Genomic DNA, 72,089 nt, shown 5'->3' on the forward strand with positions numbered 1-72,089 from the left:
ATAAGCGTAACTACTGACGATTCTTTACCGATTCCCGATCATGGTCGGGATGATTGATACGCAGACCGATGTTGGTAACGCGATAAATCCGAAACGGTATACACTGACAATACTGGCGCACCTCTCTATGAATTGATATTCCTAAAAGGTTAATATAAACATAAATTGATAATATTGAAATATTATTTTTAATATACACTGTTAGTCCGCATGTACTTTTTGATAATAAAAAAGAATTTAATAAGTTTATGATGTTTCTCGTAGATGTAACGGAATCAATTGATTGCTTCTTAGTCGAATGAATTGAGTCTGTGGAGCGTGTATACAATTTCTCCCAGTTCTAAGAGCTTAGTTAGTTCAGCGCCATTGATTACTAATCCAGGTATTTAGCATAACGAACGACATTATCCAGAAATTCGTGCATATTTCCGCTTATCCGACGCCTCGTAGCGAAAAGTAGCGACTTTTGTAAACCGACTGTTGGAAACATTTTCTGACCGTGCTCGCAAATATCGCTAACTGACCAAAGACGAGGGATTTCTACAATATCGTATTGACAGATAGCTTTACACTAGACCTCTCGGTGTGGCGGTCAGGACAACGACATGGTTATAATATTGAATAAGGCTCAGAGGAACAAATATATAATTTTAATTAATAAATATGATTGACCATGCGTCTTAAGTTCAATTCCTCGGCTGGCTAAGTCCTCCATCACGACACAAGCAACATTTTCCGCTTATTGTGGTGGTAGAAAGAGATTTTATAATATTGTCAGGGTTTTCGTAACTCGGGAATGTTTGTCTTTCTTTATTTCTTAAAAAAAAAATTATAAGAAAATAAAATCATTTTTCAACACATTATGTGATGTTCCGCAATGTGTTAAATGAAATTATTCCTTACACAAAGTAAATAATCAATTTACATTACAGATGTTACCGATTAATTAATAGATTAAACAAAACAGATATATTTTAGGGTAACGGGCAGTAAAAAAATCCATCAGTACGTCCCAAGAAAATAACCATATATCTATTTTCTTTCATTGTAAAACTATGGTTGAGTTGAGTCATAAAGGTAACTCTTGAAGTGTCGAAGCTAAATGTTCTCCATCGTCAGCTGATTCTATTTTCGCAATAACTTTATTGTTAGTCGCTAATCGTAATGAGTAAGATCAAGAAAGGGACGCTTAGATGGTTTGGGCATGTAGAGCGAATGAGCGATAGCAGAAGACGGGGACGCCCGAGGAAGACATGGCACGACCAAGTGAATCAGATACTTGAATCGGACCATGTCAAGAGTCAGAATAATAGAAGAGTATGTATGAGACGATGTATGAATGTGAATGAGACAAGGAGTGTGTGCAAAGACCGAGTTGTTTGGCGGTCCGTCCTCTCTGCCTACCCCTGCGAGGAAACGGCGTGATGGTTAGTTAGTTAGTTTTGTTTTTTTTTTACAATAATATCTATTTTAAAATGTATCAGAAACATGTTTTTTTTATATTCTACTTAGGATTAAACTTTCCTACCCAGGAACTGAAGTCTACAAGTCTACCAACCTCGCCAAATGCTGATCGGGTAATAACATTAAATTTAATGGGATATTTCTGAACGTAACGGAAAACTAAAAACTGTTTTTGAAAGGTGTGATTACAAATTTTATTATTTGAAACAAACATATAATTTTTAAAATCAAACATTAAAAAAAAGTTTTAAAGATGACTCACCTTTTGTCTAAACACTGAACTATAATTACTGATTTTATTAGATAAATGTAATATAAGCCGTTTATCCACTGCAATATTTGTCATTTCATATAAATATAGTTAAAAAATATTTTTTCTCAAATTGCGGTCGGAACCGCTATCAAGTGACACATCCTCTTAAAACTCTTTCTAATTCATTTAGGTTAGACATATTATGATTACAGAAAGCTTTCTCTTTGCATTTAATGCAAGAGTTACAAATAACTAGCATGATATTTTATTGTCTAGACTCAAGGGGTTAAAGTGAGCAAATTGAAATATAATATTACTCTTTTTTAAATACGTAATTTGGATATTTTTCTTTTAATTTCGGTAAACTGTTGGGAAAGCATTCACTTTCTTTAATAGTTGCTCCTTTATCTACTGAAGCCTCCACTATAGACCATTCCTCATAATGTATAGCATATTTAAGAGCTTTACTAAGTGTTTCCACGTTAACATTCACTCCCATATTTAGCAGCAGTCTCGCCACATTCCTCTTCCCATATTGTAATGCGGCAGTTAGTGCGGTCTCTCTCTCACCAGCCCCCTGCTGCAGGAGGTATTCTACTACCGGGAGATGTCCCAAGTGTGCCGCCCAAAACAGTGCGGTCTTACCACTCCATTCAGCGTTGATGTCAGCACCTTTTTCAAACAGATACTGTACAGTTAGTAAATGTCCGCCACTAGCTGCACGTGACAGAGTATTTCCTTGAATGTCTGCGCCATGTTTCTCCACTAAGTACCTAACAATATTCAGGTGACCAATTTCAGCAGCTATATGCAAGGGAAGCTTTTTCAGTCTATCCCTCTGTTCCATCAATACAGTGAAGGGAACAGTTTGCTCTGCGAGTACTTTAATCATATCGAGGTTGCCGCTTTCTGCAGCGAGATGAAGGGCATATCCCTCATTATAATCCATGTGTTTCATCACTAATAAACAATAACGTTCAACATTATTTTTTAACTGTGTTGATAATATATCATTAGCAAGTTCCAAATTTTCATTTGTAATAGCATTTTTAAACGGTTCAATTAATAATTCAACTTCTATAATTCTATCGATTATTTTTGAGATGCAACTTAAATTATTTTTAACATCTCTGTAAAATGAACTGATGAAAATGAGCTTTTCCCTAGATGAATTAGACGTAAATAAATGTCTTAAAGAAGAGCGAAGATTTAATAATTTTTCGACATCTGACGTTTTTTCAATATGGCGTGAAGAATATAATTTGAGATTTTGTAGATGTGACGTTTCTTTAATAAGGTCCGAAAGGCGAGGTTTACGTAATAACAATTGGTGATAGTGTTTCGTATCGCGATCATTTCGATTTAATAAACACGCACAAAAGAACTGTTTCTCGGGTTTATAAGATTTGTAAGGGGGTCGGTTAAATAAACTTGCAAACATGACCTGTTCCTTGATTTCATCAGAACATTTTTCGATGCTTTGTAAAATATTTATCATTGTATTGTCCAATACTAAATCATCTTGACTGATATTATGAGATATAGGAATATCCACCATATTCATCGCTGTGTTATTCTTTTGATCATATTGTGTTATGAAAGAGACAAACGCCATTTGTGTACTTTCTATGTTCAATCCACTTAGTAGAAATTTGACGATGTACTCATTCTTTTCTATTATTGCAATGTGAAGAGCAGTTTGGTGCTTCTGATTCCTAAATATTGCACTGTCTTCAAGCCAAAGTTGACCAATACACTTGGCGTTTATTTCAAGTGCATTCTTTGACATTTCTATTTCATTCAAATGCGTATTCATAAACAATCGTATGATCTTGCTGTCCAGATGAAGCAGTATTTGAGGTATAAGTATTTTTTGGAACAGTTCATACCTGTTAAAGCTTTTAGATTCGTTGAGCCAGTGGACAACTATTTGCGAACAGCAATACTCGGCATAAGTTCGGTGAATAAATTGGAATTCTTGGTTTTCCTTTGTTTGTATCAAACCAAGTCTGTTTAATTTATTTAGCCACTCGTCTTCATTGGCGCTAAAGTTCTCGTCAAAGAAATCAGGAAAGAATGTTCTGAAACCAAATTCACCGTGAATTTTGGTTATCATGTCAACATTTTTTTTTTTTGTAAACTCGTCTGTCGCTGCATCTATCAATGTTTTATCACTAAAGTATATGTCATATTTTAATGTAATAAACCTTTTGTAGAGATTTGATACACTGTCTATCTTGACTACCGGAGATTGGAGTAACAGATCTTTATGCGGCCTGAAGACTTCCGCTAACATCCTTAGCTGGAGGGGGACCCCCATGAAGTGATTCATGTCCCCCCCCAGTACTCGCTCCGCTTCCTTTAGCACCACTTCGGCATATTTCTCCAGCCGACTCTCCCAATCCTCTCCGTAATCTTTCAGCTCGAGAGAGAGGCAGGAACGCCAGAAAACAAGTAAATAATGTAGTCGCTCTTGTGCAGTAATCCGAACAAAACACGTAGAGGTGTGACTTAATGGCTTTTCTAATGATTGCTTCAAATAATTTCGAGCGGTTATAATTGTTTGTATCGCCGGTGTGCCTTGCAAAAAAACAAAGAGTGGGATAAGTTTTTTTTTGCAATTCTCTTTATTTTTAACGTAATCATCCAGCTCATCAAAACCATCAAACATTAACACGACCCGCTTTGAATGTAACTCACTTTGAAGCAAATACTCTAACAATCGAACCGGGCTGTCATCAGAGCCACACTCGCTCAGTAAAAAGCTTGTGTAGTGTCGGCCATTCTAAGAAAGTATAATGACCTTCGGTGATATATTTCTCAAGTGGATCTGATACGTTAACACATGTTTCAATTTGGTTAGATACAATGTTATGAATGCGGGTCATTTCAAACGCGGCATCTTGTGTTACTATCAACAGAACACGATGCGTAGAAAGCAAAAAGTCCTTAAATTTGACGGAATCTTCGAAATTTAATTTAGTCCTTTGTATCGATTTCAAATAATTCAGACCTTCATTGCGGTAAATCAAGTCAGTAGTTCTGCTCTGTTCCTCCACTGCCTCGGAGAACTCTTGCCTCAGCCACCGCATCAGCTGCTTTACCCGATTTGTGAGTTCTCTCAACAGTTGTTTAGATTTGCAACTAATTGTTCTACGCTCGAGCAATAATTCAAAATCGGCAAATAATTTATCGTTTTTGAATTTAAGCTTTTCTTTTAAAAAAAAATCGTTTAAAATCTTAGTATCCGTTTGCTTTTGAATAATCACCAACTTTTCAAGAATTTGTACTTCATCCTCAGAAAAGACGTTTAAATTACTTGTGACGTTAATTTGAGGATCGGAAGGAACCACCTGATACCGTTTTTGAAGTTCTTCGAAATAGTTCATTTTTTTTAATCTTTTTTCCTCTAAATGGAAATCATTGGCATGATTTAGCGTTTCATCAAGAAAAAGGTCTTTATATTCATCACTGTCCTTAGCCCAGTCCAATACTTCCCTTATATGTGGTGAAGTTTCTCTAAAAGCTTCCACGAAATTACCTATTGCATGTGTCTTCTCATTGTACAAACTTGTTTCCATTTCTTCGAATTTGTACTTGGATAAATTAATTAAAACACGATAAACTGTTCGGAGATGCGCTCCGTAAGTGTTAATAAGGTTTGGCGCCGATATGTAAACCGTAATGTCTAACCTGTCTAACTTGTCCAAAAAATTGGTCCCATATCTAGGGTAATACCTATCCTGAATTTTGTCCAACATGTTCTTGGCCCCCGGACTGTCGAAGACCACGGTCTTAGCGTGAACACCCCCACATGTCTTCGGCATCAGCGCTTTGTTAGACACCTTCACATATTTAACTGTAAAAGCCGTCACCTGACCTAACCAGCCCCCGAGGGAGTGGCCCGTTATAGTAAGGTTATAACGCCTTTTAAAATTTTCTGATTCAGAGTTGACAGTATGTATGACCTGACTAACATAGTCCACGAAAGTAACTGCGGAGTTCATGCAACTCGTGTATTTATTAAGGACTATTCCCACAAAATCTGTTTTCAGCGCTCCTACCTTTGTTAGAATTGTGCCCCGGTGGGCCACCACCACTTGCTGGAAGCCGGTGTGAATAAACATAGCTCCGAAGTACTGGTTGAATGAGTCTGGATTGGAACCAGTCGTCTGCAGCTGCCAGCCTTCGGGCAGATCAAGTCTCTGCCCGTAAGCCTCGTCGGCTTCTCCCGGCTTTTTCTTTTCGTAAACAGCGGCTGCAAGCAGCGCCAGGGTGAGGTCGCTGGGATGAGGGTCTGTGTCCAGGATGTCCAGCGTGTGCTCTACCGAGGATTCCAAAATGGAATCTATCAATTGTTCCTTTGAATACTCCAACAGCAGTTTGTCGTCGACATCCATGGTTGGAAAGGTGCGAGTTGAGAATCTCCTGGAATAATAGTACCAAATGATGTAACATAATGCCACATGAGCCAAGTTCCTTAAGCGGCCAGGGGGTTTCACTGGCAAAAATAATAACAAAAATAATGTGAGCATATTCAACAAGAGCGCTGTGCATCCATTGACAATGTCGGCCAAAATTAAACTAAGTGACGGGTTACGTATGCGAACCGTCGTTCCTTTCCCGTTTGGGTTCGCAAATGTATACTTACCATTATATATGACGGTGAAAGCGTTTGTTAAACCGTAAGGAGGGTGATATATATAGCTGTGTATAGTGGCTACATAATCGATAAGTTAGCCGAGTTTTCTACCTATTGCGAGCATTTATTATGTTGGTAAACTATCAAGAGAATGGCGATATGTCTTAATTAATATAATGATATTATTTTGAATCGATCGGCGAGAGAGTTCATTTAGTACATTATGGCAAGCGGTCGTTTAACAAAAAGTTTTGCAAACTTAGGATAGTATCACTGAACTAGATGTACTAATATATAAGTTAATAGTTAACACGATAGTAAAAACAAACTCACCTCAAATAATGTCACAGAAATGCCTTCCACCAAAAGAAGTATGTAATATTATACTGATGGTTCAATTAATTATGTAATCCACGTAAATCACTTTTTGCATGGGCAAATCACAGTTACGAGGCGTTTTGGATAGATGAATTAGTGATGTTAGTAGTCCTCGCCGGGTATGAAGCTTGGAGCCAAGGATCTTTGCCACGTCAGCGTTAGGAATTAGTGATGTTAGTAGTCCTCGCCGGGTATGAAGCTTGGAGCCAAGGATCTTTGCCACGTCAGCGTTAGGAATTAGTGATGTTAGTAGTCCTCGCCGGGTATGAAGCTTGGAGCCAAGGATCTTTGCCACGTCAGCGTTAGGAATTAGTGATGTTAGTAGTCCTCGCCGGGTATGAAGCTTGGAGCCAAGGATCTTTGCCACGTCAGAGTTAGGAATTCAAGTGACTTGAGCAGGTTTGAAGATATGGCGGACTTCAATCTTTATATCGATTTTGATATCTCAATTTCGTTATCAAGTGGAGCGTGTGTAATCTACAGTCACAGAGATAAAGAATATGAAAATACATTTGATTGCCCTATGGACTCAAACAACTATAGGAAAAATTTTGAACGCCGAGGAAGACTGAATACATTATCTTATTCCGTTACTGGAATGAGACGCAGAGTCGTATTTTTATTTGTACCTTTTTAACAAAGTAATAAAAATAACAAAAATATTATTTATTGAGAGAACAATATTGCTTATTAATTAATCTAATTCCAGCCAATTCATTAAATTATAATGTAGTAAACATGTAAGGTACCATATGTTGATATTTGATTGTAAAAAAACATAATGCATATTTAACTATTAAATTATTAAGGACCAGAGAGAAGGGAAAGAAAAAAAATTGCATTCTAAAAGGACAAGGATGAAAAAATTTACACATACAACACATTATACCATTAATTTAAAAGGACTGAGATGAACAAACATGTTGGCAATCCTCTTAAAAGTACAGAACGAATTAGACGAATCAATATGTTCTGGAAGGCTATTAAATAGAAGTGGAGCCTGATACAAATGATTTGACTAAATGAAGATTTTGTGTGAATTGCCACAAAGTTCAGACCATAGCCAAAACTTGTGATACGCTGCGTTCTTTTCAAAGCGTCTGTGTGATAATAGTTGTTTTAAATTCATGACGTTACATTCCTTATGAAGTAACTGTGTAGGATTGTAACAATGAAATAATATGGCATAACACGTTGGACGTATTATGCCATATTATTTAATTGTGAACACTGCTATACGCACATTATATCAAGTATGTTGGACGAGAACTATTTATTTAGGATAAACCCTTGAAACCAGGCTGTTCAAAGTCTCTTGTGGGATGACTGCCAACGGAGTATACAGTTCCATATAGAGAAGAAGTCTGATTGATGTATGAGAGGTATGCCATTTGGTGAAAAAGAAAATAAAAGGGATTAAATATATTAACAAAGGTAAAATGATTTTAATTTAATTATAACTGGCAATATAAGGAACGCTGTTTAAATTAGCCAAGGCCCAATCCCAAAAGCTGTTTCAAATTAGCCAAGGCTCACACTTAACCCTAGATTCATTAACATTCGTCCCACAGACCGCGCAAAACGTAAATTTGTTTCTAGTGCCTCGAGTGAAAGAGATAGAATGATGACCTCTCGCGTACCTTCCTAGATCGCTTGTTCATTAGTAACGCGGGTGCGTTTGCCTCGCAGTGAAGTCTTGTGGACAAGTTATAGACATTTGAACGTCTGAGAGACGAATGTTTATGAATAGTGTAACTTTTGACGAGACTGCAAGTTATTTTGAAAACATTGTTATTAATGAGTTCTGGTTATACAGAGTAAAAGTAAGTATATGATATTATTCTATATGAGTTATTATTTATAGTTACATCTTATTTTATCGTTAAAAATGTATAATATTGTGTATTTTACATCAAATCTTTTTATTTTATTTTAGAATGGATGATCGGCAAATGGATGACTATTTGAATCGTTTATCTGATTCTGGTGATGATGATTTTACCAGTCAGCAAAAGGACGTAGAAATCAGTGATGTCGAAGATAATGTGGAATTAGATGAAATGGTACCGACAGATTCCGTCAGTGATAACGACATGGTTACGTAAAAGACACGAAATGCCAACTTTGAAGAGATGCCTAAAAAGGAAAATCGCCGAAGTTATAGATGAAATGCCTACCATTGCCACACCTGGTCTAAGTGGTACTCAAAAAAAGGTTTGTGGTTATTGTGATTATAAAAAACGGCATATGACATGGTTCCAATGCAAGCAATGCAAAAAGTATATGTGCATGGACCATCGCGGCCTCATGTGTGTGGAATGTAGCGATGAAATTTAATTTTAACTCGTTTATTATTTTTTTTTGTTATCTAATTAAACATATTAAAGAGTGCCATACTTAATTTATTTATTTTATTTACAAGTACCCCAAAACTCGTCACTTAAATTTAGTCGTCTGTGAGACGAATGTTTATGAATAATGTTCCTCTTAGATAAGGTTATGAATCTAGGGTTAATAGACGGTTCGCTTGAAATATGAAGAACGCTGTTGAACACTGGTTGTGTGCCTTGAGCGCATTTACGCGCTCTAGGTAGCTGTGCTCACAAGGCCGGCCATACAAAATGAGCACGTTAACACGCTGTTCTATATGACGATTTTGCTTGTCAAACTCAAGTAATTTGAAAAATCTAAAATATGGAACACACGGTGACATCTATTGGGATGATGAGCGCCCTTGAGGTGATTTTTCACAAAAACGGCGCTCTACAAATTATTATTATTATTATTGATGAAGAAATAATTATAATATAAAAGATTATATCGACTTTACGGCCGGTTTTATAACCATCCGTTCGTTACGCTTAGTACCATTTTCAACTAATATTTGGTCTACCACCTGATTTTCCCGTTTTATAAACGTTCGCCAGGTCAACGATTGGTTAAATTTCGATTTATGCATAACCCATTGATTTTGGTGAGTTAAATGGGCAACGACCCGTTTTGTTGACGCTCAAATGCTTTTTGACAGCTGTCAGTAGGTAGTTGTTGTGTTGTTCGCTCATTTGAAACCGTGCACTATTTTCAGCAGTTGTTACTTACACTAGGATTCTACGCTTTGGGATCAATGCTGCAAGCTGCTGGCGACTTCACGGGAGTCTCCAAGTCGACGACGTGCATCGTTGTATTATATGCTAGATTCCCAAAGGTCATCGGCGCCATTGACTGCACCCATGTCAGGATCCAGTCACCTGGAGGAGACCAAGCGGAAATTTACCGTAACCGCAAAGGTTATTTTTCTTTGAATGTGCAAGCTGTGTGCGATGCAAAACTCGTACTTCGGAATGTAGTGGCGAGATGTCCAGGTTCTGCTCATGATTTGACTATTTTTAATAACTCGTCACTGAAAGCCAGATTTGAACGTGGAGAATTTAGTGACAAGACCTTGGTAGGCGACAGCGGTTATCCACGAATCAAATATTTAAGAAAACCATTGACCAATCCTGTAACAGCAGTGGAACGTTTATATAATGAGTCCCAAATTAGAACCCGAAATTGCATTGAGCGTTGCTTTGGTGTATGGAAACGTAGATTCCCTGTATTATTCTTGCCAATAAGGCTTTCCCTATACCGCGTTGAGGGGGTCGTCGTGGCTACTGCAGTACTACACAATATTGCGAGAAAGGAGAACGAAGATGATTATCCCATGGAAGCACCCGAACCTCTGGACCAACAAGTTCCTGCCAATGTTGTTGATGAGGACATTACTCAGACTGTTAATAATTAACTTCATTAATACATATATTGGAAGTCTGCTTTAACAGTGCTCCTTTCTTGCAATATTGTGTAGTACTTCAGAAGCCACAATGACTCGGTAAAGGGAACCTACGTTTCCACCAACCAAAACAACGCTCAATACAATTTATGGTTTTAATTTGGGACTCATTACGTAAACGTTCTACTTCTGTAACAGGATTGCTCAATGGTTCTCATTTTGGTTCATGAATAACCGCTGTCGCCTAGTAAGGTCTTGTCACCAAATTTTCCACGTTCCAATCTGGTTTTAAGTGAGGAAGTTGTAGTTTAAGTTATTAAAAATACTCCAATCATGAGCAGAACCTGGCCATCTCGCCACTACATTCCGAAGTACGAGTTACATTTCAATGATTAAAATGATGCACAATTAAAACACAATTTATACATGATGATGTAAGATCATGATGAATACAATTTATATTATAACAAATTACCATTTTACTCATTTCACTGATGCACTTGCTGTAACATTGCCAATAATAACAGCTTACAATTTATATTATACTTACCTGTTACCACTCATTTTGCTAACACATGCTGCTATTTCTATACCTTTAAGCTGAAAAGCTGGAAGTTACATTTATTTGCAAAATGGAGTTATATGAATAACATTTTGTTAATAAATTCACATTCTGTTAATGCTGAAGACATCGGAGCCCTTGGATAGTATCCCATCACCTCTAGTTAAACAACGGTAGTCCAGTAATACTTAAGAGCTGAATATCCTCATGTCCATTTTTTTTAATAATAATAAAAAATACATCTCAAGATTAATCTAAAGTAAGATGCAATTCTGCATAATATACAGAATTTTCAGAAGGTCATCGACTTAACATCAACATCAACAGGGGGTGAGTGCACTTGTTGGAGACAGTAAAGTGGGATGGTTGGTTAGTTAAAATTGCATATTTTGGAGCCCTTATTCTTCAATTTGTTTTCATAATAGGCAGCAATGGCATTATTTTTTCTGACTTTAGATATCATCACTAGTTCTTCTAATGTTTTCCTCTTTTTGAATTTTAATTTGGTGTTTACCGGAGTCTTTAGAACAGTGGGATTCCAACAATCCCACCTATTGTCTCCAACAACCTCCCGAAGCTGTTTGGGGACCTTCATCTACCTGAAGTGTTTCTACTCGAGGAGTTTCTACAGTAGTAACTCCTGCATCTAACACAAGTCCATGATCTTGTGAAAATTCTATCACCACATGGCCGGCGTCATCATCGAACATACTCCTAGGGCCAACACAATTGGAGAGTTTGATTATAGCAATAATCCTGTCCAGTATTGGATCTGGGACGATTGATCCTTCCCCTCCGCCAGTGGCTCTAGAAAATAAAATAAAACATTTAAATAATGGAGACTGACAGATGATCTTTTGAATGATAGAAAAAATCCTACGCTTAACGATGAGCATGTAAATAGTGGGAAAAGTTATTATTGTTGTTAGCAGTCATGAAAGAAGAGAAGGTATTATTATTATATTATGTGGTTGACGGAAGAAGAAAGAACAGGCTTTCCAAATATTCTAAATAACTAACACTTACTACACAATATTATAGAGAGTAACGCTTCATACAATTTCTAATTAAATTATATTATGTTACAATATACTTGGGGTACTGCTCGTTTGTAATATTTATTATCGTGTAACTACATACTACATTTATAATATTTTTAGTTAAACACCCGGGTCCAATAAGCTTATTATCGAGCTAAAATAACATTACCAGACATATAGCGGGCCATACCTGAGTTATTATGTGTATTTTCATATTACTTAGGCTTTGTTTAGTGAGGCGGGTAAAAAGAAAACCATGCACATAAACCATAATAAAATAACACCTGGGTGGCCGGCAACTGAATACATTATTCACAGAAAATCATACAAAAATGAGATACACACCTGTTATTTGAGTTGATTGAGGTTGCCCGTTTTTTCGCCGCCTTCTTTAAGTTGTCCCATTTTAATTTTAATTGGGAGACATCCCTGTGGATGCCCCCGTTTTCTGCATTAAATGAATCGGCTAATTGGCCCCAAGCTGCTTCCTTAGCCAAATTTGTTATGGCGTCTGTTTTTTTTTATGTTAACGCCGGCGTTGTCTCAATTAGAGATATGATAATGAACAGCTCTTCTGTTGAGAAATTTTTACTTTTCGTTTTCTTGTTCATGTTCATTCTGAAAGATTACAATAATTACATTAAAATCTCATCATTTGACGGCCGGCATAGTCCAGTGGTAACACATTGGACTGCCATTCCGAAGGTCGCGGGTTCGAACCCGGCGTGTGCAAATAAATTTTATTTGATTAATTTGTGTTATTTCACAATTAATTAATTAAAATAATATATAGTATATTTGCGGCACGTTCCAGAGTGGAAGATACTACCAGTATCGCCCTGGTGTAAGACCACCATTCAGAATTGAAACGTTGCTCCAAATGGCTTTAGCCGTGTTTAGTGACTAGATCTGAATAGCCAGGTACTTCCCCACCTTCCTCTTTCCCTTCCCCACTTACCTTCAGCCTCACAACATCCCCCAATTGAGGATGCCATAGTCTCACTGGCTCCAGACGGGAGCAGTTGGGACTCTTGTGAGGTATTCACTATAAAAAAAAAAAAATAAAAAAAATTGACAATGTAAAAATAATTTGGTTAGATAATGCGTACGATGCATAAAACTACATAATAATCATAACCTTAACCTTATTGTTCTACTTGGCTCCAAGAAACTTATCATTGGTTGTATCTACATTCCCCCATCCTCTTCAACAGATATCTACAAGTCACATACTGAAGCAGTAGAACGTATTTCTATAAATGCCGATTCATTAATTATTTGCGGTGATTACAATCTACCGAAGGTAATATGGCTCAATGACAATCATGGTGTAAAAACTCCTAGTAATATTTCCCTTCAAGCTTCTATAATAATGAATCTATTTGCCTACTTGAACATGTTCCAACTAAACTCAATCCATAACTTTCAAGGTTACTGTCTTGACCTGATCTTTACTAACACGCCTAGCGTTTGTGTTAGTGAAGCTTCTGACTCATTACTACCAATAGATAAATATCACCCACCACTCGATATCAACTTCACTAATCCTTTCAAAAATGTTACCTTAAAATCAACGGTTACATACCACTACAAATTTAACAAAGGTGACTATACTAGCATGAACAGATATCTCGCCCAAACTGACTGGACATTTCTTGAATCGAACATCAATATTAACGATGCTACATTTAAATTCAACGAATGTATAACTAATGCCATAGACTTATTTGTACCTAAGGGAACTTATTCCCAGCCTAAGTTTCCCATTTGGTTCAGCATGAAACTAAAGAAGTTGATAATCGAGAAAAAGAAAATACACAAATTATTCAAATGTACGAACAACTTGGCGCATTACCATAAATTTTCTCAGCTAAGAGAACTATCCAAAATCGAATCTGTTAGGTGCTATAAATCCTACATCGAACTCACTGAGACACAATTAAATCTTAACCCTAAACAATTCTGGAAATTTGTTAAACAAAAAAGTACTAATGATAATGATCTCCCTCCAAGTATGTTCTTTCATGAAAATCATGCTACCAACGGTCTCGACATTGCTAACCTTTTCGCTGAACACTTCTCCTCCGTCTATTCTGATACCTCGTGCACTATCTCTCCACTCAACTATACTAATACTATTGATTTAAATAATTGCCAAATCACACTTATAGATGTCTTTAACTCCTTAAAAAATCTCCCCAGCAAAACAAGCACTGGTCCTGATGATATTCCAGAAATATTACTGAAGGAATGTAAATTTACTATATCTAAGCCAATTTGTTTGTTATATAACTTGTCAATATCATCTGCCACTTTTCCAGACTCCTGGAAAGTTTCTTATATCAGACCTATTTTCAAATCAGGTAATAAGTCGAACGTAGAAAACTATAGACCCATATCGATATTATCCCATATTCCTAAAATATTTGAATCAATAATCACGAAGAAAATCACACCTATCTTTAAAAATGTACTGATCGAGGAACAGCATGGATTTAGATCTGCTAAATCTACTACTACTAACTTACTATCCTTTACCAATTCCATCGTCAATGGTCTAGAAGATAACTCACAAATAGATGTTCTATATACCGACTTCTCTAAAGCTTTCGACAAAGTAAACCACTCAATCCTTATGGCCAAACTATATGCTATCGGTATTAGAAACCCCTTGCTATCATTCTTTAATTCTTATTTAAGCAATAGAAAACAAAGAGTTAAATTAAACAACTTTGTGTCTACTATTATTGAAGTAACGTCCGGCGTACCTCAAGGAGCACATCTAGCACCGCTTCTTTTTAACTTGTTTATAAACGACACTATTAGTATTTTTTCTCATACACGCTTTTGGCTTTTTGCTGACGACAATAAGATTCTAAAGATAATAAAAAATCACGATGACTGCCTTCTTTTCCAATTGAATATCGACTCTTTCAATGATTGGTGTAAAATTAATTGCTTAAAACTAAATGTCGATAAATGCAAAATTATGTCCTTCTATAGATCAAAAAAACCGATTGTCTTCGAATACAAACTTAATAATATTTACTTAGCAACTGTTACATCTATTAAAGACGCTAAGCTTTCTTTTCGGGATCACATAACTGCAATCGTTAATAAATCGCTCAAACTACTTGGTTTCATCACTAGAATCACTTCGGACTTCAAAAACGTAAATACCCTTAGAACTCTTTACTGCTCCTTGGTTCGCCCCCATCTTGAATATGCTTGTGTTATTTGGTCTCCTTTTTATGCTGTCCACATTCGACGCATTGAATCTGTTCAACATCGGTTCTTAAGAGGGATTGCTAGGAGGCTAGGTTTAGAAAAAGGCAAATACTCATATGATGAAATTGAACTAACTCTAAACCTCTCTACTTTGGAAGTCCGTCGGGAAATAAATGACCTCATTTGCTTCTTCAAAATTATAAATGGTATTATTGATTCACCTACTCTACTGCAACTCATTCCCTTCAATATCCCCTCGCAAAGACTCAGAAATAATGAACTGCTCTTCCTCAACCATCATTCGACAAATTATGGATATTATTCACCATTGTCCAGAATGTGTAGACTGGTCAACTCAAGTCAAAGCCTTAACTTTTTTGGGATAAGTCTAAATGATTTTTGCCAGTCGCTAAAAAAGTGACGGAATATTATAAATGTCCTGTGGTCCTGACCCACGGCGTATTTTTGACTTGATTCGACATGTCACTTTATTTTTTTTTATATTATATCTACCTTATGTCTTTGCTTTCATGTACCTTTGTCTACTCCTATATTTTTCATTTTACTTTATTCGTGTTATTATTTTGTAATTTGGACGATGTCCGTTAATAAATAAATAAATAAATAAATAAATAACCAATCCACTACATTATATAATTATTAAATATAAACTTACATAGTTTTGAAGTATATTGTAGAATTGTATTGTAGAAGTGGGTTAATATTGTGTGAACAAATACTGCAAACCGCTCCAAACTTTCGAAATAACGACCGCTTTTGACAGCTAAAGTAATAACCATAGATGAAAACAATATCAGAAATAATTATTTACCAAAAACATTGCCAGTAAAAAAACTTTCGGACCAAATGTAACCGTTGACCGCTGATAATGCAAATTTGTTTATAGTACCCAAAAGAAGATAACGAACGGATAGCGGTCCGCTAACGAAAAACGGTTCGTTACGTAACAGAAATTTGGTACTTCGTTTATAAAACCGGCCCTAAGTCACTAAAACACAATCCTGAGATTTAGCGATTTTGGAAAGGCTATAAGTGGATGAATATCTCTAATATATATATTTTTTTAATATTTTATTATTTAGATTGGACCCTTAAGTACCTTATAAATACACAATATTATTTGAAAGCAATAACAGCAATATTTAATTAAAGATTTACAAAAAAATAAGCCGGACTTAGTGGTTTTTACCGGTCAATAATGACTTAGTGTGCTTTGCTTGGTTAGATTATTGTCAAATTGTTGACTGTAATGCCGCAAAATAGCTTTAAGTTTATTTTAATTATAATATTTAATTATTAAATACCAATTATTATTTCTTATAATAATTTCTAAAAAAGACAAAAGTTTTTTTTAGGTAGTTTGTTTATAAAAATAATAATAATTACAAATTATTGTTGGTACCTACTGAAATACAGATATTCAATGCAACAAAAGAAATATTTATGATAATAATAATCACATCAAAGATATTATGACGAATATCAGAAATAAACAATGTGTGTGTTTAGATGAAATAAAAAAGATTATAAAAACTTTAATCAACGTAAAAATAAGCAATGTTTGGAATATTTAGTAGAAATAAATATGAAAACCAAGAATGCAATACAAATTTTAATATTTTTTATTACTAATAAAAATAATAATAATTACCAATCATTATTGGTGTTTACTGAAAGACACATTCATAATATTTTATAATAGTAAAAAGGCTTTTAAAGGATGCGTATACGTGTAGACATGTAGGTACGGTACACTCTACTCATCTTCAGGATCGGAATCAGAAAAGCTGGGCTCGTGAGCCACATTTTTGATGCTACTAAAACATGGTGTATTTTCATACCTTCTTCAAATTTTACAAATTCACTTTGTGGCACCATTTCATTAATAAAATAATTAAAACACTTTGTTTTTACCACGAAAATCTTTATTTTTATTAATCAAATTAATTTTGTGAAAAACCCTGTCTTAATTTTTCCATTGTAATTTTTTGTCTTTGATCTTCTAAGCACCTCCCCTTTCCACCTCTCACCCCTCCCCTCCACCCCCCCCCCCAAAACACACTACTTCCTTTTCTACCCACACCTGTCTCTATATACTTGACAATTTAGTTTTTAGTACATTAATTGTCCTGATGAAGAGAACATCGTTCTCGAAACATGTTGACTTTATATAAAAAATAGAGATTATCGTGGTAAAAACAAAGTGTTTTAATTATTTTATTATTTTCATACCAGTTATGTAAGCCTGGTGGAATAATATTGGTCTTACATAATTTTAACAGGTCATTCTTTTTTGCGACTGATATTTGAATAGGCTTTGTATAACTTTAGTTGGACGTAGTCGGAGGCAGGGGCATTTAACTAAGCTTTGGCCTTGAAACTCATTTGAAACCGCCACGCCCACCTCAAAATTCTTATAGAAAACGAATAATATGGCTAAAAGCTCAGATCTCATTGGTGAGAGCAGAAGGATTGGTTTGATCTCTCGCTCTCTACCATAATGACTCGTGTAACAGAAAGAGATGACGGAATTCTGCCGTTTGACAGTTTTCAAATCATTCAAACAAAATGACAGTGGTTTATTTATACACGAGGGTTGTCATTTGCTGCCGAAATACTATCATTTCCGTCGAAAATATTGCGTGTTAAAGTTGTTCGTGATAAAAATACAATATAAGCCAGTATAGTGTTAGCGAGTTACAAACATATATTCAACCTACCTACGTAAGTTCAAGTTTAAAGTGAATTGACAGTTTTCAGGTTATTCGTTCGGTTTTTTGAACAATGCTTCATACTTGTCTTCCTCCACAACTTATAAATGTTATTTATTATATCGATAAACTTATTCATGTTATTGATTAGTGTTATCCTGTATTATCTTATTATTTTGGTGAAATTAAAGATTTTTAAACATATGTAACCATGAGTTCATGAGGCTGAAAAATTCGTCGTACTGTCGGACAATCATGTTTTGGAAATTTTCTTCAGTGTTTTTGCAAATTTCTTGTCATTTTGGGTTTCTTCTTCTCAGATTAACAAGTTTCATCTTAAGGAAATGCACTGTAAAAGTTTATTTTCTTATTCAGATGAACCTTGCCCTTGGAAAACATTTCGACATTTTTCTGCTTCAAGGACATTTTTATTTTTATAATAGTTTTTTTGGGCTAGTGAATGAATAGAGTAGGCTGAGAGCAATTATGTTGTCTATGGTCGCATCTTTTTTTAAATGGCCTTGAGTTTCCTCTACCTTGTCTACTGCTCTGCTCCGCACGGTAGGTACTGCTTGTATGCTGCTTGTATATCTGTGGTTAAGTACTGTATAATTCCGTTACATACAAAAAGCCCGAAGATATCGATCTAGAGAGTGGTATATTTATGGTCGGAGGAATGACTGTGACCATCAATAACGTGACAGTTGGTTTAGTGTTGTTTGGCATATTTTTTTTATTGTACAAAAGAATATTTTTTCCAATTACAGTACAATTTTACATACGTCAGCATTTAGCTAGGTGGCTATTCAATAATTGTTTTAAGTCATTTAGGGAACAGTCCCTTACATCCAAATTCTTTGCAAGTTTGTTTAATATCATAGCATCCCAAGAGGAATGAGATATCGATAAAATTGTTCTTATTTTGAAATACATAATAGCTAAACTTGCTTTCCGCCTAGGTATTTATTGGCAGTTGGTACCACCCGTGTGGAATGACTCGCAAATTGTGCTGAATATGAAATGTTCTTAAAAATCATTATTCTTAGTTAAGATCGTTCTTAATAATAACCGTTCTTATTAATTACCGTGATTAAATATCAAATGTATGTGTTCAAATGAATATGTATGTGTTCAAAAGTCAAATGATGAAAATGTTTTTTTCTTTGAGTTATCTGGTAGCCATGAAAATTATAATAATTGTCTATGACTTCATTCTTGTCTATGCATAACCTATAAATATTTTTGACAAGTGCTTTCTTCTCCGAGAGCCGTTTCTTCCTGTTAAACATACTATCCCACGCCTGTGATGGTTATTGGTAAAGTAAGTACTCATTCTTATATTCATCGCTATTTATTTGGTAGCTGCCGTTATTCCAGTTTAGTTAGGGAATCATTGGGCGTTTTGTCACAGTAGAATGTTTAAACTGTCAATTTGACGTCTACCGATTATTAGATTAGTATTTAGAAGGCATTTATTACAATTACCTAACAAAAAACATATTGTTAACAGATATTTTGTTAAAATCGGAATGGCGGTAAACATTGTAAATGTATAAATATAGTTTTTCCACGATAAACAACGTTTCTCTTAACCGTTGTCATATCTTCAAGGTTTTAAAATATGTGTTTTGGCTACGACTTCGTTATTTTGACAGGATATTCCAAGCGAAACCACATTTTATTTTTTTAATGTTTTTTTTTTATTCTAGATAAAAGAAAATTATATTTTCACTTATTTAACTAGAAAAAACTAATACATTACATGTTAATATATTACATTACGATTTAATTCACGATCATTTTTTTGTTGACTGAGCATAAAACTGAACAACTTTTTTTTTAATTTACCTTCACTTTTTTCATTTTTAATTTCGTCAGGGAGGCAATTATATATGTTGCTCCTCTCGAAACCAATAGATTGCTTGCCGTAATGAGTATGTATGGTGTTTAAATGTATTTAATCGTATTGCCGTGTAAAGTGTGTATGTAGGTACCTACTTGGTACGTTTTAATGATTTCTATATTTGGATGTATGAGTTTATTATTTATTTTGCATATAAGGAGACATGTATAATATTAATAAAAAGTTTCTTAATGTTAATAGTTTTGTTTCCATGCATAATTTTTCTGTTGATGTTCTCGGTTTGAAGTGAAATAGCTTTTTGATTAGGGGAGGTAGGGGAGGGATTGGCACTTTTTCCACAATTAAATGCATAAAAAATTAGATCTTATAGATAATCAATATTTATTACCAATTCTTATTTCACCACACATTTGGCTAGATATTTTAGAGAGAACTTTCTTGAAATTATAATCAGTCTCAACATTACGAGATAATTTCAGAAGTTATTCAAAAGTGCCCGATGCTCCCTGTGGCAGGGAGGTTTGGACACACCCTGTGGGAGGCTTGGGCATGGCCTATAAAACACTTGATATCCATAATAGTATTCAAAAATAAATGTTAACAACAAATAAAAAAACATCTTAAATAGTATCTTAACTTATCTAAGATTAGGTATAACCCATAAAGGTTTATCAAATGTGTATTTAGAGCTACCACGTTTGGTTTTATTGCATGTATTTGGTCCTTGCAATTTAGTTTTGATGTCGTCTAGTGGGACACTAGCTACGTCATCTACTTCAGGAAAAAAAAGGTGTTTCTTATCTTACTCAGCCTCACAAATTTTATTGTAGCCATGGTATGATTAATGTCTTCGATTCGGCCGACATAGTGTACAACAGTCTTTTTTGTAGTAAATTTATCGATCCAATTTTCAGGAATATTAGTTTTCTTTATGGCTACAGCATAGGCCAATTCACGTGCTTGTACCTTTGCCAATCCATAATTATGTTTAGAACAAACTATCATGTAATTTGACAATTTTTGTTCTTCTTCGTCGGTGAAAATTTGTGAGGTTATAAATCTGTGCGAAGAATCCTTTACAGAATCTTGTTTAAGGTGCCGTTGCAAACTTGATCTAGGGATATGATATTTATCAGCTGTTGTTTTAATTTTTGATCCTTTTGATACCTCTTCTATGGCTCGTAATATCAAATCTTTAGGAATTTCCCGTCGCAAACCTTTCTTTTTGAATTTGAAGGGCATTTTTCTGTATTAAAAAAATATTCAAATAGTTTAATTAAAGCAGGTAATAAGAATTTTTTAAAATCCTCCAATACTCAATATATAGTAGGGAGGTTTGGGCATGCCCAAACCTCCCTCACATCAGAATGCCCATTACTCCCTCTGTATACATTTTCAACATAGGTTACCGGTATTTCTTTTTATTTGGGTAATTAAGCATGAATTTCAGTTTGATTTATAAGTTAGTAAATATACAAGAGATATATAATAAAAAATAGACATACCTTTCGTTAGTTGTCTCTTTATTACGATCCGAAACCACAACAAAATATTCACTTTAACGAGTGCATTACCTTCAAACGTGTCTGTGTGTAACAACTGACAGAAATCACAGATAGTCTATGGATGAACAGTGTTGTCAGTCGGTAAAGTAAACTACAAAATTAGGAAAAAAATAAAATCTGTGACCGGATCAGAATAAAAGGGGGGTGCCTATGTCTCCCGACTGCCCTTCCCTCCCCTACCTCCCCTACTTTGTTTTGTTTTACGTGTAGTTCATTTCTATATGTTTCATTGGTGGCTATCCCAAAAAATCTGCACTTACATGCATTCATGTTCCACCGGGCAAACACGGTTGATCAAATAACCTCATTTCTAAAAAGGAAGAAGCCCAATCTAGAATTTACGGTAGAGAAACTCGTCACGAGACATGAGAGGTATGCCTCTTTCAAAATACGAATTCCGGAAAATAGTTTCCTTTTTTTCCTGGACCCCATGATCTGGCCTGAAAACGTGGCCTTCAACGAATGGTCATTTCGGAGGCCACTACCCAAAACCAAGATGGCCGACACCAACACCCCCGAAATCCAACATTAGTGGAATCTACCAAAACGTCAGAAGTTTAAATAATAAAATTTTAGATTTTATGACTTTATGATTTGACCCAAGTAAACACTGTTCATATCATAAATGTACGCATGTTACACTTAGTATTAATTAACATACATTCCAAAAATGCTGTTGTCCGTCGCCATGACTCTCCACTTGTCAAAGAAGACCTTAATCACCCTTCACTATCATTCACACTCGAGTACATAACAAAAACCCAAGAAAAATCAGACATATTGCCCCCGGACATAAATATGGGTTGGATTTTCAACGAAAACTCAGATCATACACTTAGAAATGCCTTAGAACAACATAACTGGAATCATTATGAGTGCCTCGATGTAAACCTAGCTGCTGAAATGTTTTATAAGCAGCTCAATAATATTTTTGACTTATGCTTGAAGAAAAGATCCATACGTATGCTCGGAGATGATGAACAATATCCAAAATGGTTTACTGGAGAGACCATTCATCACATACGAGAGAAAAATCAAATGCACCATCTTTGGAAAAAAACTAAATCCGAACATGCCTTAACAAACTTCAAAAAAAAATCACGAAAATTAATCAAGCAGTTAATTGGTAAGGCCTACACTGACTTTACACGTGAAGCAGATAATAGTATTATAACAGACCCCACTTGATTTTGGTCTTACACGAACGATAAACGCCGCGTCTGTGACAAACTTAATCACATGACCTTTAATGAAAATCAATACAATGAATATTCTGAAATCGCAGAAGGTTTCGAAGATTATTTTCAATCAGTAATCAGCGATAATATTCCCAAACTTGACATTTCCTCTATAGCTTCTTCGTCACACAATGCTTTACCTGTTCAAATTCACGAAATTAACGATGATGATATTGTTGCCGCTTTTCACAAGCTAAAACCTAAATACTCTGTCGGTCCAGATTTTATACCACCCATCATACTCAAAAGATACTCAAAACATTTAATTCAACCTCTAAAGCACATCTTTAACCTTTGACTTCGTAATAATACCTTCCCTGAAATGTGGAAACTAACAAAAGTCACGCCTATACACAAAGAAGGCAAAATATCGGCAATCGATAATTACAGACCTGTAGCTGTCTTATCAGCACCCGCAAAACTTTTAGAAACCATAATTTACTCACAGATATATAATCAAACAAACATACACTCACCGAGAATCAGCATGGATTTCGCCCCACTCTATCACCCTCAATAAACCTTATGAATCTCACCACCAATATAAATAAATCGTACAGACTTCGAAAAAGCATTTGATAAATTCGACCATGATATTTTACTAATGAAATTGAGAGAAATCGGATTCTCTCAGGATTTTCTCTCTTTCGTAGCTAGCTACTTACACAATTGTCGTCAGTATGTCAGTTACGGACACCAGTTCTCTCACGAATACAAAACTAACTCCGGGATTCCCCAGGGATCGAATCTAGGACCCCTCCTCTTTCTTTTATTCATTAATGATATAGGCACGACCATTAACCGCTCAAAATATATCCTCTTTGCTGACGATATCAAACTTTTCAGAGCTATCAAAAGTTGTATCGATTCCATTCTTCTGCAGAATGATCTTGATTCTCTGGTCAAATGGTCGGAGTTAAATAAATTACCATTCAGCATCCAGAAATGCAGTGTAATTACATTAACAAGATCCAAAGATACATTTCTATTCCCATATCACATTAATAAAAATTTATTAAAACGCAAAAACGAAATTCGTGACCTTGGGGTGATCTTCGAAGCAAATCTCTCTTTCAAATCCCACATATCTGACATTGTGTCCCTCGCCAACAAAATGCTTGGATTTGTTATTCGTAATGCGAGATCATTTACTAATGGAATTGCAATATGGAGAACATATGAAGCACTTCTCCGCAGCATCCTGGAACACAGCGCCATTATTTAAGCCACTTCTGAACAAAACCATATCTTAGAAATAGAAAAAGTACAAAAAAGGTGTATTCGTTACCTGTATATGAGGGAATATACATACTATCCATTCCTATATTCATCCTTGTTATTAACAGGAATGCTCGATTTCAATACATTAGAAGCCCGCAGAAAAATATTTTTAGGCAAACACTTTTTTAAGTTAAACTCTGGTACAATACACAATCCGCCTATGCTGAAAGAGGTTAACTTTTATGTCCCTAACAATTATACTCGAGGGATATCCCATGCACTCTTATGTGCTCCGAAAGAGAGGACTTCTGCCTATCAGAACGCGCCAGTAAACAGAGCGACTCAACTGCTTAACGATTCTGCATTAGCCATCGACATTTTCAATGTCACCTACAGACAATTCAATCACTATCTTTTAACACATGTCACAAAATATTAAAACTGCCTCTGTAAACTTTTTAATTTGTAATCATCTCCATGATATATTGGTGTATAACCGTTTTATGGAGAACACGAAAAAATAAATAAATATGCAGATTTCAATCAAATAGTTTAAATATCAATGTACGAGGCTATAATATAGACATTTTTTAAATTTATTTGGTTACAGATATGATATCCGGCTAAATACGCTAATTAAAGTGTTGATTTTATCATTAATATCTTGAATATGCTGTTTAAAAGTTAGGTGTTTATCAATGCACAGCCCAAGATATTTCTCCCGTATCTGGATTTGCAGGTTGTTATATTCAATTTTTAAGGGTACGTAAGGTGGAATGATTTAACGAGATAAACTAAAAATCATGAATCCTGTTTTAATTTAACTTGTAAATTTTATCATTTTATTTTATTTTGACAATGTTCTGTTTCAGATATATTTTTTTGGGTTAAACCAATAACCAAACTCTACCAAAGCAGACCATGGATCTACTGAAGCCAGATACTACATCCATCAAGACGGAACCAGGGCTCCAGGAAGAAGATGGAGGTGAAATCGCATTTTCTGATTTAGATTTCGACCACCCAGCTGTAACGAAGGAATGCTCGTAATATGCGAAAAGTCATACTCAGACAGCCAGTTTGTTGCATTCTATACGTGTAAAATATAGAACTTTAAATTCAGATGTCCGGAATCAATGTATCTTTTGAAATGTCGTGCAAACAGGACACACACTTGTGCACAACATCCTCTCTTATAAAACATGAGGTGTATTGGGTATTTACCTTAGTATGCGTCCTTGCCGGAAAATACCAAAATACAGCACTCATTAAACTTTATAATATTATTCATAACAAGTTGTCGGTTCCTCGATTTTCACCTAATTTTATTTGAGATATGATGTGAATTACACGTATTTTACGTTAAAAAAATATAAATATTGATTGGAAAAATAATATCCCATTGACTGAAAACAACCAAACTCTCTACTACAGGTGCTCTAGAGAAATGTTTTTCCTTCTTGAAGAATCGGTCCCTGAAGCGGACATCTGAGGTCATTTTTTATCTTACATAGACCTTGTTGATCAATGATATTTATTCGTAAAAGAATAATTTATTGTTTTTCAATTAAAACAATTCTCGTAAATATCAATTTGACGAAGATACAGGGCTGGCCCTATGCGGGCATAATTGGTGCAGTTCGCTCCGGGCGTCGAATACTTAACCTAACACATCGACCTTGATATTATTTTTGATAAATACCGCTCTACAAATAACACAAATCATCATTTTAATGATTACAGTAACATCCTGCCTCTCCGTGTACTAATTAAGACTGTTATGGCAGCCAAAATTAAACTCGCGCCTGGCGCCGTTTGGTTCGGGGCTGGCCATGCAAAGATTCATTATATTAACTGTCCTTTTTTATTCCAGGAAACATTAATGTGAAGACAGTCACCATAAACGCAGATTTTGGACCCCGACAAGAAGATGAAGTGGCGCTTACTTATATGAAAATTGACATAGACCTGCCGGATGTAAAAGAGGAATGCTTAGAACGCTTTGGAAGAAATACCAAGGAAGCAGGTAAAACCAATTTTTCACTGTAAACATGAACGATTCGGACTCTCCTATTTTTTTTAACCTTTCTACGAACTTACTTCGCTTATTAACTCTATGTTTAGGAAATAAGTTTAACTGAGTCTTTTTCACCCATGTTATTTTTCAAATTTGTCGACAGATCTTCAGACGCATTCTGTGGAAAAAGGATTCACTCCTCCCCATCACAACTACTCGTCCTGTCCTAAGTCAAATTTTGCAATAAACGTACGCAACCATGTAAGAGAAAAAACTTTTTCTTGTTCCAAGTGCAACTATTCAAATGCTGAAGATAGGAAGTTAAAGAGGCATATGCTGACCCACGTCGGAAAAAAACCTTTTTCATGTTCCTTGTGCAACTATGCATGTAATCGTAAGGTTCATTTAAAGAGCCACATGCTGACTCACAGTGGAAAAAAACCTTTTTCATGTTCCGTGTGCAACTATGCGTGTTGTCGAAAGGGTCAGCTGAAGAGGCACATTCTGATTCACAGTGGAGAAAAACCTTTTTCATGTTCGGAGTGCAACTATGCAAGTTATGAACAGAGTAACCTGAAGACACACTTGCTGACTCACAGTGGAGAAAAACCATTTTCATGTTCCGTGTGCAATTATGCATGCTATCAAAAGGGTCAACTGATGAGCCATATGCTGACTCACAGTGGAGAAAAACCTTTTTCATGTTCCGGGTGCAACTATGCGTATTGTCGAAAGGGTCAGTTGAAGAGGCACATGCTGATTCACAGTGGAGAAAAACCTTTTTCATGTTCCGTGTGCAACTATGCATGTAATCAAAAGGGTCATTTAAAGAGCCACATGCTGACTCACAGTAAAGAAAAACCTTTTTCATGTTCCGTGTGCAACTATGCGTCTTGTCGAAAGGATCAGTTGAAGGTGCACATGCTGACTCACATTGGAGAAAAACCTTTTTCATGTTCCTTGTGCAACTATGCATGTAATCATATGGGTTATTTAAAGAGCCACATGTTGACTCACAGTGAAAAAAAACTTTTTTCATGTTCCGTGTGCAACTATGCATGTAATCGTAAGGGTCATTTAAAGAGCCACATGCTGACTCACAGTGGAAAAAAACCTTTTTCATGTTCCGTGTGTAACTATGCGTGTTGTCGAAAGGATCAGTTGAAGGGGCACATGCTGACTCACATTGGAGAAAAACCTTTTTCATGTTCCTTGTGCAACTATGCATGTAATCATATGGGTTATTTAAAGAGCCACATGCTGACTCACTGTGGAAAAAAACTTTTTTCATGTTCCGTGTGTAACTATGCGTGTTGTCGAAAGGGTCAGCTGAAGAGCCACATGCTGACTCACAGTGGAAAAAAACCTTTTTCATGTTCCGTGTGCAACTATGCGTGTGGTCGAAAGGGTCAGCTGAAGAGGCACATGCTGACTCACAGTGGAGAAAAACCATTTTCATGTTCCGTGTGCAATTATGCATATTATGGAAAACGTCAGCTGAAAAGGCACATGCTGATTCACAGTGGAGAAAAACCTTTTTCATGTTCGGAGTGCAACTATGCAAGTTATCAACAGGGTCACCTGAAGACACACTTGCTAACTCACAGTGGAGAAAAACCATTTTCATGTTCCGTGTGCAACTATGCGTGTTGTCGAAAGGGTCAGCTGAAGAGGCACATGCTGATTCACAGTGGAGAAAAACCTTTTTCATGTTCGGAGTGCAACTATGCAAGTTATCAACAGGGTAACCTGAAGACACACTTGCTGACTCACAGTGGAGAAAAATTATTTTCATGTTCCGTGTGCAACTATGCATGCTATCAAAAGAGTCAACTATTGAGCCATATGCTGACTCACAGTGGAGAAAAACCTTTTTCATGTTCAGTGTGCAACTATGCATGTAATCATAAGAGTCATTTAAAGAGCCACATGCTGACTCACAGTGGAAAAAAACCTTTTTCATGTTCCGTGTGCAACTATGCGTGTGGTCGAAAGGGTCAGCTGAAGAGGCACATGCTGATTCACAGTAGAGAAAAACCTTTTTCATGTTCCTTGTGCAACTATGCATGTAATCATATGGGTTATTTAAAGAGCCACATGTTGACTCACTGTGGAAAAAAACTTTTTTCATGTTCCGTGTGCAACCATGCGTGTTGTCGAAAGGGTCAGCTGAAGAGGCACATGCTGATTCACAGTAGAGAAAAACCTTTTTCATGTTCCTTGTGCAACTATGCGTGTGGTCGAAAGGTTCAGCTGAAGAGGCACATACTGAGTCACACTGGAGAAAAATCTTTTTCATGTTCCGTGTGCAACTATGCAAGTTATCAAGAGGGTAACCTGAAGACACACCTGCTGACTCACAGTGGACAAAAACCATTTTGATGTTCCGTGTGCAACTATGCATGCAATCGAAATGGTCAACTGATGAGCCATATGCTGACTCACAGTGGAGAATAACATTTTTCATGTTCCGTATGCAACTATGCATGTAATCGAAGGGGTCAACTGATAAGCCACATCCTTACTCACACAGGTTAAAAACCCTTTATATGTTCCCAGTGCTTATATTTATTTTCTCAAAAGAGCACTTTAAAGAACCACATGCTTACTCACAGTAGAGAAAAACCTTTTTTGTGTTCTGAGTGCAATCATTCATTTTCTCGAAAGGTCACTTTAAAAAGCAACATGCTGACTCACAGTGAAAAAAACATATTTCTTGTACCGAATGCTTCCATTCATCTTCTCTAAAGAGAGATTTGAAGAAACATATGCTGATTCACACTGGAAAAAAACCTTTTTCATGTACTCAGTGAAATTTTTCATTTACTCAAAAGAGCAATTTAAAGAACCACATGCTGACTCACACAGGAAAAAAACCCTTTACATGTTTATAGAAGAAAAATTATGTCAATCAATAAAAGATTTCAATTTAACCTGCCCTGAAAAAGGATTTAGCCTATTTCATGTAAACATTAGAAAAATAGAAAAAAACATAGAAGAATTAATAATATAATTAAAAGATTTTAATTATTTTTCAGGATGCATAGTGTTAACAGAAACGCATTCAGCCGGAGAATCGAATTATACTATTCCGGGGTATTCATATTATACAACAATAACAAAATTAAACAAAAACTCTGGTGTCGGAATATTCATTTCCAACCAGTACAATGTACTCAATATTTATGAGATTAACAGTGTTAGAAATGTTAAAATTTTGAATATTGAATTTAAGGACATAAATAAACATTATAACATTATTGCTATTTATCGTACGCATATGTCGATAATATCACAATTTATAAATGAATTAAAAAATATTTTATTCAATTTTAGAAACAAAAATAATGTTATTGTTGGGGATATCAATTAAGATATCGCAAACGACTACTCTAGTATGGATAAAGATAAATACCTTAACATGTAAGCGGAACTCAACTATTTATCGTGCGTAAATTCAAATACTAGGAACGTTCCAGGTCAATGACCTTCATGTTTAGATCATATTTTTAAAATTATTCCTGATATCCACAATATAAAATCAGCTGTCATTCATACTAATATTACTGATCATTACTCATTTATGTTTATCTATAAATTTAGCAATCCTATATTGCCATCATTTAAACAAAATAATACCTCAAAAAAGGTACTCGATATGGATACATTAAAAAATAAATTAGAATCGGAAAATTGGATAGAATTATTTCAATTAAATGATGTCAATGTTTGTTGTAAAATATTTGAAGTAAAAATTCCCAAATACATAAATGACTCATCAAATAATATAATACCCAAATCCAAACTATGTAAATTTAAACCCATAAAACCATGGATTACTCACGGTTTAGAACCCATTACCTCCATGATTTTATTTTTATTTTTATAAACTTGAATCATAATTATAATCCTATAGTATAGGCTTAAAGAAGAGCCCAAAATCAGTTTTAGAATTTTCCACCAGCCCGCCCTCTCGCCAGAGCGTCTAGAAAATTGATGCCTAAACGCAACTCTCGGAGGTAACCCACCTCAGCAAAATTTATGTCAGCTATGGGTAAAATGCAGTCAATTGTTTGAATTATATTGATAATGTGAAATAAATTATTGCCTTTGTTTTTAATTCAATGAAAAAAATATATTAATGGAAAATACGCAAAATAACAAAAAATTCAATATTTATAAAAACATTGTAAAATAAGGAAAAGTAACCAAATCTAAGCAAATTATTCTCCAAGTGATACAATAAATGAAGGGCGCGGTTGCAGGCCCGTCACCGATAGACTGTTGGATTTTTTTTACATAGAGCACAACGAATTCGAGATTCGCCACGATATGTCAAATGAAATTCTTGCATTCGACGCACACGATTCCCATCTTCTGCGTCATGGCCTTCTTCCTTCACACGAGAATCTCCGAATCCGGTATTGACCTGATTTAGAAAAGACAATAAAAGAGTACAGGTGACTTCCACACGGAATGCCTTCTGGGAAGGTTTTCTCTGTCGCCTATTCATCTAGTTTCACATATCATAGTCGACTATTTCATCTTTTGATAACAATATGTGATTCATACATGTTTTATTTTTTTTTGCTTTAATTTTTTTTTTTTTTCAAAATGGATCTATTTTCAGGGCTCTAGTAAAAAAATTATTAAAAATAGAATAATTTATAAAATGTATTAAATTATGTTAATTATTGAAAGCTAACATACCAATCTGTAAATGCTGCATAACAACTTGGTGGGATTTAGCTTTATTCACAATGAAAAAAAATCATACTTTTCATCTATTTTTTTGATGCCTATAGACATCGTCATGGAGGTAATGTGTAGTATCTGTACGACATAAGCAAGCTCTATACAAATTAACTACTCAACAACCAAATAATAAAAATTTACTCAATCATTTTAAAGCATATAAAAACAAACTTTCTTATATTATAAAACATACAGAAGAAAGTTATTACACACATAAGTTGGATCAGGCTGAAAATGATAGTAAAAGAGTATGGACGGTGGTAAAGAAATAATTGACAAAAAAAAATACAAGAATAATGAAATCAGTGGTATTAACATAAAATCCAAATAAAATAATATTGTAAATAAAGAAAGGTTTCAAGTATAAAGAAAGTATGTACATTGTACATTCATATTTGCATTCAATTATTCATGTTTGTTGCAAACACAGTAAGACTGAAAACAGTAAAATAATTTACTCGTCAGGTGAGAAAAAAAAAAATTATAATATACTGATATGTGTTATAAAAAAAATGTTTTAAAAAAAGAAGAAAAATAATGTCTTTTTTATCTATAGAAAAAAAAAAAACTAAAAAGTAAGGGCAAAATACCAACGCCGTTATTAATATCGAATTTAAATTATAAAACTTGAAAAATGGTAAAGTCAATCAAAGTATAATATACATATCAAGTGTGACCGTACATGCATACCGTCATTAATATGCGTCAAAAAATAACAAATGAACTAAGGAGTATGTGAGTTAAACGTTGGAAGGTATAGAGACAAGACTTTATATCAAAACACTTTAGAAAGTTTCTACCTACAATACAAGAGCTACCATTTGCAATTATAATTAATTCTGTTGGCACACATTTTTTTGAATTTTAACTTTACCAACACATTTAAAAAAATTATTATCGTACCCGTATATATTTTGTCGCAGACTTGTAATTCCTTTTGCTTAAAGTAAAATGTTAAACACTTCGAATGGGATTGCATTCACACTGGCACACGTATCCACTATTACCTTTAACACAATATTGTCTACGCGTAAATTTATATATACAATCGTTGTAATTGAACTCATTAATCGCTCGAAAAGTACTTATACGTTCCTTAGTAGGAGAACGATCAGTTTGTGATAAAACTTATTTTTATAAGTCAAGCTAATATGACATATCTTCTTCCATATATTACATTGTAACTTTTTATACTAACAATGCTATGATTATTCTTCCCACAAATAAAACATGATTTATAAATATTCATTTTATGGGGTGACTTACTACGCTTTATACGGCTTTCCTGCCAAGGTTTAACAAAATTATTAACTACATTTAAATTCGACATAGTACTTTCAATACCTAAAACGTGTTCCCAAGTGAATGCTAAATTAACACATTCCCCAAATGACTTGCTTAAACGGTTTGTGTTTCATTTTATCGTTGAAAACCCTAATGATAAATATATTCTTCAAACACTATTCCATACTTTCTTCAAACTACACGGCAAACTAATATTTTTCAACTAAGCGGCAAATTCCTACATGGATTCTACCGCCGATTGTTTGCATTTATAAAAGATTTCTCTGGATCCAAAAATATTATTTTGGTTATGTTTGATTCCGAATTTTCGAGTGAGGCTCCTGAAAAGACAAAATTCAAACTGTCGTCCCTGGTCCGTGGTAATTGTTTCTGGGACGCCGTATTGAGCTTTCCACTGTACAAAATCAATTTAAGAACATATTTTTTTTAAAGAAAAACAAACTTTCCTGGGTTACGAATAACCGGACTATATTTTAAAATATTAAACTACCACCACAGTAAGATGAAAATGCTGCTTGTGTTGTGATGGAGGACTTAGCCGGCCGAAAAATTGAATATTCTACGCCCTAGTAGGACACAAGAGCGATGTCAACTTAGCCAGAAAGGCGAAAGGTAGGGGCTATAGGAAGGGATTTATTTATAAAGGCGTAAAAAAGATATTGTTAACTCGTTCCTCATGGGATTCGACATTGCCTTCCTTTGTACACAATCGATTTTGATTTTCAGGCATTTTGGGCTCCAGCCCAGAGGTAACTCCTAAATTAAATACTTGTTGAACTTAGGTGATAAGCTCGTCAAAATTCGATTGGAATATAACTGTATGTCCATTAGTTGCTTAAAACGATTTTGATCCAAATGCATAAAGGAACTTTATGAAGAACAACGTCAGAATCGCTTGTAATATTTAAATATTAGTTTTGAAACGATTATTTTTATTTTTAGTTTTCCTCATTTGATTCTTTTTATCAAGGTCACGGATTAACCATAGTCAACAGGTTAAGGATCTGCTAGTGCTATAATATGTGCACAACGCAAGTGTAATGAAATTATCATGAAAATAAAATGCCAGGTTTAGAGAAATTATATTAATTGTCTGTGACTTCATTCTTGTCTATGCATAACCCTTACATTTTGCGCCACGTGCTTTCTTCACCGACAGCCGTTTCATCCTGTTTCCAAACTCACTGTAACCCGCGTATCGTAATCATCCCTTGTGATAGTTATTGGTAAGTACTAATGCTTATATTCAACGCTATTCATTTTGGTATCGACCGTTAATACAGTTTGGTTAGGGATTCATTTGGCGTTTCATTTATCAACAGCGGAATAAGATAAGTATTTCAAAGGCATTTCTTAAAACTAACGCAACTATCAAATATACGGAAGGCGGCAGACATAGTAAATAAATAATGAGTAATCCGACGGTAAACGACGATTCTCTCAACAGTTGTCATAACTTCAAGTTATCATACAGTCAAAATTTATATAATTAAATCCGAATTTGTGTTTTTGCTACGACAAGTGAAATCAAATATTAAAATGAGAAATCCGCTTTAACTATGTTCATTTTCAGGTATATTTGTTCTGGCCTAAACCAGTTTCCAAACGCAACTACAGCAGTGCCATGGATCTACTAAATCCAGACTATGTTTCCATCAAGACGGATCCAGGGCCCCAGAAGGAGGGCGGAAGTGAAATGCCGTATACGGATATTGATTGCGACCTCTCAGATGTAAAAAAGGAATGCTTGGAATATGCGGAGAGTACTCGGACAGTCAGTAAGTTGCACGGCATACGTATGAAATGTCGATTTTTTAATTCGAGTGTTCGGAATCCATGTCCGTTTGGAAATGTCGTGTTAACAGGAAATATTTTCGTTCTGTTCGTTTAATTTTATTTGATATTTATTTTAAAATGTACATTTACAGAAAACTGTTAAATTACTACACTCTTAATAACTTATAAATCGGTCACGAATCATATCGGTTACGGTCATGATTAATGTTCGAACATCAATATCAGTTCGCAGTTCAGTACTCTGTACTGAAGATGCTCAAGATTAAATGGTTTTTCCTTCTTAAAGCATCCATCTGACGATCTGAAGCGGACATCTGGAGTCATTACTTTTCTCAAATTTATCCTGTCTCCTCTCCAAATTCACGCTTTTCATTGTTTATAAAGGCATTCTTAATCCTTGAAGAATAATTTAAAGCTTTTAAATAAAAAATGCAGAACTGATTTGTTTTTTCAGGTAGAGTTTATGTGGAGGCTGATACAATAAAGGCGGAACTTACGCCACGAGAAGAAGATGTGGGGGGCTTTCCTTATATGGAAATTGACATTGACCTGCCTAATTTTAAAAACGAATGCTTGAAACGGATTGAAACTATTTCCCAGAAAGCAGGTAAAACCGATCTTACTAGTAAAATTTAAAAAAATCGTGCTATCCTATGTTTCGAGTATCCTAACATATTTATTAATTGACTGCGCTGATGATAATGTACCTAATTAGTTAAGACTAGCTATTAAAATGAGCCTTCTTTATCTATATAATTTTTCAAATTTGTCTACAGAACTGAAGATGCATCTCGCGGGAAAACTGTTCGCATGTCCCCATAGTAACTACTCCTGTTTCGACTGCAACTATTCATCTTCAGGAAAACGAGATTTTAAGTAACACATGCTGACTCACAGTGGAAAAAAAACTTTTTCATGTTCGGAGTGCAATTATTCATGTTCTCTAAAGGGAACTTTAAAGATTCACATGCTGACTCACACTGGAGAAAAACCTTTTTCATGTTCTGAGTGCAATTATTCATTTTCTCTAAAGGGCACTTTAAAGCGCCACTTGATGACTCACAGTAAAGAAAAACATTTTTCCCGTACCGAGTGCCACCATTCATCTTATCGAAAAGGTGATTTGAAGAAACACATGCTGATTCACACTGGAGAAAAACCTTTTTCATGTTCTGAGTGCAATTATTCATTTTCTCTAAAGGGCACTTTAAAGCGCCACTTGATGACTCACAGTAAAGAAAAACATTTTTCCCGTACCGAGTGCCACCATTCATCTTATCGAAAAGGTGATTTGAAGAAACACATGCTGATTCACACTGGAGAAAAACCTTTTTCATGTTCTGAGTGCAATAATTCATTTTCTCAAAAGGGAAATTTAAAGAGCCACATGCTGACTCACACTGGAGAAAAACCTTTTTCTTGTCCTGAGTGCTATTATCCATGTTCTAAAAAGGGCTCTTTAAAGAGCCACATGCTGACTCACACTGGAGAAAAACCTTTTTCATGTTCTGAGTGCAATTATTCATTTTCTCATAAGTGCAATTTAAAGAGTCATATGCTGATTCACACTGGAGAAAAACCTTTTTCATGTTCTAAGTGCAATTGTTCATTTTTTCGAAAGGGCAATTTAAAGAGCCACATGCTGACTCACACTGGAGAAAAACCTTTTTCATGTTCTGAGTGCAATTATTCATTTTCTCATAAGTCTAATTTAAAGAGTCATATGCTGATTCACACTGGAGAAAAACCTTTTTCATGTTCTAAGTGCAATTGTTCATTTTTTCGAAAGGGCAATTTAAAGAGCCACATGCTGACTCACACTGGAGAAAAACCTTTTTCATGTTCTTAGTGCAATTATTTATTTTCTCAAAAGGGCAGTTTAAAGAGTCATATGCTGATTCACACCGGAGAAAAACCTTTTTCATGTTGTAAGTGCAATTATTCATTTTATCGAAAGGGCAATTTAAAGAGCCACATGCTAACTCACACTGGAGAAAAACCTTTTACATGTTCTGAGTGCAATTGTTCATTTTCTCATAAGGGCAGTTTAAAGAGTCATATGCTGATTCACACTGGAGAAAAACCTTTTACATGTTCTGAGTGCAATTGTTCATTTTCTCATAAGGGCACTTTAAAGAGCCACATGCTGATTCACAGTAAGGAAAAACATTTTTCTTGTACCGAGTGCCACCATTCATCTTCTCGAAAGAGAGATTTGAAGAAACACACAGTTGATTCACAAAGGAGAATAATTTTTTCATGTTCCTTGTACACCAATTTTTCTTCTAAAAGATGGGTCTGGGATATGCCACCTTACACTGTAGAAAAACTTTTTTTTTGTTTGGAATGCAACTATTCATGATCTTAAAAGGGAAAGAGAAATAAACGCGAATTCATAGTTAATAAATATTATTTTGCAAAGAGTTTCCTGTTTTCAAAATTAGTATGATTTATGTTTAATTTGAATTGTGAATCCTTCTGTTTTACTTCAATTCATTCTGATTCGCATGGTAAAAAATACGATTTGATTTCTTTTAAAACTAAATTTACAAATTATATTTTAAAATATTTCTCCACCATACTGCCATTATAAATATTTAAAAAAATTATAGACTTGTGTACAGTAAATAATCAATTTAAATATTTTAATAATTTTTGTTCCCGGATGTTTAAAGATAATTGTAATCCAACACCTCCCACATAAATATTCACATTGTATATTATGAAAAAAAATTGGACGTAGAAGTATGTCGGAAATATCATAAGAATAAACATTAATTACGTGAATACAACCAACTTTAGTAGACACACGAAAATAAAAATAATAAATTAATATTCTTTAAATAATTCTATACGTATCGTCTTTTTTCTACAATAAAACATTAATTGATTTCGAAATATAGTTATTTTATTTTGTGTAGTTTCTTTTTAAATTTTGAAAAAGTATTTAATTTTTAGTTAGAATAAAACTATACCGTTGGTAGTTGCGCTTTCTTTTAAATTTTTTAACGTAATATTGTACTAAAAACATATATTTCATGTTATTTTATTATTCATTATTATGAAATATTGAATTATCTATCTTTCGCACTTTTCAGAATTTTATTTTTTCTTTGAATAAAATTATTATCAATAAAATCCTGAGACGCGTTATGTGACGAAAATCCCCCAATTTGTCTTTTTATTTACGCTCTTACAAATTGATACAATACATATTTTTTACAAAAAATATTTTACATAAATATTATTAAAAAATTAGAAATAATTATGGCCAAAAACTTATTTTTGAAAGTATTTTCTTATTTTTTTTATTGTTGATACATTATTTTACAATATTTCATATTCTAATTCAGTAATGTTGGCCTCACTGGGTTGTTTACCCGTGCTGAGGCCCCCATTTTATAATATAAGAATTTATACATTTAAAAGAAAAAAAAACAACATTAAAATAAAGATAAATTTAAACTAAAAATAAAGATTAAAATATAATTATCACACTAAAAGAAAAATATTAAAAGAGAATGTAAATCGGCATTTATAATGATTTATGTGTTTGTGCGTGTTGCGTGTTTTATATATTTTTTTGGGTTGTGTGTATATGTTTTATTCTTCTATGTTATAGAATTTTGGTAATTTTGTATTTTTTGCTCTTTAATCCATTTTTTTTTGTGCTTGAATTTATTTTTATTTTCCTCAATTTTTGTTTCAAGTGGAAGACTGTTGAATGCTTTAATAGCGTGGTATTTATGGTGTCTTTGTCCAAAGGTAGTGTTTACCGTCGGAGTTTTTATGTTTTCTTTGTACGCTTGTCTGACCGGTCTATTAGTGATATTGTGTTTGTTGGGGTTTGTTTTTTTGGTCGAAAATGTAGTTTAGTAGTGTTTTAACATATAATTGGCGTATATCAAGTACGTCACAGCTTTTAAATATTTGGTCTGTGTCGGTTAGCTTATGTTTTTTGAGTATAACCTTTAATATCGTTTTCTGTGCGATTTCTATTTGAGCGATAGCTGCGTTTGTTGCTCCTCCCCAAGCAATTATTCCATATTCTATTATTGATTGGCATAGGGCAAAATATATTGTTTTCAATTGTTTTATTTTATATATGTTTCGTATATTTAGGAAAATGTGTATTGTTCTGAGGAGTCTATTTGTGATTTGTTTGATGTGATGTGTCCATCTAAGATAATGGTCAATTACGATTCCTAGATACTTTATTTTTTCTATTTTATTCTATCACTTTGCTTAAATTTTTTTATTTGTACTTCGCGAAATTCTATGTTCAATGGTCGTCTGTTTGCGGCCCTCTTTAAATACTTACGATTAAAAACTTCATCAGAAAACGACACGACATCAAACATATTTCTGGAAGATATATTTTGAAAAAAAAAGATTAGTGAAATTTAATTTACATTCTCGTACTTTACAATGTATGGTTGTCTGAACGAACCAATGTTATTCAGTCGGATTTATTAAATATTATTTTATAACATTGGCGGTCATTTTGTGTTGTTTATTTTCCACGGTAAAGAATCAACTAAGAATTTATTTTTATTATGAAGCAAATTGTGTTCCATCGGAAAGTGTAATTATATTAAATCATATTTTTATGTAAATAGGTAATATTTAAGTGACCGATTCAACCGTAAATACCGAGGTAGTTATAAACAATAATATCATTAACACCCAGCGTTGCGCGAGTTACAAACATTCAACATTACCTAGGATACACGGTTGTACGGTGGACGATGAGTAATGTTGTACAATGTTGTAGGATGATTTTATAGGAACACATTTGTTACACAGGCTGTCCAGGGGTTAAGGTTCGCTAACTTCAGGGGGTTATTCTATATGATTTTTAAAATTGATTTTTTAAATCTTTTTTATTTTAAATAAAAAAGAAAAACTTTTTTTAAATTCCAATGCTGTAAGGTAGTTTTTAGGTTTAATACTTGTATAACCCAGCAATATAAGCACTCTGGATGATTCCTGACGTCATCCATATCTTATCAAAACGCATTTCCTTAAGAGATTGACATCTAGATGACGTCAACTAATGTGAATTGCCTTGACACCACTTAACCCTTTCACACCCGCATTATTGTTTCCACACATATAAAATATGTAATGCTTGGTAATACCTCAGAAAATTATTTGAAAATTTTTGGCATTTAATTTTTTTTTTTTTTTTAGAAATTTTTCCATGTTGATTTGGATTGACATTGGGCGTCAGAGGGTATTTTTTTAAATAGTAACGTAAAATAAACATAACACAAAAGTAATACAAATAACTGTTTCATGTCAAAAATGCACATTGACAATGTAGTGATAATCTCTAAGGTACAAACAAATAAAATTTTAACTAAAATTTATTCATAAATAAAGAAATAATCCAGGATAATAAATCTTTAAAAATTCGCCATACTAGTCGAAAACATATCCGTCACTACCGGTGTTAATTTGAATGAACATTGAAATTCATTCACAATATTCTGGGAAATGACTGTGAACAGTGAATTGAACTGATGTTATTATTATAGAACATATCTTAATGCGTTAAAATATTTGTAATTCGAGCATACAATATTGGTATCTCACCTTAAATTAAGTAATCAATGACGCCAGAAATTCTATGAAACTCACAATCAGCAGATGTCAAAATATCTATCGTTGTTGTGGCGGGAATAAGGATTTCAACCGAGCGGAAAAAATAGACGCCACAGAAAAGACTACAAACTATAAGAAAACGAAAACATGGCTTTTCTAAAAAGCTACAGTTACAGTAAAAAAATTCACAATGTTCATGTTAATTTGAATTAACACTGGGGCTGAAAGGGTTAACCGTTGAAATTGTGGTGCTTTTCTGTCTTTTTACTACGTAGGTACAAGATACTTGTATGTAGGTAAAAGCTTTTAAACTTTAACGAAAGTTGGGCTGCCTGGTGAATCATGTTTGTACGCAGAGTAGATGAAATCGATTAAAGTAGTTTCCATCTTACCTTTTAAATGTAGTTTTGGAAGCGTTATTAGTTTCAAACTCATTTGTTGTAATATTGTTGTGTGTCGAACAATAAGTCTTGATCGAATTTGTTTGAATCAGGTGTTAGACAACAATACTACCTCAAAACTATTGGTAATGGAAAACTATTGGAAAATTGCACTTTTATAATTTAAAATCATTTTTTAATATGAAGAAGAATTGGAACTGATTTGTTATGGTACTACCGTTAAGAACTTCATTGCAATCTCTCTTTCTTTTACGCTTGTTGTTATGAGGAAGCGGGAGATGTTACAGAGGAGTTATCAGTGGTTTGTTTTTATTTACTAGTATGTGTCATGTTGATTGAAATAAAGATGGTTATGTTTCACAGAATCTATTGTTTATTGAATTTATTGTAACATTATTAACACAACACTAAGTCAGAAGATACATAAGCGTATCGCGTTCGCAAGCAGCTAGCCGAACCAGTTCCCAACAGTGAATGGTGGGCGCTCAGAAGGTAAGTAGAACGCTGCTTTCGTTGGGGATACCATACGGGAAAAATAATATTGTTGCTACAAAATGCGCGCGTCGTGACTACCTATAACCTTTATTATTAAGATACGACATGGCAGATACGTATTTAGGAAATATTTTTTAAATGAGTCAAATACTTATGTATTGTAAAATGAGGCGTATGTGATGATTGAAGAAAGGAATGCACGGCGAATCTATGACATGGAATAGAGTGATAAGCGAAGCCGATTATCCTCGAGGAAGACATGGTACTATCAGAATCAAAACATATGTATGCTGAAATGAGACGTATGTACAGTAGCGTGTGTCGCTCTCCATAGAGAGAAAAAAAATTGCCTTATTTTTAAACGCCTGGGGTCTCAAAAGTTGCGTATGATCTGTAGCTATTTAGAAAACGTAAAAATAAATTAAATTGGTGTTCACTATTAGCTCGCTAAAATGGCCGGAAGTTTTGAAAAAAAATTGATTTCGTGATTTGGGAAAAAAATAAAACAATGGGTCCATATTTTATATTTTGTAGCACACTTAGTTTTATTTCCATAAGTGCAGTACAAAGAACGAAAAATAAATATTTTTTTATACAAATGTGATGTATTTGTTAAAAATATAAAAGGGGAAAATAACACTTTTTATGGTTAAAATCAAGATACTAAACAATAACGTGCAACAACATTTTTGACCAAAATACAACGAATAAAAAATAATGGATGCTCAAAATTGAATGATAACATATTGTTAAAACAGTAATTACTTAAAATCTTGCTTAGAATTAAAATTTGGCATTATGTTTCTTGAATGTTGCTTGGCGTAAATATAACCTTTTCTAGCATTGTAACCAGCAACAGAAGAAGACGCCTCTGTGGTCAACTTCACACACCTTTCCACTGATTGTGTGTGGCAAAGGAAATTTAGGAAAATCGAACCTTTTTACATTTCCTTCATCACACAATTTAAGTAATTCGTCCGTTTTTACGTTGCTCAGGAGTGGAGGTTCTGTCAGAATTAAATCTGTGGCCTGCTAGTCAATTAATTCTATGTAGCTATTGCAGTTGAAATTAATTTTTGAAATTATGAACTCTCTCACTCCTGAAGTTTGAAGGGCCCTATATTTAATGATCCATCTACATCCTAGCTACCTTATACATTTATTGTCATCGGTTAACATTGATAGAATAATGTTTTCCGGGTGTGCAAAATATGCGTTCCTCTGAATCACGGGGTCGACAATAGCTTTCAATTCTGCTGAAAGATATCTGGAAATGCTAACCATTTTCCAGGGATTACGGGCTCCATCTATACAAGAACTATTGCACTTTATGATAAACCATATTGGAGCATATACTCTCACAATAAAGGTGGCCAATATCTGCAAATTTTCTGTTGGGTTTTCCGTTGCAACATATAGCCGTAATATTCTGTTTGTAGTTGTTAGCCACCTGGCATGAGACATTTTCCCTGGTTGTTTCCTTGCCAAATCTACAGTTATCATACCTTTTGACACAGCCAGACACATTATATAAATAATTTTGGTCCGTGTTTAATTTTTCTGTTATATTTTCCGGTATGGATGATTGAATGAGAACAAACCGAATAATTTTAATGTTCTCACAATTTTTTAAGTTTCTTCCGATTGGTCCCGAGAAAGCTACAGGTCCGCTAGTCGGTCCATCTAATGAAGATAGCAGATGTCGCAATGGTAGTTCATTGGCGTGCAGCTGGCAGATAAGCCATTGCAATGGCTTTCCAAGTCTCTGTTCCATTCTTGAAATGATTCCATTTTTCCGGCCAGTGTTTGTATTTGTTCCGTCACAACCAACTGCAACAATTTTCTCCATTTGACGATTTTCCTCTTCCAAAAGAGAACATATGGCGTTCTCACTGTCTTTAGCAGTACCAAATGATGGCGTAGCGTGTCCGAGATACACTGATCCTGGCTCCTGTACAAGCGTTATGTGTTCTTCAACTTTTATTCGTCGATAAAATTTACTTCCTTTCTTGATAATAAACATTGTTTTGTCCTTGCGCCCATCGAAAAATAAACCTTCGATATTTGTCAATTTACGGCTATTTAATAACATATCTCTAGTTTGCTTTCTAGCTCTTCGTAATCTACTATGATCTATAACGGAAGACGGACCAACTTCATTTACATCTTGTAAAACCGCAGAAGCAATGGCAGCTGCTGCTTTGTGTGATACGCCGTATTGATCACAAATTTGAGATAACTTCGTCAAGGGATTCTTCATCTTCGAATATTGTATATTTCGAGGAGATAGTGTATCATGAGCCACTGCAGATTGATGATCTTCACTTAGCGCTGGTTCCTCATCAGAATCTGAAAAACTGTTGGAAAGAAGCGGAAGAAGAGTAGATGGTTTTTCTAAAGGCTTATTATATAAGAATTATTCGGATTTACAATCCTTTGCGCCCTTGTATATTTTTTACGAAGTTATTGCGTAGTGTTGAAATCGATATACACCATTATCATTAATCTTTGACTACGTTGATAAGTCCAATAATTGAAAATTAAAGCAAACTAAATGGCAATGGAAAACGTTTTAGTGGATTTTTATCATTTTTTTTAATTTCGGTATTCTTGTAGATTTACTTGCATTAATAAAATTGATTTTTTAATTTAATTTTCGTCAACTATACGCAGTTTTTAATAATAAACAAACGTTAAAAGGTTAAATTATTGTGAAGAAAATATTAATAACCATTATTTAAAAATACATGTTTTAGGTTTTTTTTCTGTTTTTCAATGCATTTTAGCGAGCTAATAACCATTATTTAAAAAATAATTTTAAATGTAGTTCTCATTTTCTTTGTAAGACGCAACTTTTGAGATATCAGGCGTTTCTGAATTCAAAAGTTGAAATAATTGACACACCCTAATGTACAGGGCTGTTTTGAAATGGAAAAGATTAATAAAGAGACAGATAATTATTGTAAAAAGGAGCGGATAAACGAAGCAACGAGCGTAATGAGAGTATATGACGTCTACGTGAATACTTAAAAAAGGCTGGGACGCCTGCTGACGATGATCAAGTGAATCCAATACTTTCCAATTCTTAACAAAAATATTATTTTCACCTTACCAAGGTTAAACGTAAATAACGTTATAATCTACAATTTCATGGATGGCGATAATTTATTGATTTTATGAAAATGTACTTTTTGTAAGTTATACTTAAAATATTGAAAAGAATCATCCATTACCCGAGCAATACCGAGTACACGTCAGCTAGTCAATGATATAAAATAACGTTTTTGTTTGGGAAATAATTGAACCAATTTGACTAAAAAGGCGAAAAACAGTATGTGATCTACAAAGAAACTCAAGTGAAAGTCTTTTTCCAGATTTTATATTTTTTCATAAAGATATTGGAACAATCTCGTTTACATTCTCGTTTTATCCTCCGGCAACTAGCTCAGAATTATACTCAAATATATTGCTGTTTTATACTTACCTACCTATGTACTCAGTTATAGATTCTGCCAGGGTCGCATGTGAGGAATAACAGTGAGGAATAACAGAAACCACTTATAAATATCACTTACAATGTTGACAGTTATGAATAAAATAAATCAATATTTTCATTATTGATCAGCATGATAAGTGTGTTCTTAGCGATAGCTACGCAGTTGTTCCTCCCTTTCCAACTGCTTGAGCTCGGCTTCGTACACGGCCGAATTAATAATCGATTTTATTTTCAACTGGTCTATCTTTGACAATTTTTTTACCGTCTTACATATGCCCAGAAAAAAAGTGATCTATTTCGTCCAGATCTTGTTTTTTATTGCCTTATTTCCTGGGAATTTCTCATCATTCCAATAATTTCCGCCACAGTTCCATCGGGACTCGCATTCCTTTTGCACGCCCCATTGGTCGTGGGCATCATGGTAAGATCAAGACTTTTGCGCCATCGCTTTCCCCGCTTGTCCACATTTTTTTTATTGCGCCTTTCAATCGCACTATTGTAGCAATTGCGCAACTTACTCCAGTCGTCTTTACACTGGTCAACTGAAACAATCATATTTTTTTACTACCTACAGATTTTTGGCTACGGAAAATTCATTTCGATCTATAGGATTCAGCTATCGCATAGGATTTTCCACTGTGAACAATATAGAAAAAGTTTGTAAAGCCATATGGAAACACCTCGGACCGAAGGTAATGCCTAGCCAACAACAGAAATGGGGAAAAAAATAGCGAATCATTTTACAAACTTCTGGAATTTTTCTAATTGCATCGGTGCTCTAATGGTAAACATATCAATTTTATTTGTCCAATAAATTGCTGTTTAGACTACTGGAATTATAAAGGTCCATTTTCCACAGTATTGATGACCTTAGTAGATTCTAATTATAAATTTATAACGGTAGACGTTTGCTCATATGGAAAAAACAGTGATGGAGGAATTTTTGAAAAATCTTCAGTAGGTAAATTAATCAAAATAAGTTAAAATACCACCTGAACCAAACAATAAACAACAAACAACCACTGGTAACAGGATCAGGAGGTAGATATACAGGAGGTTATACTCGTAGTGGGTGATGAGGCGTTCCCGCTAAAAACTTTTTTAATGAGAATTTCCTCTGAGTTTTGTAGGAATGCAGGTTTAAGTTGATCTATGGAGACTCGTTTAAATTTACCATTGACTAAATCAGTTGGTAACTTTAGTGTTCTTCCGTGCGTAATTTCAGCGGGTGAGCATTTTATGTCTTTACGGACGATCTAAAACTAAATAATATGAGTGGGAGATTTTCTGAACAGACGTGTTATCACGCGCCATCAGAGAGGCTTAAAGGGTCCTGTGCCATATTTAGAATATACCATTAGCTTGTGGGTGGTAGGCGGTGGTTCGGTTATGTTTGAGTCCAAACTTTCGAGTGAAGCTCCTGAAAAGAAACGATTCAAACTGTCGTCCCTGGTCCGTGGTGTTTGTTTCTGGGAAACAGAAAGCGAAAAATGCTGCTTGTGTTGTGATGGAGGACTTGGCCGGCCGAAAATTAAATATTCTAAGCCCTAGAAGGACACAAGAGCGATGTCAACTTAGCCACAGGAGTGAAATTAGGGGCTCTACGAAGGAATTTATTTTATAAAGGCGTAAAAAATATTATATCGATAACTCTTTTCTCATGGGATTCGACATTGCCTTCTTTTTTAAAAAACGATTAAGATTTTCAGGTATTTTGGGCTCCGGCCCAGAGGGAACTCCTTAATTAAATACTTGTTGGATTTCCCATACTCAACAGTTTCCTTTCCGGGAGTATGGACGCTAATGGACGACGGTACACACTTTCGCCAAAGGAGTATGGACGGCTATGGACGACAGGGGTTGCATATTCATAATCGATTTATATTCTGTAAAAATGCATCGTATTGCTATCTATGGGCATATTACTGTTACTTTATACCAATTTTAAACATTTTACATCATTATCAACAAAGATATTGGCTGTTATTTATTTTGCATACCATCATAAAATTTAATTCAAAAATATATTTTTTTTATTTTTGTAAAAAAAACTCACTCCCCAGAGCACGGCCAGCATTACATAACTTACTCCCGGAAAGGTTAAGTATCTGCTAGTCCTATAATATGTACACAACGCAAATGTAATAAATTTATCATGTACCTAAAATGCCAGGTTCAGGGAAATTATATTAATTGTCTTTGACTTCATTCTTGTCTATGCATAACGATTACATTTGGCGACACGTGCTTTCGTCACCGACAGCCGTTTCTTCCTGTTTCCAAACTCTGTGTAACCCGCGTATCGTTATCATCCCTTGTGATAGTTATTGGTAAGTACTACTGCTTATATTCAACGCTATTCATTTTGGAATCGGCCGTTATTGCAGTTTGGTTAGGGATTCATTTGTCAACAGCGGAACATTTAAACTGTCAATTTGACGTCTTCCTATTATAAGGTAAGTATTTCGAAGGCATTTATTAAAATAAACCCAAATAATAAAAATACGAAATGGCTGCAGAATACTAAATAAATATAGAGTCATCCGACGATAAACGAAGATTCTCTCAACCGTTGTCATAACTTCAAGGTCGAGTCACACAGTCGATACAGTCAAAATTTATATCATTATTTTCAAATATGTATTTAAGCTACGAAAGGTGAAATCAAATATTAAAATGAGAGTTAAATTTTAACTATGTTCTGTTTCAGGTATATTTGTTCTGGCCAAAACCAGTTTCCAAACGCTACTACAGCAGTACCATGGATCTACTAAATCCAGACTATGTTTTCATCAAGACGGAACCAGGGCCCCAGGAAGAAGGCGGAGGTGAAATGCTGTATACGGATATTGATTGCGACCTCTCAGATGTAAAGAAGGAATGCTTGCAATATACGGAGAGTACTCGGACAGTCAGTAAGTTGCATGGCATACGTATAAAATGTTGAATTTTAAATTCGGGTGTTCGGAATCCATGTCCGTTTGGAAATGTCGTGTTAACAGGACATATTTTCGTTCTGTTCGTAAAAGTTTATTTGATATTTATTTTAAAATGTACATTTACAGAAAACTGCTAAATTACTACACTCTTTATAACTTATATATCGGTCACGGTCATGATTAATGTTCGAACATCAATATCAGTTCGCAGTTCAGTACTCTGTACTGAAGATGCTCAAGATTAAATGGTTTTTCCTTCCTCAAGCATCCATCTGACGATCTGATGTGCACATCTGGAGTCATTTTTTTTCTCAAAATTATCCTGTGTCCTCTCTAAATTCACGATTTTCATTGTTTATAAAGGCATTCTCAATTCTTGAAGAATAATTTAAAGCTTTTTAAAAAAAAAATGCATTACCGATTTGTTTTTTTCAGGTAGCGTTTATGTGGAGGCCGATACCATCAAGGCGGAAGTTACGCAACTAGAAGAAGATGTAGGGGGCTTTTCTTATACGGAAATTGACATAGACCTGCCTGATTTTAAAAACGAATGCTTAAAACACGTTGAAACTTTTTCCCAGAAAGCAGGTACAATCAATCTTCCTAGTAATATTTTAAAAATTCTTGCATAATGATTCTATCCATATAATTTTTCCACTTTGTCTACAGACCTGAAGATGCATCTCGCGGAAAAGCTATTCGCATGTCCCCATAGTAACTACTCCTGTTCCGACTGCAACTATTCATGTTCTCAAAAGAGCAATTTAAAGAGCCACATGCTGAATCACAGTGGACAAACACCTTTATCATGTTCCGAGTACAACTATTCGTCTTCAGGAAAACAAGATTTTAAGAAACACATGCTGATCCTCCGTGGAGAAAAACCTTTTTCATGTTCTGAGTGCAATTATTCATTTTCTCATAAGGGAAATTTAAAGACCCATATGCTGATTCACACTGGAGAAAAACCTTTTTCATGTTCCGAGTGTAACTATTTATGTTCTCAAAAAAACCATCTGACTACCCACATGCTGATTCACACTGGAGAAAAACCTTTTTCATGTTCAGAGTGCAAATTTTCATTTTCTCGTAAGTGCAATTTAAAGAGCCACATGCTGACTCACACAGGAGAAAAACCCTTTTCCTGTTCTGAGTGCAATTTTTCATTTTCTCAAAAGTGCAATTTAAAGAGCCACTTGCTGACTCACACAGGAGAAAAACCCTTTTCATGTTCTGAGTGCAATTATTCATTTTCTCAAAAGAGCACTTTAAAGAACCACATGCTGACTCACAGTAGAGAAAAAAAAATTTTGTGTTCTGAGTGCAATTATTCATCTTCTCGAAAGGGCACTTTAAAGAGGCACATGCTGATTCACACTGGAGAAAAACCTTTTTCATGTTCTGAGTGCAATTTTTCATTTTCTCAAAAGTGCAATTTAAAGAGCCACATGCTGACTCACACAGTAGAAAAACCCTTTTTATGTTCTGAGTGCAATTATTCATTTTCTAAAAAGAGCACTTTAAAGAACCACATGCTGACTCACAGTATAGAAAAACATTTTTTGTGTTCTGGGTGCAATTATTTATCTTCTCGAAAGAGCAATTTAATTAGCCACATACTTACTCACACAGGAGATAAACCTTTTTCATGTTCTGAGTGCAACTTTTCATTTTCTTTAAAGAGCAATATAAAGAGACACATGATGACTCACACAGGAGAAAAACCCTTTTCATGTTCTAAGTGCAATTATTCATCTTCTCGAAAAGGAGATTTGAATAGACACATGCTGATTCATGAAAGACAATAATTCTTTCATGTTCTTTGTCCTCCTAATTTTTCTGCTCAAAAATGGGTCTGACGCGCCATATGCTAGCTTACAGTTTAGAAAAACTTTTTTTTCTTGGAGTGCAATTATTCATGATCTTAAAAGGGAGAGAGAAATACATGCGAATTTATCGTAAATAATTATTATTTTGCGTTTTAAGAGTTTTCTGTTTTCAAAATAAGTATGAATTTTAAGTCTTTGAATTGTGAATCCTTCTGTTGTCCTTCAATTCATTCTGGTTCGCATGGTAAAAGAATCGATTTGATTTTTTTTAACTGTGGTAACAAATTATATTTTAAAATATTCTTCCGCTATACTTCCATTATGAATATTAAAAAAAATATATACGTGTGTACAGTAAATAATTTATTTAAAATTTTTCGGCTCGGTAGAACTCCTAGCAGGGCCTAATACGCCTAAATTTTTAATGAGAGAGCTAGGTATAATGTTAGTAGCCGAACAATAACAAATGGTAATATTTTACTGTCTGAGAATGACAAATTCTTGTTATCTCATTTTTAACAGATTTTTTAATATTACAGGATTTTGGAATAGCGATATCAATGATTTAAGTAATTTTTTTAAGTTCTGGGTTTAGTCTCAATTACAGTTGGGGACTTATAAAACCCAAGATGCAGACCATGTGATGCTAAAACTGGAGGAAACCTTTTCCATGTGCTAGGTGTAGTTTTAATCAAAGCTGGGGACTCGCACAATGATTCAATCTTAAGTTAAACGCAGTTTTGTCTTCCGAATGATGCTTTACTTGTGTACTCTTGTGTAGAATTAATCTTAAGGTGATATAAGGCTCTAACAACGAAAGTTCGCTCGACGCTCATATTTGAACTATTTCTGGTGAACACATTACTAAAATCTCAAATGTTTCCAGAGGGAACCCAACGGATGTAAGAAATATATATTTAAGATAAATAAAAAACGGTCCTTTTCATTAAAATATTTTATGTAAAATGGGTTGAAAATTTAATAAAACGGTTTTCAACTATACAATCAGCGGTAAACACCAGATTTTATTTTTCTAGACGGTGAATTAGTAACTTCCCGAAAGATCCCTCTGCAAAGATTTGAGATTTTAGTAATACGTACATCAGAAATAATTAAAATAAACCCCAAGGAACGATCGATTTTCTAAGCCTGCTAGGGCAAGAGTCGACCTATGTCCGTCCATAACGCCCTGCCGCACGCCAAATATTATTTAGGTCGTTGAGATTACCACTTTATTTTAAAGATTTGATCAGACAAATTCAACCACAGGTCTGCCCAATACACTATCGCATATTTTTATGCATGGCTGCATCACGTCATCGTTAAAATTCTGGTTTCATTTTAAGGTATAAACCAGTCTTGTGTTTTGAGCGCAATTTAAGTTTCGATCTGTGGACTTATTTGCAGACGCAACTCAAGGGAAACTATTCTCGCTTTCCGAGTAAAGTTATAAATTTCTAATAGGAGACTCTTTTGTGATTATGACGTTTGGTCACACATTTTATATTTTTTTTATTTTAAGAATTAAAATGGGCCCCACCCCTGAACAAATAGATGTCACCACAATAATTCCAGTGAAATTGCTTATTCGTAAAGGTTAGCAGTTACAGAATTGCATTATGGTCAATGTCTTTTCCTGCTTCCATTATCAGTCAACAATTTATTGCGATGATACCAATAAAATGACAATCATCAATGAAGACATAATTGTGATGGGTTTTCCCACTACCGGGTGTCATTCTTGAGGGGGTGACAAAATGACAAAAAAAATTATATTTTTAAAATGTAAAAATAATATTTACGAGTAAAATGACTTTATTATTGTCGTTCGAAGTCCAATCCATAATTGATAAAAACCTAATGCATTTGGAAGCTAACGGCCCTTTCAAACCTGGCTCCTCCATACAAGGTCCCCCCTACATACCTGCCTTTTTTATATTGACCCCACACAGGACGCCCTAAGGAAAGGAAGGAGAGGAAGTTCTGATAAAGAAAAAGGTATCAGGGGTGGGTAGGAATCTAGGGATCAGTATGTTCAGGAGTGACGGAGGTACGAATCTGAACGAAAAGAGATCAGTTGGAGAGGTCAAAAGGCTCCCCATGCCAGCTCCTCCGATCTGACGTGCCACACACCTGATGAACCCGGGCACCATTGCTTAGTCACCAAACGGAGCGAACCACTTAGGGTGACCAATAAATGGAACCAAGGGCGGTGGTACCAAATCTCGTCTCCTAAATTGTGGAGAAAATTTTATTTAAAAAATAGAACAATACTTTTTCGAAAATTTTGAAATATTATTTATTTTTATTTTAAGTATATTTTTACACAAATTTCGAAAATAATGTTATCTTACTGGGGGACCCTCTTCTAAGGTCACATTGTGTGTGGTTTTGTTTGTGAATTATAAAATAGGTCAAATTTTTTTGTACGTTTGTATGTTCAATTTTTTGCTAAAATTATTACAAGAAGAAAATTACAAAGCTTTATAATTATTACTTTATAATTTTAAGAAAGATTTGAAAAATATTTATATTGAGGGATCAGTAGGATTTATAGGCCCTGTTAGAAGTCGGAGTTGGAGTCGGTGAATTATTGTCCCATTTGATCTCTGGTGAGTTGACGTGTTGTTCTTGTATTGTTTTGTATTTATTTTGCTTATATAATGCACTTGCATAATGTTGATTGACTAGATGATCATTTGTGGAAAAGTGTGTGGAAGGGTTTAGTTTTTCCCATGGGGAAGATTTAACCCGGACATAAAGTCGGAAAAAAAGAAGAAACATATAACATAGCTTAAATCATTGTTAGGTTGCAACATTTAATATTTTTCCTTCCCTAGTTCATAATCCACACCTTAAAACTTATTTTAAACGGTTATTTATTTAATGGATTTTATTGCAAGAGGGAGTATATGAAATAATTTTATAGAGAAATCTACTTCTTTTCTCTAAATAGTATAAAACATAGTAATATATAACATATCGGTTTGTGCGCTTAGTTCTTCTAAACTACGCAACAGATTTTAATAGGGTTTTCACTATCATTTATAGAATTTCTTCCGGAAGGGTTACAACCTTCACAACCTATGTCCACGTGTAAAAATCTAGGTGTTTACTTAGATAGCAAATTAATTTTTGATAAGCACATCGAACACATTATATCAAAATTCTACAGAATGCTAGGTTTCTTATTAAGAATATGCAAAGAATTCTAAAGTGACTCTAGAAATGTTGTTTTGTTCATTGGTCAGAAGTCCACTGGAGTATGTTTCCACAATATGGAATCCTCAATATAAGGTATACATAGATTTAGTAGAAAGTATACAAAATAAATTTTCGAAACATTTTTTTTTATTTATTTAAATTTTCATAGTAAGAACATATTTCAAATAAAAGTTAACATATTTTCCTTTACAAGAGTCAAAAACTCGTGTGTGAAGGGAAACAACTAAAAACTTAACATACGTATTTATGTAAATAGAAGAAAAAAAAAAAAAAAAACATGTAGTGAAGAGATTTTTGTTTTTGTTTTATAATAATATATAAAGTTATATAGTGAGATGTCATCGTCATTCTAATTCGATAATTTATTTAAGGTAGTGAAGTTTATTTTATTTTTGAATTTATTATAGTCCGGTTCAAACCTTATCTCTGTCGTTAGTTGATTAAACCACACCACTCCAGTGTACGTGTAATAGTGTTGTGCAAAACTGGTGTGCATTAATGGAGTGCATAAGCGACCCATTGTATTTTGCCTAATGCTCTGAACACGAACCATGGCATTGTGTGACTTCTTATACAGATCTTTGTGGATTTGGAGCATCGTATTTTTAGTGGTGGGACTTGAAAGTCTTGGAAAAGTTGTGAGGTTGGGTAGTCTGATAGTTTTTTTTATTAAAATTTTTATGAACAGCCTTTGAGTGATTTCCAGCGGTAAAAGTGATGATTTGTAAGCTCCCCCCCATGCAACGATACCATACTGTATTATTGAATGGGCTAGAGCGTAGTAAATATTTTTAAGAATTTTTAAGTTCGTATATTTCTTAAACTAATAAATATGTTAATGAGTTTTCTTACTCCATTTATGATATTGTTTATAAGAGTTTTCCACTAATGGTTACTATCTATTATTACAACTAAATATTTAATTTCATTTTTATTTGTTATCCATAAACAGTCATTATTTTGGCAAGTAAATTTTTTTAATGTTTTTTTATTTTTTTTTATTAACTTTCAAAAATACATTTTTTTACAATTAAGTCCCGTTAAACTGATTGATATCAGTTTGTCAACGGGTTCTTTTAACAATAACTTTTCAAATACATATACAATTTTAACAAGTACATAAAATATACACATAATTACATTAGTACAAATAAATTCTTTCACATAACCATTTTTTTAACATACATTTCCTTCTGTGAGTCAATTCACTGCTTTTTATTGAGTTTGGTAACATGTTGTAAATTATTGGAGCGAGGTATTCTAGAGTTCTTTGACCGTATTTATTCAGGTATCTGGGAACTACAAGTCCATCGTTTGCAATTAGTCTTGTATTATGAACATGTGTCACTATTTTATTATGTTCAGATTGAGATGTATGCTGACTCGCAATTTTAAGCCACAATAAAGCACGAACAGATAATAAATTTACAGAATTGTATAGTAATGACTTTGGTACGTCATTTCTTTGTTCGTATTTGGTTTTGTTTAATAATAATTTAACCAAAGAATATTGTACATTTTGGACTGAAAGAAGATTTGTTTTTGTTGAATGTCCCCATGAAGTTATTCCATATCTAATTAGGGATTCCGCCAATGACAGGTATACTATTCTAAGGGTATTTGGTGGAACAAAAAACTTCAATCTATCAAGTGCGCAGTACTGTAACTTGGATTGGTCTCGTCGAAAGAGACTCACAAAGAAATGGCTCTCTGCAAGTGCCGATACCTGCAAATAAATACAGAAACAAAATATTTACAAAGAAGCGTCAAAAACAAATAAACAATTTACTTGCAAATATCACGAACATGTTCTCATTAAAACTCAAAATTATTTAGTTGCAAACAACATTGTTATTTTTTTTTGCTGAAACACAAATGAAAATGTAATAAAAATTAATTATAACCATTATCAAATCAATAATTAACCAGGTAAAATAATGGAACTGTTTTGTAGAGACTTTGAGGCAGAACTAACCCACAACGTGGGGTGATTTGATAAGGTTTATAACTGATTACGATTATATTTTGATAATCAATTATTAAGAAATCGAAAAATCATCGGTTAGGTTTTGTAACGAGATTTTGAATGAATTAATGAAAATATGTCAAAGTTGTAGAGTTTACTTAGGTATTTCATGCATCAATCTTAATGTTCTTGTAATGAAATTATGATATACCGTGTTATTTAAATGTTTATCTAATATGTCCAGAACAGATCTAAATGTCTTGTACATTTAGGTACGTCATTAGGGTAAATGTCGATATTTCCAAGTTACTGACTACTTGATTTATGTGAATTCGTTAAAAGCACAGGTGAGGTGTCTATATGGAACGATATTCAAATTGTTTCTCTCGCTGGAAATGTTCACCAACTTTGTTTTATTCATTTCTAAATACAGCTGTAATAATATCTTGAATTTTAAGTGAAAAATGTTGACATACCCCTATATCGCGCCAAAAATATCAAATCGTCCCAATTAAGCATTTCATTAAACAAATTAGAAAATTAATTGATTGAAGAACACATTTTGGGGAAATGGCTTTAGTCGGATGTATTCGGAGGAATGAATGTGACCATAAACAAGGTGACAGTTGGTTTAGTGTTGTTTGGCATATTTTTATATATTTTTTTTATTGTACAAAAGAATATTTTTTCCAATTACAGTACAATTTTACATACGTCAGCATTTAGCTAGGTGACTATTCAATAATTGTTTTAAGTCATTTAGAGAACAGTCACTTACATCCAAATTCTTTGCAAGTTTGTTTAATATCATAGCATCCCAAGAGGAATGGGCTATCGATAAAATTGTTCTTATTTTGAAATACATAATAGCTAAACTTGCTTTCCACCTATATATTGGCAGTTGGTACCACTCGCGTGGAATGACTCGCAAATTGTGCTGAATATGAAATGTTCTTAAAAATCATAATTCTTAGTAAAGATCGTTCTTAATAATAACCGTTCTTATTAATTACCGTGATTAATTATCATATGATGAATATGTACGTTAACAATATGTATGTGTTCAAAAGTCACATGATGAAAATGTTTTTTTCTTTGAGTTATTTGGTCGCCATGAAAATTATAATAATTGTCTATGACTTCATTCTTGTCTATGCATAACCTAAAAATATTTTTGACAAGTGCTAACAAGTGCTTTCTTCTCCGAGAGCCGTTTCTTCCTGTTAAACATACTATCCCACGCCTGTGATGGTTATTGGTAAAGTATGTACTCATTCTTATATTCATCGCTATTTATTTGGTAGCTGCCGTTATTGTGGTTGAGTTAGGGAATCGTTGGGCGTTTTGTCACAGTAGAATGTTTAAACTGTCAATAGATGAGTATTTAGAAGGCATTTATTACAATTACACAACAAAAAACATATTGTTAACAGATATTTTGTTAATAGCGGAATGGCGGTAAACATTGTAAATATATAAATATAGTTTTTCCACGATAAACAACGTTTCTCTTAACCGTTGTCATATCTTCATGGTTTTCAAATATGTGTTTTGGCTACGACTTCGTTATTTTGACAGGATACATTACATTTTCACTTATTTAACTAGAAAAAACTAATACATTACATATTAATATATTACATTACCATTTTATTCACGATCATTTTTTTGTTGACTGAGCATAAATTTTAACAACTTTTTTTTAAATGCACCTTCACTTTTTCATTTTTAATTTCGTCTGGGAGGCAATTATATATGTTGCTCCTCTCGAAACCAATGGATTGCTTGCCGTAATGAGTATGTATGGAGTTTAAATGTATTTTATCGTGTTGCCGTGTAAAGTGTGTGTGCACTTGGTACGTTTTAATGATTCCTGTATTTGGATGTATAAGTTTTTTTTATTTATTTTGCACATAAGGAGACATGTATAATATTCATAAAAAGTTTCTTAATGTTAATAGTTTTGTTTCCATGCATAATTTTTCTCTTGATGTTCTCGGTTTGAAGTGAAATAGCGTTTTGATTACTTTGTTTTGTTTTACGTGTAGTTCATTTCTATATGTTTCATTGGTGGCCATCCCAAAAAATCTGCAATAACATGTATTCATGTTCCACCGGGCAACCACTGTTGATCATATAACCTCATTTCTTAAAAAGAAGAAGCCCGATCTAGAATTTACGTAGAGAAACTCGTTATGAGACATGAGAGGTATGCCTCTTTCAAAATAGGAATTCCGGAAAATAGTTTCCATTTTTTCCTGGACCCCATGATCTGGCCTGAAAACGCGGCCTTCAACGAATGGTCATTTCGGAGGCCACGACCCAAAACTAAGATGGCCGACACCAACCCGCACGAAAACCAACATTAGTGGAATCTACCAAAACGTCATAAGTTTAAATAATAAAATTTTAGATTTTCTGACCAATGTAATGTGTCAGAAACCACTTCTGGTTGCTCTTACTAAAACGTAGCTAACTTCGGGCACGTATTCCGCCGAGCTATTCGGAAATCTATACCACGTATACAGGAAGGATAGAGGCAGTCGCGGAGGAGTGACACTCCTGGCCCTCCGAGCTGACAGCCACTCACACGCTGAAATACTGGAATACATGGAAACCCAAGGTGAAGACTTGTGGGTGAAAGTATCACACAGAAATGTTATCATAAATATATATGTGAAGTATACTTTCCTCTAAATACAAAATCGGAACAATATAAATTATTTTACGAGAAAATCATTAGTGAAAGTGCAAAACTACAATCTAAAAATATTATTATCTTCGGTGATTTTAAGTTTTCGTCAGGGAAGAACCCGAGTGATGTTTACGATTATTTTTGTTCTTTTTATGATTTAACACAAGTAAACACTGTTTATAACATAAATGCACGCATGTTAGACTTAGTATTAATTAACATACATTCCAAAAATGCTGTTGTCCGTCGCCATGATTCTCCACTTGTCAAAGAAGACCTTAATCACCCTTCACTATCATTCACACTCGAGTACATAACAAAAACCCAAGAAAAATCAGACATATTGCCCCCGGACATAAACATGGGTTGGATTTTCAACGAAACCTCAGATCATACACTTAGAAATGCCTTAGAACAACATAACTGGAATCATTATGACTGCCTCGATGTAAACCTAGCTGCTCAAATGTTTTATAAGCAGCTCAATAATATTTTTGATTTATGCTTAAAGAAAAGATCCACACGTATGCTCGGAGATGAAGAACAATATCCAAAATGGTTTACTGAAGAGACCATTCATCACATACGAGAGAAAAATAAAATGCACCATCTTTGGAAAAAAACTAAATCCGAACATGCCTTAACAAACTTCAAAAAAAAATCACGAAAATTAATCAAGCAGTTAATTGGTAAGGCCTACACTGACTTTACACGTGAAGCAGAGAATAGTATTATAACAGACCCCACTTGATTTTGGTCTTACACGAACGATAAACGCCGCATCTGTGACAAACATAATCACATGACCTTTAATGAAAATCAATACAATGAATATTCTGAAATCGCAGAAGGTTTCGCTGATTATTTTCAATCAGTATTCAGCGACAATATTCCCAAACTTGACATTTCCTCCATAGCTTCTTCGTCACACAATGCTTAACCTGTTCAAATTCACGAAATTAACGATGATGATATTGTTGCCGCTTTTCACAAGCTAAAACCTAAATACTCTGTCGGTCCAGATTTTATACCACCCATCATACTCAAAAGATACTCAAAACATTTAATTCAACCTCTAAAGCACATCTTTAACCTTTGACTTCGTAATAATACCTTCCCTGAAATGTGGAAACTAACAAAAGTCACGCCTATACACAAAGAAGGCAAAATATCGGCAATCGATAATTACAGACCTGTAGCTGTCTTATCAGCACCCGCAAAACTTTTAGAAACCATAATTTACACACAAACGAATCAGCATGGATTTCGCCCCGCTCTATCACCCTCAACAAACCTTATGAATCTCACCACCTATATAAATAAATCGTTTGAAAATTTTTTACATGTCGATGTGATTTATACAGACTTCGAAAAAGCATTTGATAAATTCGACCATGATATTTTACTAATAAAATTGAGTGAAATCGGATTCTCTCAAGATTTTCTCTCTTTCGTAGCTAGCTACTTACACAATTGTCGTCAGTATGTCAGTTACGACACCAGTTCTCTCACGAATACAAAAATAACTCCGGGATTCCCCAGGGATCGAATCTAGGACCCCTCCTCTTTCTTTTATTCATTAATGTTATAAGCAAGACCTTTAACCGCTCAAAATATCTCCTCTTTGCTGACGATATCAAACTTTTCAGAGCTATCAAAAGTTGTATCGATTCCATTCTTCTGCAGAATGATCTTGATTCTCTTGTCAAATGGTCGGAATTAAATAAATTACCATTCAGCATCCAGAAATGCTGTGTAATTACATTTACAAGATCCAAAGATACATTTCTATTCCCATATCACATTAATAAAAAATTATTAAAACGCAAAAACGAAATTCGTGACCTTGGGGTGATCTTCGAAGCAAATCTCTCTTTCAAATCCCACATATCTGACATTGTCTCCCTCGCCAACAAAATGCTTGGATTTGTTCTTCGCAATGCGAGATCATTTACTAATGGAATTGCAATACGGAGAACATATGAAGCACTTGTCCGCATCATCCTGGAATACAGCTCCATTTTTTGTCCCCCTTCTGAACAAAACCATATCTTAGAAATAGAAAAAGTACAAAAAAGGTTTATGCGTTACCTGTATATGAGGGAATATACAAAGGTACTATCCATTCCTTTATTCATCCTTGTTCTTAACAGGAATGCTCGATTTCAAAACATCAGAAGCCCGCAGAAAAATATTTATAGGCAAACACTTTTAAGTTAATCTCTGGTACAATACACAATCCGCCTATGCTGAAAGATGTTAACTTTTATGTCCCTAACAATTATACTCGAAGGAGATCCCATGCACTCTTATATGCTCCGAAAGCGAGGACTTCTGCCTATCAGAACGCGCCAATAAACAGAGCGACCCAACTGCTTAACGATTCTGCATTAGCCATCGACATTTTCAATGTCACCTAAAGACAATTCAGTAACTATCTTTTAACACATGTCACAAAATAGTAAAACTGCCTCTGTAAACTTTTTACTTTGTAATCTTCTCCATGATATATTGGTGTATAACCGTTTTATGGAGAACACGAAAAAATAAATAAATATGCAGATTTCAATCAAGTAGTTTAAATGTGAATGTACGAGGCTATAATATAGACATTTTTTAATTTTATTTGGTAACAGATATTATATCCGGCTAAATACGCTAATTAAAGGGTTGATTTTATCATTAATATCTTGAATATGCTGTTTAAAAGTTAGGTGTTTATCAATGCACAGCCCAAGATATTTCTCCCGTATCTGGATTTGCAGGTTGTTATATTCAATTTTTAAGGGTACGTAAGGAGGAATGATTTAACGAGTAAAACTAAAAATCATGTATCCTATTTTAATTTAACTTGTAAATTTTATCATTTTATTTTATTTTAACAATGTTCTGTTTCAGATATATTTTTTGGGGTTAAACCAATAACCAAACTCTACCAAAGCAGACCATGGATCTACTGAAGCTAGATACTATATCCATCAAGACGGAACCAGGGCTCCAGGAAGAAGATGGAGGTGAAATTGCATATTCTGATTTAGATTTCGACCACCCAGCTGTAACGAAAGAATGCTCGCAATATGCGGATAGTACTCAGACAGCCAGTTTGTTGTATTGTACACGTGTAAAATATAGAACTTTAAATTCCGATGTCCGGAATCAATGTCTCTTTTGAAATGTCGTGCAAACAGGACAAACACTTGTGCACAACATCCTCTCTTATACAACATGAGGTGTATTGGGTATTTGCCTTAATATGCGTCCTTGCTGGAAAATACCAAAATACAGCACTCATACAATAAGTTGTCGGTTCCTCGATTTTCACATAATTATATTTGAGATATGATGTGAATTACACGTATTATACGTTAAAAAAACAAATATTGATTGGAGAAATAATATCCCATTAACTGAAAACAACCAAACTCTCTACTACAGGTGCTCTAGAGAAATGTTTTTCCTTCTTGAAGAATCGATCCCTGAAGCGAACATCTGAGGTAATTTTTTATCTTAATTTGACCTTGTTGATCAATGATATTTATTTGTAAAAGAATATTTTATTGTTTTTCAATTAAAAAAATTCTCGTTAATATCAATTTGACGAAGATACAGGGCTGGCCCTATGCGGGCGCAATTGGTGCAGTTCGCTCCGGGCGTCGAATACTTAACCTAACACATCGCCCTTGATATTATTTTTGATAAATACCGCTCTACAAATAACACAAATCATCATTTTAATGATTACAGTGATATCCTGCCTTGGCGTGTACTAATTTAGACTGTTATGGCAGCCAAAATTAAACTCGCGCCTGGCGCCGTTTGGTTCGGGGCTGGCCATGCAAAGATTCATTCTATTAACTGTTCTTTTTTATTCCAGAAAACATTAATGTAAAGACAGTCACCATAAACGCGGATTTTGGACCCCGACAAGAAGGTGAAGTGGCGCTTACTTATATGAAAATTGACATATATCTGCCGGATGTAAAAGAGGAATGCTTAGAACGCTTTGGAAGAATTACCAAGGAAGCATGTAAAACCAATTTTTCACTGTAAACTTGAACGATTCGGACTCTCCTATTTTTTTTTACCTTTCTACGAACTTACTTCGCTTATTAACTCTAAGTTTAGGAAATAAGTTTAACTGAGTCTTTTTCACCCATGTTATTTTTCAAATTTGTCGACAGATCTTCAGACGCATTTTGTGGAAAACGGATTCACTCCTCCCCATCACAACTACTCCTCCTGTCCTAAGTCAAATTTTGCAATAAACGTACGCAACCATGTAAGAGAAAAAACTTTTTCTTGTTCCAAGTGCAACTATTCAAATGCTCAAGAAAGAAAGTTAAAGAGGCATATACTAACCCACGGTGGAAAAAAACCTTTTTCATGTTCCTTGTGCAACTATGCATGTAATCATAAGGGTCAATTAAAGAGCCACATGCTGACTCACAGTGGAAAAAAACTTTTTTCATGTTCCATGTGCAACTATGCGTGTTGTAGAAAGGGTCAGCTGAAGAGGCACATGCTGATTCACAGTGGACAAAAACCTTTTTCATGTTCCGTGTGCAACTATGTGTGTTGTCGAAAGGGCGACCTAACGAGCCACATGCTGACTCACAGTGGAAAAAAACCTTTTTCATGTTCGGAGTGCAACTATGCAAGTTATCAACAGAGTAACCTGAAGACACACTTGTTGACTCACAGTGAAGAAAAACCTTTTTCATGTTCCGTGTGCAACTATGTGTGTCGTCGAAAGGGTCAGCTGAAGAGGCACATGCTGATTCACAGTGGAGAAAAACCTTTTTCATGTTCGGAGTGCAACTATGCAAGTTATCAACAGGCTCACCTGAAGACACACTTGCTGACTCACAGTGGAGAAAATCCTTTTTCATGTTCCATGTGCAACTATACGTGTTGTCGAAAGGGCGACCTAATGAGCCACATGCTGACTCACAGTGGAAAAAAACCTTTTTCATGTTTGGTAGTGCAACTATGCAAGTTATCAACAGGGTAACTTGAAGACACACTTGCTGACTCACAGTGAAGAAAAACCTTTTTCATGTTCCGTGTGCAACTATGTGTGTCGTCGAAAGGGTCAGCTGAAGAGGCACATGCTGTTTCACAGTGGAGAAAAACCTTTTTCATGTTCTGTGTGCAACTATGCATGTAATCATAAGAATTATTTAAAGATAAACATTCTGACTCACAGTGGAAAAAAACTGTTTTCATGTTCCGTGTGCAACTATGCGTGTTCTCGAAAGGGTCAGCTGAAGGGGCACATGCTGATTCACAGTGGAGAAAAACCTTTTTCATGTTCCGTGTGCAACTATGTGTGTTGTCGAGAGGGTCAGCTGAAGAGGCACATGCTGATTCACAGTGGAGAAAAACCTTTTTCATGTTCTGTGTGCAACTATGTATGTAATCATAAGAGTTATTTAAAGAGCCACATGCTGACTCACAGTGGAAAAAAACTGTTTTCATGTTCCGTGTGCAACTATGCGTGTTGTCGAAAGGGTCAACTGAAGGCGCACATGCTGATTCACAGTGGAGAAAAACCTTTTTCATGTTCGGAGTGCAACTATGCAAGTTATCAACAGGGTAACCTGAAGATACACTTGCTGACTCACAGTGGAGAAGAACCTTTTTCATGTTCCATGTGCAACTATACGTGTTGTCGAAAGGGTCAGCTGAAGAGGCACATTCTAATTCACAGTGGAAAAAAACTGTTTTCATGTTCCGTGTGCAACTATGCGTGTTGTCGAAAGGGTCAGCTGAAGGGGCACATGCTGATTCACAGTGGAGAAAAACCTTTTTCATGTTCTGTGTGCAACTATGCATGTAATCATAAGAGTTATTTAAATAGCCACATGCTGACTCACAGTGGAAAAAAACCTTTTTCATGTTCCATGTGCAACTATGCGTGTAGTCGAAAGGGTCAGCTAAAAACTCATATGCTGATTCACAGTGGACAAAACCATTTTCATGTTTGGAGTGCAACTATGCATGTTATCAAAAAAGCGAACTAAACGGACACATGCGGATTTACAGTAAAGAAAAACCTTTTTTATGTTCCGTGTGCACCTATGCATGTTATCGAAAAGGCGACCTAACGAGCCACATGCTGACTGATAGTGGAAAAAAACCTTTTTCATGTCACTTGTGCAACTATTCATGTAAACGAAGGGGTCAACTGATTAGCCACATGCTGATTCACAATGGAGAAAAACCTTTTCATGTTCCGAGTGTAACTATTTATGTATTCAAAATGCCGTTTCACTACCCATATGCTGATTCACATTGGAGAAAAACTTTTTTCATTTATTTATTTATTGTTATTAAGTTTAATTTGTAGAACTCCATTTTATTTTTTTATATTTTTTATATATACAATAATATTATTATTGAGAGAGATATGATTGAAAGAGAGTGTAATAATAAAATTAATTTTTTAAACCTAACTATCGGTAGAGAAAATAATAAACATACGTTTGAAATTTTCCGTAAGCCTACGTTTACAGATACGACCATTAATTATAAATCTTTACACCCATGGTCACATAAATTATCTGCCTACCACTCAATGGTACATAGGCTTACTAATATCCCACTTGACAAGAAAGCATACGAGAAGGAAAAAAATACAATCCTAACTATTGCTAAAAATAATGGCTTCAAGGGTAGAGACATTGAAAAAATAATTAATAATAACAAACACAAAAATAACCTTAAATTAATTTACCCAACGACTAATAATAAGACGAATAATAAATTCGGGTGTTTAGAATTCATCGGACAGACATCTAATAAAATTGCCAAAGTCCTCAAAAAGTGTGGTTTAGATATTGCCTTCCGCACAAATAACAACTTAGGATCATCTCTTAAAAACTCAAAAAGTAAGGTACTCAAATTACAAAATAGTGGCATTTATAAACTCCAGTGTGACGAATGCAACGCTGTTTATGTTGGACAAACGGGCCGGTCCTTTAACACTAGGTTTAAAGAACATATAAGATCTTTTAAAAATAATAATAAAATACAATCTCAATTTGCCAAACATCTCCTAGATGAAAATCACTCACTTAATGATAATAATAAACCAACTCCGTTACACATACAAAATAAAGGCCGTAAACTGAATCTTTTAGAGCAGTTAGAAATTAACAAAAACTCTAATAATCCAAAAGCTATTCTAATTAATGAACAAACAAATATAATTCGTTCACCCCTACTAGATATCTTCAAACCTAATGCAAATATGAGTGCACTATGAAGTACTTAATTATGCTATTAAAATAACCCTATGAGTCATCGTTTGGGAATAACTAACATAAAGACATTCAGTCAAATTTAAACATTACACTAATTGGGGAAACTTTGCTGGGGTAATAACCATTAATAATTTTTGATATTTTACTTAGAAATCAATTAAGAAATCAGTAAATGAAATTAAAATACCTACCTAGAAATAATATAAATTTATCGTCTGTAAGTGGGCTACCCACAGTTTGATAATGCCTTCAGAGGGCGAAACAGCTGTCACGCGTAATAATAATTACACAGCAGAACTTGTTTAAAAATAAACTGTTTTTATAAACCCAATAATAATATTATTGTATATATAAAAAAAAAAAAAAAAAAAAAAAAAAAAAAAAAAAAAAAAAAAAAAACTTTTTTCATGTTCTGAGTGCAATTATTCATTTTCTCAAAATAGCAATTTAAAGAGCCACATGCTGACTCACACAGGAAAAAACCTTTACATGTCCTGAGTGCAATAATTCATTTTCTCGAAAGGGCACTTTAAAGAGCCACATGCTGACTCACAGTGAAAGAAAACATTTTTCTTGTACCTCTCAGTGCAATTATTCATGTTCTCAAAAGTGCATTTTAAAGAGCCATATGCTGACTTACACTGGAGAAAAACCTTTTTCATGTTCTGAGTGCAATAATTCATTTTCCCAAAAGAGCAATTTAAAGAACCACATGTTGACTCACACAGGAAAAAACCCTTTACATGTATATTGAAGAATAATTATGTCAATCCATAAAAGATTTCAATTTATCCTGCTCTGAAACAGGATTTAGCCTATTTCATGTAAACATTAGAAGCATAGAAAAAAAAATTGATGAATTAATAATATCATTAAAAGATTTAAATTATTTTCCGAGATGCATAGTGTTAAAAGAAACGCATTCAGCCGGGGAATTGAATTATACTATTCCGGGGTATTCATATTATACAACTTTAACAAAATTAAACAAAAACTCTGGTGTCGGAATATTCATATCCAAACAGTACAATGTACTCAATATTAAAGAGATTATATTAGATTAGATTACAGTGTTAGAAATGTTAACATTTTGAATATTGAATTTAAGGACATAAATAAACATTATAACATTATTGCTATTTATCGTACGCATATGTCAATAATATCACAATTTATAAATGAATTAAAAAATATTTTATTCAATTTTATAAACAACAATAATGTTATTGTTGGGGAAATCAATTTAGATATCGCAAACGACTACTCTAGTATGGATAAAGATAAATACCTCAACATGTAAGCGGATTTCAACTATTTATCGTGCGTAAATTCATATACTAGGAACGTTCCAAGTCAATGACCGTCATGTTTAGATCATATTTTTACAAATATTCCTGATATCCACAATATAAAATCAGCTGTCATTCATACTAATATTACTGATCATTACTCATAAATGTTTATCCATAAATTTAGCAATCCTATATTGCCATCATTTAAACAAAATAATACCTCAAAAAACGTACTCGATATGGATACATTAAAAAATAAATTAGAATCGGAAAATTGGATAGAATTATTTCAATTTAATGATGTCAATGTTTGTTGTAAAATATTTTAAGAAAAAATTCCCAAATACATAAATGACTCATCAAATAATATAATACCCAAATCCAAACTATCTAAATTTTAACCTATAAAACCATGGATTACTCACGGTTTCAAACCCATTACCTCCATGATTTTATTTTTATTTTTATAAACTTGAATCATCATTATAATCCGATAGAATAGGCTTAAAGAAGAGCCCAAAATCAGTTTTCGAATTTTCCACCAGCCCGCCCTCTCGCCAGAGCGTCTAGAAAATTGATGCCTAAACGCAACTCTTGGAGGTAACCCACCTTAACAAAATTTATGTCAGATATGGGTAAAATGCAGTCAACTGTTTGAATTATATTGATAATATGAAATAAATTATTGCCTTTGTTTTTAATTCAAAGAAAAAATATATATTAATGGAAAATACGCAAAATAACAAAAAAATCAATATTTAAAAAAAACATTGTTACATGAGGAAAAGTAACCAAATCTAAGCAAATTATTCTCTAAGTGATACAATAAATAAAGGTCGCGGTTGCAGGCCCGTCACCGATAGACTATTGGATTTTTTTTTTACATAGAGCACAACGAATTCGAGATTCGCCACGATATGTCAAATGAAATTCTTGCATTCGACGCACACGATTCCCATCTTCTGCGTCACGGCCTTCTTCCTTCACACGAGAATCGCCGAATCCGGTATTGACCTGATTTAGAAAAGACAATAAAAGAGTACAGGTAACTTCCACACGGAATGCCTTCTGGGAAGGTTTTCTCTGTCGCCTCTTCATGTAGTTTCACATATCATCCTCTTACTTCCTAAAGAAGCATAGCAACTTCCATCCATTTAAAAGAGTGCTGCTCAGGCAAGATGCAAATAAAGGCCAGTACCACTTCTTCGACCGAATGTTGACCAGATAATTTTGTATACCATTGTCATGAAGGTCTACCCCACCCATTCCCAAATTATAATTTCGTGTTGCCACGCTGGGTAACCAATTTTTTTTAATGCTTCCTACAAAACTTAGCCTTTTTTGTCTTTCTTCAATTTCTGCCAACTCTGCACTTGACTTACTGGCTCCATTCGATCTTAGTTCGTGGCCACTGTTACTTCACGGTTGTCCTAACCAACGGCATACGAGGATTTGGCTTTCTACGTCTAACACCGCATCAAATTCACCTGCTAGGTAAATGTTCGCTGTGCGCAAGGGAAATATAGAAGAAAATGTTACCTTTAGGCAATTACTTTCCTGTCTTCAACTTGCCTGAAGCTTCAAGGTTAGGGAAGCGAACTGGATAACATATGCCAGTAGCGCACATTCTCTTATCCTTCAGGATACATATCAAATAGTGAGATGTGAAGAAATTGTCCATAAATAGCTCATGGCGTGCGGGGAACTCTATATTTTCCATCATTGACAGTACGACGGATAATCTCTGACCTAATACGGGGTCATATGTACCTATCAGAAACTCTAATCTAATATCTAATATGGCATTGCATTGCTTCGAAACAGGTAGCCTTCGGAGGAAGCAAGACACCAAATCTCGTAGCCAACTTTGATTGGCTTATTCCTAATGTACATCTTGCAATAATGCCGACCGAAATATGGCACCATATGCTCGTCGATGGAAATTTTTTGTTCAAAAACACCAAATTGAAGATATTTCACGTTCAACATGTTAAACAATGGACGAACCTACAAATAAAGATGGAACGTTAGTCGAAGAATACTAAATATAAAAAGTTAATGTTATGGCTATTATACCTTAGCCATTCTGTCGGTTATATCTAGATTGTTGTTATCGCAAAAATGTATCTAGCGCTTTATAAGCTCGAAATGTGGACGTTGGTTCCTGTTTTGATGAGGCTTACACCCAAGATCGGGTAAGACGAATAATAATCTGAGGTAGATGGCAATGTGTTGTAGCCGGTCAACAGAGAAACCAAGAAAACGCTTCAATTCGTATATATCTTACTGGAATTTGGTATTGGTTTTAAATCGAGCGGATTTGATCATACTCTCAAGAATAAAATGAATCACTTCGTCATCAAAGAATAATGAAAACACTTGGATAGCATTATAAGACTTCAGCTTTTCGTACATATCTTTATGCACCACATTCAGCGGTTCAGGAACGCAACAGTTTACTGTAGTTTTGATTTTTGGCTGGTGGTGCATTTGAAATAGATATTCGCAAGGTATTACGACTCGCACCAGAGGATGTCGAAGGCTGATTCCAGTCAAGTCGTGATATGCCATCAAAACATCGTCAATCAGCTCTTCGTCCGTCTGTTCATCAACATTATCTGTTTAAAAATATCCGAAAACTGTAGACTAACTATTATTTTAAATAAAAATTACCCATAAAAACACGTATTATTTGAAGGCAAGCTAACCAAAAACATATGAAAACACTGTCACAGCTAACCTCCAAAGTTTGCGCACAGGCATCACCTGATTTCAGTGACATCCAGCTGTCATCTTATGCATATAATACTATGTTGAAACAGTGTTGTCGACTATTTCATCTTTTGATAACGATATGTGATTCACACGTGTTTTATTTTTTTCCGTTTTAAATTTTTTTTTTTTCAAAATGGGTCTATTTTCAGGGCTTTAGTAAAAAAAATATTAAAAATAGAATAATTAATAAAATTTATTAAACTGTGTTTATATAGAAAGCTAACATACCAATATGTAAATGCTGCATCACAACTTGGTGGGATTTAGCTTTATTCGCAGTGAAAAAAAATAATACTTTTCATCTATTTTTTTGATGCCTATAGACATCGTCATGGAGGTAATGGGTAGTATCTGTACGACATAAGCAAGCTCTATACAAATTAACTTCTCAACAACCAAATAATAAAAATTTACTCAATCATTTTAAAGCATATAAAAACAAACTTTCTTATATTATAAAACATACAAAAGAAAGTTATTATACACATTAGTTGGATCAGGCTGAAAATGATAGTAAAAGAGAATGGACGGTGATAAATGAAATAATAAAATGAAAAATACAGGAATAATGAAATCAGTGCTATTAATCATGATAACTCGAAAACATGTTGTAAAGAAAACCCATCAAAAGCTGCAAATATATTTAACACCTATTTTGCAAACGTAGGGAAAAATCTAGCCAATCTTATACATATTGACCCAAATATAACTTCTTCAGACTTTAATATTAATGCTGATAAAAAAATGGCAACATTTGAAATCACCACAGAGGACGAAATAGTTTCTATTATAACTGGTATGAAAGGAGGTTCTGCTCCGGGCTTTGATGCAATTACAGTTGATATTTTAAAAAACATTAAAAAACTAATTTCCAAACCATTAATGCACATAATAAATACAAGTTTTCAAAGCGGAGTATTCCCATCAGTTTACGAACAAACTACCATTACTCCAATATTTAAATCAGGTAATCCAGAAGAAGTAAACACTTACCAACAAGGGCGGATCCAGCTTTGGCGCCAGGGGGGGGGTCACGTAGTCGTGGTCAAGTTTTTTTTTTTTTTTTTAAAGAAAGACAAACATTCCCGGGTTACGAATAACCCAACAATAACTCCTACCACCACCACAGAAAGCCGAAAATGCTTGCTTGTGTTGTGATGGAGGACTTAGGTCCGGTCAGTTACAGTTACAAGAAGTTATAATTTAATTTTGATAATAATATATACAAGTAAAAAGTAGGTATTGTTGGATATGGTAACACTAGGTATATCATTAAGATTGTCTTTTGCTCCGCAAGCCCGGGCGGCGTAGGCTCGTGTAATGTCAATTGTCAACCAATACAGTACAGATTACAATTATTAATCGTGTTCTTATTTCACCACAATATAACATGGTGTCAGGTGTGTCTTCAACATAGTATTGTGTGTAGGAATCTTGCAACTTTTTGAATTTCCTTTTCCTCGTTGTAGTTATTCGCCATCATATATAAAAGAAATGATTGCTTAAAACGTTTCCACTCGCCAACTATATCCGTAGCATTCTGCATTTGCAGAATTTGACTCGACATTATTATTGTAACACTTTGCTTGTCACGACAAAATAGACAAATAATAACAGCTTGTTGACCGTTATTTCTTTGCTTCCTGGTAAAGAATTTGAATCGTTCCACTGTAATATTCACTGTAGGTATGAAGTGTCTATCCAGTCTATCGAAGAGTAGAATAATGCCTTCCAGCGTGCTCTTCTCAAGTGAGGCCGAATGAATCAAAAATTTGAACTCCTTTAGGACCAATCGTGTGCAGCAAATGTTATTAATAAATTTAAGTACTGTACTTCCATATTTAAGAGGAATATAAACGCTGGAAATATTTCGATTCTTGTGCTTTATAAATTTTAAAACCGAGCGCCTTGCACCGTCATATTTTGGCCTGATTTGCACGAGGCAAGTAATTTGAAATAAATATTGTTGCCATGACGCGGTGGCTTTATGATGAAAAACAGAAACATTAGGATTAGAAAGGATTGGACCGATAATAGGCCACATGCATCACATTTAAAAAAAATCCGGTTTAGGCAAATAAGACGTTCCGTATTTTTTTTAATCGTATTTTTGAAACCCTGGTGATTTTTTTAAAATTTCAACTCGAAAAATCAGACCATTTTTTATAAACCGGAAAGACGGGACATAATTTTATATGTGCAAAAAAACGGTAATTAACTAGCCGAAAGTCATTTAAAAAAGAACGTTTTCCACACGAATGTCACAAAAATGGCATGAAATTGTACGGAGTTCTGTTCATAACATCTGTCAAAACACCGCCATCTTTAGCAAAAAGCATAAATATACCAAACCACCTACTCATGGTAAAAGTCAAATCAAAGGTTAAGTGGTTAAGTTCGCAGAGAACAAACAATAAATCTAGTGAACGTTAAACGTCAAATTCAAAAATTCGCCGGATATCAAAGTGTTGCCGTATAAAAAAAATAATCAGTGTGGAATTTTACAAAATTAAGGGAACATAATCGGAGACGGAACATTTTCATGTAAATCATTCAAAATCCATCATTAAAAATAATACTATGCATTTCTAAAAAAAATTACTAACGTTTTCGTAATCTTAGTAAAAAAATCTATCCACACTTTTAGCCTTCATTTTAATTGATTCTGAAGAATTTGTTACAAATATTAAAAATGTGTCCACTTCCGAAGTTATTAATTCATCATCTAGAAAAATAAAATCTGGTACTTACCGCTAAGTCCGCTAACTTTATAGTTATACACGGGTTATAAAGTTTTAAAATCGTTGAACGTAAAATATATTAATTGTAAGGTATTGTTTTACTAATCTAAAATATAAATAACTTGCATCCCTCGTGCGGCATAATTTTATTTTTTTTAAATTCAATTATAATTTCGCCGAAATAAATTAAAATGTTAGCCTTGGGCAAAACCTCGATGAACGAGGTTGTGTCTCGCCTTAAGAATTGCGTTAGGAAGAATAGGAAGGCTGGTAATTCGCGCGGGCGCGTTAGACCTGTCCAGACCTGTCAAAAACTTCCGAAAGAATAAGTTCTGTAACTTACTAAAATTACGTTAAGTGACTTTTGGTGTCGTTTACATTGGGAATTTGGCCAAACTCGCCTTCAAGAGCGATTTACAGGAAAAAACTTACGAGTCTAACCCCAGCCTTAGAACATTAACAAATAACATTTGAGTTTAAACACACATACACTGGCATAATGAAGAAACTTAGATTACTTACCATTTCTTGTAATGAATTGAATTTGCAGCAACAATTTTTAAGAACACTATTACTTATATTGGAACTTATTTTTTTTAACTTAGTAAACAAATAAAAGTAAACACTTTATTAATAAAGTTTAGTCGTTCCGATTGAGGTTAGGTTTTGCTAGACGCTAGACGTTAGTCGAAACAAAGCGCGCGCAAGCGTCACATGTGGTTACACGAAATGTGTCATAATAATATGAAAGGTGGCGGCCGAAGCGCGCGCCGGTGGCGGTGCGCGGTGACGCGGTAACATTCGAATTTTCGATGCGTTCGTTCCCGAATAATGCGTTTGCCGTCAAACAAAGTATTATCTTAAATTAATTAAATATTGAAAGTACTTAAATAAAATTTATATTGTGACAAAAAATATATAAAAACATTATGTTTAACAATTTTAATTAGTGGTCCACCTAGGTCCTGGATGGGCCCAGGACCTAGGTAGTCATGACCCCCCCTGGGCTGGGGCCCAGGGGGGGGGTCATGACCACCGTGACCCCCCCCCTGGATCCGCCACTGCTTACCAACCCATATCAGTCATCTCAAATATAGCAAAAATTTTTGAAAAAATAGTTAAAAAAAGAATGAGCCAATTTATAAAATGCAATGGTATAATTATTGAAAACCAGTTCGGTTTTATGAAAGAAAGAAGCACACAGGATGCAATTGCAAAATTGAGTAGCCTTGTATATAATTCTTGAGATAAATCATTAAAATGCCTTGGAATTTTCATTGAAAAGCGTTTGATAGCATATCACATGACAAACTTATAAGTAAATTAAGAAGCATTGGATAAATGGTACAGCTCTAGAATGGGTAAAAAGTTACCTTTCCAAACGACCTCAAGTCGTAAAAATTAACAATGTGTTTAGTTTGCCAAAAACGAGTCAATTCAGCATACCGCAAGGTACAGTACTGGGTCCGTTACTGTTTATCATCTATGTTAACTCTTAAACCCTACCACTCTGGGAATGTAATTATTCCT

At 34.3% G+C, this 72,089-nt stretch overlaps 1 protein-coding gene across 1 annotated transcript; it reads left to right on the forward strand.

Annotated features, from left to right (window-relative positions):
• Positions 1 to 19,312: 19,312 nt before the first annotated feature.
• On the forward strand, positions 19,313 to 34,713 carry LOC149416150 (uncharacterized). Its single transcript, XM_089641887.1, has 7 exons — positions 19,313 to 19,392; positions 24,832 to 24,947; positions 25,833 to 25,985; positions 26,140 to 26,321; positions 33,610 to 33,814; positions 34,288 to 34,440; positions 34,610 to 34,713. Exons 2-7 carry the CDS (start codon positions 24,881 to 24,883, stop codon positions 34,711 to 34,713), a joined length of 864 nt encoding a protein of 287 aa, XP_089498013.1. The 5' UTR covers positions 19,313 to 19,392; positions 24,832 to 24,880.
• Positions 34,714 to 72,089: the final 37,376 nt, after the last annotated feature.

Source organism: Hesperophylax consimilis, chromosome 17 (assembly GCF_061612785.1).
Source record: "Hesperophylax consimilis isolate HC1 chromosome 17, BYU_Hcon_1.0, whole genome shotgun sequence".
In the NCBI taxonomy this organism is placed as follows: domain Eukaryota; kingdom Metazoa; phylum Arthropoda; class Insecta; order Trichoptera; family Limnephilidae; genus Hesperophylax; species Hesperophylax consimilis.

What these genes read in the sequence shown, in the direction of transcription:
- LOC149416150 (XM_089641887.1), top strand. Translation starts at nt 24,881, where the DNA reads ATGGATCTACTGAAGCCAGATACTACATCCATCAAGACGGAACCAGGG. An exon ending in AAGAAATACCAAGGAAGCAG is followed by an intron (nt 25,986 to 26,139) that starts GTAAAACCAATT and finishes ATTTGTCGACAG; the next exon opens with ATCTTCAGACGCATTCTGTG. An exon ending in GGAGAGTACTCGGACAGTCA is followed by an intron (nt 33,815 to 34,287) that starts GTAAGTTGCACG and finishes TTGTTTTTTCAG; the next exon opens with GTAGAGTTTATGTGGAGGCT.